The 66606-nt window shown below is 40.6% G+C and overlaps 2 protein-coding genes across 2 annotated transcripts; one reads left to right on the top strand and one right to left on the bottom strand.

Annotated features, from left to right (window-relative positions):
- Positions 1 to 6150: 6150 nt before the first annotated feature.
- On the top strand, positions 6151 to 48671 carry ptn (pleiotrophin). Its single transcript, XM_054624727.1, has 5 exons — positions 6151 to 6275; positions 35623 to 35717; positions 36454 to 36627; positions 39682 to 39843; positions 47815 to 48671. The coding sequence occupies exons 2-5, from the start codon at positions 35624 to 35626 to the stop codon at positions 47868 to 47870; spliced, it is 486 nt and encodes a 161-aa protein (XP_054480702.1). The 5' UTR covers positions 6151 to 6275; position 35623; the 3' UTR covers positions 47871 to 48671.
- A 6780-nt stretch (positions 48672 to 55451) lies between these two features.
- chrm2a (cholinergic receptor, muscarinic 2a) lies at positions 55452 to 56968 on the bottom strand. The gene has a single exon (XM_054624851.1). It carries the CDS (start codon positions 56958 to 56960, stop codon positions 55452 to 55454), a length of 1509 nt encoding a protein of 502 aa, XP_054480826.1. The 5' UTR covers positions 56961 to 56968.
- Between the last annotated feature and the right edge of the window lie 9638 nt (positions 56969 to 66606).

Raw genomic sequence — 66606 nt, 5'->3', positions numbered from 1 at the left:
TAGCAAGGGCACCGGCATATAAATATTAATATTCAACCAAGAGCTTATGCTTTATTAATGAAACTGAGCTTCTTGTTAAATTAAATGGGCATTATGGGATACCGTTCATTACCGCATGCTAAAAAGATGAGAAACATAAACTTCATCAGGAGATAAAGGTTGAGCTTTTATAAAGTTTTGTGATTGGAATCGACTCACAAAGCTGCAGTAATCAGTGTTTTTAAAGTAGCAATGGATAAATGACTCTGTGTAATGTGAAAATGGTCGCTTGTTGGGACAAATCCACAGTGTAAATGTTGCTCGACTCTGCAGTTCCCTTCAGATTTACTGAGTGTTTCACTTCTTTTAGCTCATTGTTTTGGTTTTCTAGCTCATAACTTGTATTTTCATCAGAAAATTGGTAATTTCTTTCATATATAGTAACCCAGCCCTTCTCAACTGTTGGTGGAGACCAAAACAGAGATAAAATGGTAGTGAATATTAGACTTACAACAGCGCAGAAGTTGCTTGTCAAAGCTCAACAAAGTTAAACTCTATGTAAAAGCACTGCCTGAATGTACTGCTCCATGAGTGAATCTAATATAACTTAGATTTATTGAATTTAATTGATTGAAACAGTTTTTTCACCTGAAATTTCTTTGCTATAAGCGATCTGCCTGACCCTCAAACTATGATTGAAACTAGTTCTGTAACTACAATTCTTGGTTTTATATTGTACTTAGTTTGAAAAATTTGAATTCTATATTTGTATTTCTCTATATAGATTGCTGCAGAAATAAATCCTAAAACTGGTAAATGAGTTGCACCTCCGGTTCCCTTATCTCACGGTTAATGTTTTTTTTGAATGGGTTTTTGGTTAGATGCTTGAAATAAGGCCTGAGGTTAACACAAGCTTAAGAGATTGTAATGTTTTGTTCTAAGATATATACAACGTCAGTAAATACCCATCGCATGAATATTCGAAGTTTTTATGTGTCTTAAAAAAAGCTGTTTAAAAAAATGTTTTGCTACATGAGACCAAAAAACGTCATCATGCCGAACACAAATCTGCTTTTAGCTTTGTGGTGCTGACTTGAAGTCATGTGACCTTGGTGTAGTTTGTTTGTAGTTTAATGTTTGCTTTTACTGGTTCCATTCGCACTTCAAAAATCACAATCCACAGTTATGGTATTTATTTTCTGCAATAACCCAAAATCCAATGGAAAAATCCCATTGGCTATTTGGCGAGAAATACAGTACAATGCTGACTTCAAGGGTGGCCTCCAAAAATCAGTCATCCTTGCAGCACTGTACTGTAATTACTAATAACACTAGTGCTGCTTCTACCTAGCACTTGTGTACTTCAAGGGCCCTATTTCCTGAGTTCTGTCTCTTCACTTTTCCTGAAAAGATTTCTTTTTGTAGAGCACTTCACTATCTGAATCAAGGCTGCAAGGATAGAAAGCATTGTACTCTGTATGTATTGCAAAGCCTTCTGAAACAAACTTGTGATTGAGGTCGAAATGAACTTGACTTGTTTCATTAGGTGTCGGGTAGACAGCTGCATACAGTATTTAGCCGGATACAGATTTAAATGGTGGTCATGGCCCCACAGATGTTTAGAGTGTGTGTGTGCGTGTGTGTGTGTGTTTTGTCCTGTGTTTGATATGACTTGTGGCCTAGCGGGGTACAATCTGTGAATCACACTGTCAGGACATTTTGTTCCCGCATTGTGCCCTCATCCACTAATCTTCATATGAAGAATAGAATGTATGCACAATAACAGTGAATAAAGCATATATGTGGCCTTAACTCTGGAATATGTTATATTATTGGGGGTTCCAATATGCTTTCTCTGATTATCTTACATCTAAACAGCTTTTGAGTGATTTGAGAGGATGCTCGGCGACATAGCTATTTTCTCTCCTTCTCCTACAGCCATAAATCCAATCTCCATGTTGCAGAAATTGAATACTTGCTTATAAAAGGAAGGTGTGGAAAAAATGACTTTTTCTACCATTTTCCGTCTCGCTCAATCTGTGCGGATACTTTGTGGTGTTTGTGTCTGGGAACGATGGGATGGAGGGGCAGAGCCGCTGGATCTGTGGCTTTAAAAAGAGAAGAAAAAAATGACTGTGGCTGACTTCGACAGGCTGATTTCATTTGGTTTCATCAGACTCTCACCGCAAACAGGCCCAGTCAGTGCTGTCTTCTTATCGGGCTGCAGGCGGACATATAGTCAAACGGACAGGGTTAGTGGGGCTCAATTGTGAATTAATTCAGCCTCACAAAAATAACGATGGAGCTGTTGGATTCAATATAAAGATCATATTTCACTCAAACGCTGTTATTTCAATGAAAACTGTTTTCTGGAGCCCCTTTTCTGCTTTCAGCTGAACAGAAAATCTCTCGGCCATCGAGGGATTTTTTTTCCATCATTTTTTTTATCGTTTGCCATATCTCATTTAATCAAATGTGGGAAGTGATATCATTGGAGAAGCTCCTCGTGGATAGCACTAAAGCATATCACACACTTAGGGGAGGGCTGAAAGGGGGGTGCAAATGGATGAAATCTATTATTAATGAGTTGAATACGAGACGGCAGCAGTGGAATGGTATATCGTTATCAGGGGCCATGAGTCATACTAATTACTGGCCATCACTAAAATCCCCAACAGTGCAACATGATGCTGAACATGTGGAGCTGCAGTGTTTGTAGCTGCACCACACCATTCAAGGCAGCAGGAATGAACAATGGACGAAAGTATAGGGTAATTATTACAATAACACAGAACGTTTATGCATTTATGCAGAAAAATGGAGATCGGAAAGACTTTTATTCCCCATTTGTAAAATTTCTGGAAATATATTGTTTTTTGATGCTATTTGGCCATCTCTGCAGCTTATTTCTCAACTTTGTTCAACTTGTTCTTGTCCAAAAATCAATGCCTTTATTTCTGGCTTAATCTAGACTTTGTGGGGCAGATGCACCAGACAGCCTTAAGGCTCCTTACTAAATCATCCATTATTTTGCTGCTGGCTTATTGCTCGCCAATTTCAACAATTTCTCAACACAGAACCTCTTTGATGACTTTAAAAAAAACTTTCAGTTGCAAGGCAAAGGGTGTTCGAGGCGTCTTTTGAAATTTTTAACATCGCGTCTCACCTTTTTACCCCTGGTCATCATCTTTAATATCAACCTGAAAGAAGTTGCACAGTGTGGTAGAGAAAAGTAGAGTTTTAGACTTAAAAGGGACATTTATTACCTCAGTAAACATTGTGGACATGAGTTAATGGTCTCAATCGCTAGTTTCAAGTCGCCTTCAATGCAGAATGATGTTCATTTAGTCAATGATGGTCCAATATAAAGTAAAATAGACAACAATGCAGGGTATGCTTTAGAGCATGGCTACCTTGTGATTGACAGGTCGCTACCATTGCGTTGTCCGTCCCTGTTTTCATCTTTGAACTTTAACCCTTCAACAGCCTATTTTCAGTTCATGAAAGTTAATTTTAACCTTTTAGGTTGCCTAAAAATGACTTATTTAGCTGTTTGGTTGTACTTGGCTCCACTCGATCGTGTCACTTCTGGTTGCAAAAAGCGAAGATTACAGGCGACAGCCGATAACCGAAATGGCATCAGCCAAAAACCAAGATGGCCACGGCGAAAAAAAGAAAGATGGTGACTGCTGAAATACCAAACTTAAAGCCTCACAACTGTAGTCCCAAACACAATGGGCAATGCCACAGTGACAATGTTCACTTCTTATATACAGTCTATGATTACAGCTCAGCCAAGGAGGATGCCATTAATATTTACATCTTGTGCTGTCTCGAGCACAATCCTTCTTTGAGAGAAAACATTTCAAATTTAGTCTCATTTGCTTTTAAAGACAAGACTTATTGGAAAAGAAAAGAGACTCAACTTTGACTCAAAACCAGACCTGCTGGGAAGATTTTGGTTTAAGTTTTAAGAATGAAGGTGATCATTGGTGACCATTAATGCTATTTTGTGTCGCTCTTTTAGAATTAATGACGCTGAGTCTCATCACACTTTTTAATGGTTCTTAAATATGCTCCCAACTGTAAATGACCATTAAAGTAGTGAAATGGTGTATTATAAGCACGTTGTGAATAGCTCTGAGTATCACCCTAACAGCAGACTGGCAATAAAATGGGTTATCTAAGAAATTTGTGCTAAAGAGCTGCTCTCTTGGCACTATGAGATATATTTTTTCTAGTGCAGAATGAAACCGTGCCAGCCACTCAATCAATAATGCAAGCCTGGAAAGACAGCGTCATAAAGTGAAATATAAGGCCATATCTCTGTGTATGGACTACAGAGAGTTTACAGGGGCGGTCAGACATCAGTATTGCACATAGGGCTTTATGGATAGAACTAATGGTAGACTTTATTGATTGTGTGTACTGTAATCTGTCAACCCTGGCTTGTCCAGCTGAGGCAGAGTGCCAGGGCTGCTCCATAGGGTCATCTCCAACCATCTGCCATTCCAAACACCCAGAGAGTACAACTCACAACTTATTACAACACTCCCCCTAAAAGCATATCTGGCCACAAACAAGAGCTAAAATGGATCTAGCTAGAAACATGAGAGGATGAGAGAGACAAGAGGAGAAAAACAGAGACAATAGATTAACTGGCACATAGATGTTTGGATTATTATCAAAATTCAAATTTGATAATTAAAAGGAGCCTCGTTTTAAACAGTTTACTGTTACCCAAAATTTGGTGATTAACTAGCCACTCAGATCTATAATCAAGTGGGACTTTGTTTAGGGCTGATTAGCTAAATAATCAATTCGTCAAACAGAAAATCTATGTTGGGCAAATTGCTTGAAAAATATAATCAATTACTAATTACTTATTGAAAAGTAATTACTTTACTAATTACTCATCAGCAAAAGTAATTACTTATATATCTGACTACATCAGTAGTTACTCAGTGCATCTGACAAAGGTGCCTTTAAACAACTCCAAAGCCTACACACATGATGTCTTCTGTTTTTTGCCATGCTAATCCATGGCTCTGTTGATTGCAGTCGGTTAATCCACCGCTTTGGTCCATACTAAAATATCTCAAAAAAACTATTGGATGTATTGCCATGGAATGTTCATGGTCCCTAGAAGATGAATCCTAACAAATATGTTTGTTTGTTTCTGGCATCTATGTTTGTTTCCGCAACAAAAGAACATTATGTTAGCAACATGGCTAACGCTAACTACGCGAGCTAACATGAAACACCAGTAGCCACAAACAAAGTTTGATGATCTAAACAAAGAACAGATTTTCTTCGATGGCCTCTCTAAAATGAGCAGTGGTGAAACTTACAATATTCAACAATATCAGACAATAACCAGCCTTCCACTTGGAAACACTGTCACATTAATCAAAGAAGTAATTGACAGATCATCAACAATTAGTTTCAGCTCCAAAATTAATCTCAGGGATTTATTTTAAGTGGTAACAAAAACTGTATTTGGCTTATTTTATTCACTGTAACCACATAGTGCAACTAAGACAACCTTGAAACCAGCGTTTAAAAGAAACAGCGCTTGCCCATATGAAAAGCTGGAAAATAAATGCAGAGCCCAGCTGATGTTTGTCAATATTCTATTGATTGCTGTGGTTGGACTCACTTTTCCATGGATCAACAAGATATTTTATATAACTCTGTGTAGTTTGGCTGGGCTGTTGTTCCAAGCCTGCTCACTCCGTGGGCTCATCCAAGGCTCCTACAGACACATTTAGCTGTTGTGTTTGCTCGCTTCTCCTGAATATCTGTCCGTCTGTTAGCATTTGGATCAGTGTCTCTCCACCGTCTCCCTTCTCTCTCTGTTTATATGTATCTGTGCCTCACTTTTCTCTCTCAGCTCTTTCTCCTAGTCCCACCGGATCTCCCAGGCACTTTGGCTCTTAACTGCTCTCTTCCTTTCTGTTTCTCTCACACTCTTTGTCGGCAATCTCACATCTTCTCTCTGGTGTCCCAGTGAGTGCCAGGCAGGGCGTCCCTGGAGTGACCTTGGGGGTAATGAGCTCCTGATCACGAGTCAGGAAACCCAGCATTCAACACCCAACCCACCACCCTCCCCTCACCCCATGCAACACACACAAAAAAAAAAAGAAAAAAAAAACTACACAGCTATCGCATGCTCAGCCCACAAAGAGAAATAGTATTGGAGAAGCAGGGCAGCGTGGCAGAGGTGCAGATGAAAAGAGACTAGAGAAAATACTTCTTCAAGCTCTGATATACAACTAGCAGACCTCCAAAATAAAGTAAGTGGATTATTTTTCTTTTCTGGTAACACACTGGACGGATACATGGCTTTTGATGGGTAGGTGTGATGTAATGGTGAGGTGGTAACTTGAGCAGAAAAGTTTGGAGTTCAGTTGTATGCTCTGCAGAGATACTCGTCAGCACAGGTGGTATGAAGGCCATTTTTTGGTGCGTGTTTCTTTGTGCGTATGTTGGGGGTGGGATTTATTTCATTTCCAGTACTGCCAATATCACCCCCTCTGTTGTGTTCATGTTTTAAAATCTAACAATAAGAGAACTTTGCATGAAGTTGCAAAAGAAACTCAGTTAAAGTTTCTTTGTTAATAAAAAATAATGTTTTGCATTTCTGTATTTTTTCTCTAATATTTTGCATGTTTGTTTTACTGTTTCATGCTTTACCAGAACGCTTCTGTAGACATGGTCCTAATCGCTTTGTTGTTGCTCTTCCCATTTTAAGCAGATTTTGCCTTGAGGCTGTTGATAAGAGATAATAAACATATGAAAACATAAAAGACTATTAAGCTTAAAAATGCTATGAATTATAAGCGCAGATGGAAAAGTAGCTTGTAGACATATTGGGTAAACAATTGGAAAGTCACAATAACCCAGCAGCCATGGGCTATGGACTGTGGTTTTAAATCATTAACAGGGCCGTCTCCTCAGTGATTAGACTTCAAACATCCATATGTTTTGTTTATTATTGCTATCAGCTAAATATATGCAAGCCCAATTAAGTATGTCTGTGCATGTGTGCTCGTTGGAGTAGGAAACTTTTGCCTGGGATGTCGTAATTTGGGTCAGGCCTGACTGGAATGACAAACCCGGAGTGGCCATATTGTATCGGCGCTATGTGGTCCAGCAGACCTTCTGCTTGCGTTGCCATGGCTTTCTTCAGCACTGGTATAGCAACCCGAGTCAGACCAAACAGTGTTCCCCTCTGTCTTATGGGCATTCCTGCTGTGGACAAAAGCTTTCTCCGGCTCATTCTTGCTCAAAATGAGGTGTCCGCTTCATTTCTTTAGAATCAACACATGGTGTGGTCCTAATGAAAGAGCTGGGGGAGATTAAACATGAGGTGGAGATGAGCTTGAGAAACCAGCTTTGGGTCCGTAGGAAGTCAGGACACAATGTGGATTAAGCTGGATGACAGCCAGCGGGGGCAAACTCATAAAACGGCTTCATTTTTAAATAGGTCCTGGCATTTTCCTACAAGGTTGGCCACTTCGAGGCCTTTAAGAGACATTTTACACATTCTGCCCTTTTCTCTTGTTAAACGCCTGCCCCACAAACTTCACCACGTGATCGCGCCTATATGTCAAGACCAAGCACAAAGCCAGTTCATTTCCTTCTGTGTCTTCACAAATGCTTTGACGAGACTGCTCTCCATAGAGGAGCTGGAGCAATAAGGCATAGAATTGCACTGTTAGGGCCCTGAGAAGTCCGCTCCAGGGGGGAGGGAAGAGCTGTGAATGAAGCCAATTCTCATCTATAGGGCACAAGTAAGTGAGAGAGAGAGAGAGAGAGAGAGAGAGAGGGTAGGGGGATGAGGACATACACAAAGATCCTCACATTGAGTGGCTGGTTTATTCTTGTGGGGTACGCACTGACCCCTCACATGTGGGATGAACAGAATGAGCCTTGATGGGGTCCTGAGGGCCTCCAGAGAAAGGGAGGATGGAGATAAAAAGAGGAGTAGAAGAAAAGAGGAGGGGAGGGATGCCAGAGGAGAGGCCTGTCAAGGAACCATCCTTTATTGCATCCAGTTGAAGGCGTCATATCGCAAAAGTGTCAAAAGATGCAATAAAGTAGAGCTTGTAAAGGATGATGCTGTTGTATTGCTACTTGGGCCTTATTTTATTGGTTTTGGCCACCATTCCTATTGTTAGCAAGTGAACTAGTGGAATCTGGGAACATGGTTAAAGGGCTAAAATAAAAGACACAGAGCAAGAAACTATCATGCAGGTTTTAATTGAGAGAAGAAGAAGAAGAAGCTGATATATCCTGACATTCGGTTCTAGGCCAAGCTCCAAAAACACTGGATCCTAAACTTCCCATTATGCAACTCAGAAGTATCTTTTGTATAACTCAGAATTATCTTTTGTATGACCCCTCCCTGCCTGGTTAACAGTGTCTTTGAAACACCATAGCACCAGTTTTTATGTTTCAATGTTATTTCCTTCCTTTGAAACCTTCCCTCTCTTACCAAAGACGATATTATACGGCTCTTTTAACAGGCAGAGTAGTAATTTCAGATCAAGTAATCGGAACATGGTGCATAACATCGGTCACATCAATCTATGATGCTCCACTACGGTCGCAGTGAACACATAGTCATCATTCTGAATTCAAACAAAAAAATGTAGGTTTAGGCAACAAAACCACTTAGTTAGGTATAGGAAAAACATCATGGTTGGGCTTAAAATAAGTATGTAAACTAACTAAAATGTAAACAATGTTACATAAGTATGGAAAACATGCCACTTCAAAATAACCCTGGCCTCGAACACTGGTCTCCAAGTCTTAAGTTTGTTTGATTTTTTTAATCGTCTGACCACTCAGTATGCTGTGTACAACACGCTCATTTAATGATCGATTAAAATAATGAACAAAACTACAATAAACAGTTGTGTTGAAGTGGACAGACCTTCAGGAGAAGCACTGGTCCTGAGCTTGCCACTGAAATCTCCCCTGATCTTTTAATTCAGCTGTGGCGATGAGCAGTGTCTGCTCCTGATCAATCTGTTAATAGTTATGTGTGGAAATGCAGACGTTCTCATGGAGACGTCAAGCAAGCAGCTATCTCATTACAGCCCAGAGCGAGACAATCAAAGCTGTCTGCAAAACCTCTAAGCCGGTGATGAGAGATTGTTCCTCTTTTGTGGTTCCGGTCCCCATTGTCTGTTGGAGCCCATTGCTGGGGCTACCAATGCCTTTTGTGGATGAAATTAAATAAAGGAGTAAGGGTTTGTGTTAGTGCACAAGTGTCGAGGCATGTTATGAATTTCTCCATCGCTTTTTGATCAGCCTCAAACTTCCACCATCTCACTTTGTGCCCCTTAAAAAAAAGGTCCTCCTTTCTTTCCTTCCTTAGATTCGTAAAGATTTTCTACTTTTCCTGTGGAAAAACAAATATCTAATTGTGGCGTGCATCTCTCCGCCTTGCTGTTGGCTTGATCTGGTGTTTGATCCTCGGAGAGCTAATGATAACCCGAGGCTTGCCACTGTAATCAGTCAGCTCATTAGTGTCCCGTTCAGTCACACAGCAACCCACACACACGCACACTGAAATGCACGAACACACACGAACCCCCCAGGCCTTCTGGTAGGTGACGATGAAGAAGAGAAGGCTAAGGTCATGAGGTTGGAACATACGTTTTCTACCTACTCAGAAAGTAAACATCAACAGCCTAACTTGTTGATGTGCAACATGTTTTAAAGGTGCAGTGTTTTTGGAAAACGTCTAGTGGTGTATTTGCAGATTATAACTAACAGAATACCCTTCTACAAACTCCTCTCTTTCAAAAAAGGGCAAAATCTTGACCAGTCGTGTGCAAAACTGTAGTAACGCCGTGCATTGCTCACACAGGCTATCTTTACCACTATGATACGACTTTCGTATACGTATATATGTAAAACCTCGGTTTTGCGCTCTGCGGCTCACGTTAACGCAGTTTCACAAGGGTGGAAAATAACTGCCGTGGCCTTCAGGTTACTTAAAAATTTCCAGAGCCAGTGTTTGGTACGTACGTACAAACATGGCGGTGCAACATGGTGGACTCTGTGAAGCGGACGCATCCCCTGTTCGTTACATGCATAGTCTCTTTAAAAATTAACTTCCAATAAAGGTTCACTTAGATTTTATGTTTACTTATGCAACAAAAGTGCTTGGTTAGGTTTAGCAAAAGGTCATGGTATGGGTTAAAAGAAGTTTGTTTGTTACGTTACTGTTGTTAGTTAAAAGCATAATTACAATAATAAGGTAAAATATGTCAATGTTGACTTGCTTTCTTACAGGACACAAACAGCTGTTTTTTTCAGAGCATTTTTGTAGAAAAGGTTTAGGGTTAGGGTTAAAAAAGTTTATTTTCAACCTTTTGCTATTGCTGTTGAAAATGAGGTTGATGTTGGCTGCAAAACCAAAACAATTAGCTGAAAGAGGCTAAAGAGCTCCAAACGGCTGAGGGAAACGGCTGAGTTGGGTGATAAATCTGTGGGTTCATCACTAGATTACACAAAACAATGTGACCCAAAATAATGAGCAGCTTTATGACATATACATAAGGAGCTAATAACGATCTTGCAAATTTGCGTATTAGCTCGTGTGCTTTTCGATTATCTCACAAGCAGCTTAAACACCTTCTGCAGAGTACAAGATGCAGTAGAGGCTTTGGACGGAGATGCTGCAGTTGTATATCTGTATAGCAAATGTCAGACAGGGAATACAGGTCCTGAGGGTGCTTAGTTTGTGTGTGTGTGCAGGCTTCAGAGTGTGATGCACAGGGGAGTGGGTAGTGTTTTTATTCCTCTAATGAACTGAGGGATGATCGTGTCTCTCTCATGCACCATGTCATCAAAGGGAAAGCTAGAAACTGAAAGTGGCGGAGTTGGACAAACAATGCTACTTCAGTTGTATTTATTATGAAAAGAAAAACAAGATCATATTGGCTTGGATATTAGCATAAAAATAAATGCACTGGAAGATATAGAAATTGTACTTTTTTTAATATTGACCATGCCGTCTCTCTTGAGGAATACAGGTGCAGCAGAAATAAAAAGTAATCAACTTAAAAAACTTTCCCCCCAATCCAGAGCCTTGCTGAATGTCTCAGAGGTAAAAACCTGAGGGGACCATTAAGTAACATACAGCCAATATGCTGCCAAAGCTCCACCTAAATGCTGTAATCTATTGGCTCAATCAATGCAATCTCATTTTACCTAGAGCCACTTCTTTGGCGTGCTATGTAGCCGGGAGTGGTTTCGACCCGTCCAGTGGAGTTATTAGTGATATTATAATCATTTCTACAGGGAGAGTTTGATTCTTGTAAGGCGTGAACAGTGATAAAAGGGGTGAAAAAAAGCATTCAGAGACGTGCAGGTTGCTCACACTCGCAGGGATGCAGGGATTTGTTGTGACGTGGCCACTGATGTTAAATGGAAAGTTAAATTGATCGTGAGCATCACAGTGGAACGCCGGCTGCCACTTAGAGTCTCCATTCCGATCCCGCTGCTAATTGGATTGCTAATGGTAAAGATGCACAGGGATGACAAACTTCTCTGATTAAAAGGGCTTGAATACGCTAAAAACCATAATACACTGTTGACAAATGATCTGTGAAAATCCTCATTGTACCATCATTCAGAAGGATCACTTGTTCGACCTTTGGAAGTTTTCTTTGTTTGGCAGATATAAAGATAAAGATAAAGATAAAGGTAAAGGTAAAGGTAAAGATAAAGAAATTATGAAATTATATATTCAGAATAGAAATTGCTTCCCTTTCCCTCTTACTGATCTTTTTTAATAGGCCAAACTGTGGTTACTATGCTGTTTAAAGCTCCATATCTTTAATACTTAATACCAAAACAATATTTTAAACACTTTATTCAGCCCCCAATTGCCAAAGGGGGAGTCTAATCCTTGGTTAAATCTCAGCAGGTTTTAATCTGGCCCAGTGGAGAGATTCTGAAGCTCTGGGATGTCTTCCTGTTTCTCCCCTCAAGGCGTCACATTCTGGAGAAAGATTTAGAAAGTTAAAAAAACAAAAATGGACGGGCAGAGGATTAAATTGGCCCACTCTATGGCTGCAAACACCAGGGATGGTTTTATGACCACCCACCAAAAAGTGATTAGAATCCAGGATCAGTGAGGGTGGGGGTAGTGCTCAACAAAGCCCTGAGGAGAAAACACTCAGGTACTTGTTACTTGCCCTAAATACTGTAAAATGTGCGTGCATGTCACAGCTGTCCCCTTAGTTCTTACTGAAAAATACATTTGGAAGCTCTTACTCGAGAATTTAAAGTTTCATCCACATGGATCGGGAGAAGGAGGGGTGAGAGAGGAGAGTCGAGTGGGAAGGAATCAAGGAGAAAAGGGAGAGAGGCGAAGGGAGAATCATTAGTCATATCCATTAGTATTCCATCCACAGCTTGTGCTGTGAGACAGCCGGTCTGTCCAAACAAACAACCAGCAGAGGGGGGATGCCTCATTATTACTTCCTCTCTTTTTTCTCACACAGAGTTCACATTCCATCCGACCACAAACACCAGGCCAGGGCTGTGGCCTCGCCCTCTGTCTCCACTGGAGTTTAAAAAATGTTAGCGGGGCTGGTTAAGCAACAATACACATGCTGTTCGGTACATGACGAGGACAGTACAGTGCAAGGCTTCGGCCTGGGAGAGGGGAAGACAAAAAAAAACACAATGTGAATTCATAATGTTTAGCCCTCTGAGCGTTTTAGATCAATGCCCTCTACAGCCAGATGTGTCGTCTGTTGGATGGGGGGTGTCTTTCCACCCTTGAGACGTCCGCTCTTCACACACCTGCTACCTTCCCTTCCCGACAGTTTATCACTGAAAAACAAATCCCAGTGCTCCCAGGAGGAAAATGATACCTTCAGCCGGCACAATAACCACAACTACAACAAAATTAAAAGGTTTCGACAGAATCCTTAACCGTATCCATTAAAATATCTGCAAATGTAAATCCTTGCGTATTTGCTTTAAATACCTTTATATGTAAATATTCATGAGGAGATGTCAAGATTATATCATTAAAGGAGCATGAGTTACTCTGATACATTAAGACATTTCACTGCTGAATTCCACCTGAGATGGCATTTGTGTCTTTTAATGAATAAATTAGTATCTTCTGATTCACATGTGGTGTTCTTATTAGCCTTTATGGTTTACAGAGAGGGATGCATGGCTAATGAAAATTAATATTTCACTAATATTCAAGTTTACATGCAGCCGTGCATACTCCAATTAATGTAACTGGTGTTGGACTTGTTTGACGTACGAACACAGCCTCCCTCTTTTACTCCTTCAACCACCTCCAGGAAAAGGTCGGCAAAGCGATATGTGATGACTGTTGATATCCAGGTCTTTCAGAATGTTTTAAAGTAGGTGTGTTTCTCCTTCAGAGAGTCATGCAACCTATCAGAGCTGACAGTAAACAGACGAGAGGCTGTGTTTTGTAATCTGTGATAAAATCCTAGACGTGCATTCCAAATGCGCTGTATACATGTCCAAAGAATGCTCCTAAAACCTGAATAATATCGGCAGATCCCACATCACATTCAGAATAAAATCTTATTGGGAATATCCAAAGGTTGCACGTTATTGTAGTCATTGAGTGGCAACACCACATTAATGCCACACAACTTTTCCACCTCAGCTTTTGTCCTTTTCCTTTGAACTTCTGCCATTTCCACTCAGGTCTTTATGCACAAATTGGAAATGGCTACAAAAACAAGTGGACGGAAATGTACCATGAGATGTCTTCCGACACCAGCTGACCACCTCTCAGAAAAAAACATGTGGCACTGGTTATTCAGCACAAGGGCTTGTCCCAGGGGCAGCACCCTGAACAAGTGCATTAATGTTCCCTTTCTCGCAGCTCGGATTTTGAACCTCTGCCATTTGTACCTTGAAAAGTTCAATTATGTACCCGAGTGACCTTTAAACATAATCATCAGGGGATATAGAGAAAATCAGTTCTTCCATTTGCACAGCCAGTCCCCTCCTTCACTGCAGTCCTTGATGCTTTTATCGCCCTCTCTTGGCTTAAACAACCAGAGGAGATTGATCCCTCACCAGCTTCCCACCCACGCACACTGTCAATTGGGGTCAAGCACTGCTGCTGGGAATTGGTCCCCAATCTCCGCAGTGTTTTTTTCTCCTGTACCAACCAGGTTCCCCAACCAGTGCGCGGCCTTAACTGACTTTAAGAACATGACATTTAATAGGCACTTTTAATGGAGGCGGAACTGGCATCCAAAACTACTTTGTACCTTTATGGTCGATAAAAAAGCTCAAATCTGCTCTCCTGAGGGGCTATCAATTCCAAATCCAATATCTTAGATCTGATTTTTTTCCCTGACTGCTGCCATGTTAAGGACTAGGGGATGCAAATGGAAATGTGTTATTGTGTTATCCTCAACAATTTATGGTCTGCATTAATTAGTTATGAGCATCTGTTATGTTTCTCCACTCATCTATTACATTTATTGTGAACTGTATGATACAATGTTTGTCAGAAATCTAACTACGTGCCAGCAATGCTACATTTCTACTCTCCTTTGTAGGAAATTGTACTTGACTTTGTTTCGCTCCGCAGAGACAAGCAGCTCAGCACTCGAGTTATAGAATCAACTGTGTGTCACTTTGGGGGTGAAACTACCTTGACTGCAGAGGCTTGTGTGACACACATTAAAGATAAAGAGCTTGTCGGCGGCGGCAGAGGGCCCCGCAGTGTTTGTACACGAGGACTCAATATCCTATACGACTGGTCTAATGCTCAGTGGCAAGTTGAAAGGTCGTGTTCAATGCCCTGGGCTGTGACTGTAGGCAAGAGCCAGTTTCCCTTCCACCTCCCTCCACCTCCCTCCAGCCCCTTAACCCCCACACCCACTCCACAGCTGAGCACAGCCCGTGTCAGAGAGAGGCTACTGGCATTCGCACGACAGCTCAGAGTTTTTATTTTGAAAGGGCAATGATCGGATCTGTCCTCGCTGCAAAATGGGTTCCCTTATTTACTTGTGAATCGTGTCACATATAGAATCGCCACATTTATGGTTTTTGTAAATAAAGCTGCAGCAAATAGCGTTTGCGCAGATGAATGTAGACGGGGACAACGGCAGGCACACAGAAAATCTGGTTCCTGATGGATGGAGATAGCTTACTGCAGACTCAGGGTGATGGTAAATGGGATGGATTTGTGAGGTGAACATCAGCAAACACCGGCATTATGTGTGTGTGAAACAAAACTAAATGAGTTTGGTTGCAAAATGGGACACATTTTGAAAGGAACATTTTCTTTCTTTATTATCCTACTGCGGCTACCTTTACAGTGAGAGTAGATGTTTCAGCTCTCTTTAGTGTATGTGGCTTATTGGAATATTGGATTGTTCAATGTCCTATTTTATAACACCGCTGCAGCACATAACACAGTTAATGAACTGTGGCCTTATTGTATTTTAAATTCATGGCTGCTTTTAGTTTTTTTCTTTTTCTTTTATTCTGCACTCGTTTTAGCAGCTTAACAAATATGTGAAAAGAGATTTTACAGAAACCTCTTTAGCTGAAGAATCTGTGGTGAACTTCACTGACGTTCATCGGCCCCTAAATCCGTCAATGGAGCTGCAGACAAACAAGCTGCAGTCGATTTTATTGTGGAATAAATTAGACGGTGTGGATGCTGGGTATTGAATTCCCATCAGCCTCCCCGCCTGACGTCAGAGGACCTCAGACGGTGGATCTCTGTGGTGCTGCACGTGCCCTCCTCGGTGACTGCTCTCCACTTAAAACTCTCTCTCTCTCAAACACATACACACACACACACACACACACACACATACAGACACACACAGACACATGCATCCCCTGAGACCACGATACCAATTACATGACAATCACTATCTTTTTTTACCTCTTTTTTTCATTTTTCAAGTCAAGGACATCACATATAAAAAGTTATTTACATGTCTATTATGATAAGTGTTGGGGAAAGATTTCTCTTTGGGAAAACAGGTGTTCAATTAACTTTCAGCCAGCTGGTGTCAAATATGTTTTAAAGATAATCGCTGAAGTTGTTTTCTGCTTTATAAAAAAAAAAATAAAAAAAAAAAAAAAAAAAAGTTGTGATAGATACACAGACAGTGCCTCATCATATTCTGCTTGGTCTAATAATTGTGTGTTTGAGATCAGCAGTTCGATCTGGAGAGCAAGGCCAGACCCTGTGAAGAATTGTACGAGGGTTTCCAGACTCTACAGGTTATAGACTGGACTTTGTCATCGTCCGGTGGAAACTTAGAGGTGGAAGACAGTGCTAGATGAAAGCAATGCACCGAGGTTGGCCTCCCAATTCCATCTCCTCGTGCCAAATGGCCCCAAAGACAATGCAATAAAAGTGAAGGATTTGTTTCGGCCGAAAGTCATGTCCTTGACAGATCAGGGATGTCCAATCTTCCTCTGTCCACCGTTCTCAGTAAATAACTTTGCCCCTGCTTCCTCGATGGCTGGAAATAAGACTGTCACTGGGTCTTGGAATATAGTGCGTCGCTAGCTATGGTTGATTCATCGAGGGCCGCGCAGAGCCTGGCAGAGTAGAAACTGAGTGACACTATCATGGCAAACTGGAGTAAACAAGTTGAAAATAGGAGTCTTTCTTTGTCGTAGATGGCTTTCAATAAAAACATTTCCTCACATTTAGCATTTAAAAACAAGATAAGCAGGTTTCTATATGTTTATATGTAACTAGGATATTATACATATAATGAAGCCCCTTCCATCTTAATAAAGGGCAAATTTCTGTTACTCTTCTGCTTCTCAGTACTCCGCTTTTTGTTATTACCTGATCTGTGTATTCCGTATTAAAAAAAAGAAGAATCCCTTGCATTCACCGAAAATATATATATACATAATACCATATACATCTTAATTGATTTTTGTCTTGCCACTTGGGGGCAGCAAAGCAAGCTGTAGACATAACACTGACATATCGTCACCTAATGGCTAACATGTGACCAGCAGCTGCTCATTTATACATCCAGCAGATACAGAGTATAACATTTTAGCTCTGTTTTTGTCTCCACCAACTCCTGAAGCAAATATCTGACTCTTCAGATATTTCTGACTGTCACCAGCTATTCGGTTACTTTGTCTGCCTGCTGTTTGGTGATGGGCAGGTAGTGCACAGTGGGTTTATCAGAGCTCTTAAACTGAAAATAGCTGCAGGTTGGAAACAACGTTGATTAAAGTGAGAGTGAACTACAACAGCAAAGTTGCGGGCTGTAAAACCAAAACAGATAGCTTAAAGATGGTAACTCTCCATTGAACCAAAGAGAATCTACAGTGTCTAGTGATAACTCTGTCGGTACAAGCAACCCCTTTCATTAACATGTAGTAATTTGACTGATTGTTATAAATACAAATATTGGTAAGTACAGCTTTAACTTTCTCAGTCCAAGTTAAAAGCATATTTGTGACAACTGAATTAAAAACATTTTGTTTCCTCTCAAAACCAAAAATAGACAATCAGTCGTAATTTATATTTTGACAAAATGTTTATGAAGTGATGTGTACTGATTATATATTGATACAGAGAAAGTAAAGTAAAATAACTCCTGTCTCATATGTAAGTTTCTTTCTGGCTCCCCATATTCTCTGAGAGACAGAAGAGTTTTGACATGTTTGAAGGGCTCTTGCAGTCGGCGGGTATTTCATGCCTGTTTTGCTGAATGAATTTTGATGGGCTGCTATGGTCCAGGCGTCTTTAACAGTCCCGACAAGCCTTTGTTCTTTCCCTGTTTTCATGTCTGATCCCCAACAGCCCACAGGGGGAAGCTCTGTCGACCATGCGCTCAGAAAGCCTTTTCCGTTTGATCAACTTCTAACATATTTGAACAATTTAGGCAGGAAGGAGAGCAGGTAATTCAAAGGCTGCCAAAAGGGTGTTTTGGAAGGATGAGAAGACCGCTTCTCCCTGTGAGCCAGCTCGAGAAATTCTGCTCTATCGTTTTCTGTGCCGCTGCATACTCTACCCTAAAACTACCCATCAACATGAACACGAACCCCCTAATGCGACTGACATCCTCCATCTCCAAAAAAACATTTGAAATGCTCTTCTCTCTACCTCTAAAGGCATCTCTACTCTGCTTCCCCTTTCCCTCAGGCAATAACTTATTTCACCCAGTAGAGGCCAGTGTGTAGCTGATGAGGTCATCCTCTCAATATGACAGCTACACTTCAAAAATAAATAAATAGCTTTTTAACGTCTCCCAGTGAAGAGGGGTGCATGGATATGATAGTCCAGTCTAAGCAGAATCACTGCAGGGAAATCAATGGAACATTGAACAGCAGGTAACAAAGAGACACATAGTGTTTGACAGTGATGTAAGGTGAACATTAAAGCCATCTCCGCCATTGTTTGGAGCAGAAAAACAAGGCGAGTGGCATAAAAAAGCCCCGTTCAATATTTCCATGAAAGGACGTTGATGGTGGGTGTCATTGAATACCATTTCTGCATCAGAGAACAGATGAGAGGTCAGGGCCATTGTGGATGGATCATGAGAGCCCTCTGCTGACAGCTAAATCAAAGGAAACCAATATCAAAAAAAAGTCCCCTGATTCCAATTCCTGCCACACATTAAGAAGAAAAATAGACTTTACTGAATAGGTGTGATTATTTCTGTGGTTGAGTCATCGGAAATAAGATGCTTCCCCCCCCTTTCATGTGGAGAATTGAAGTGGGACTGAGAAATTCTAATCATCATTTAGCACTAAAACCTTATTTCAAACACCCACCTACTGCTGTAAAAGAAATGAAGTACTGATTTAGTGATCAAAGGGGAGGTGTGGAAAATAACAGTGTGAATATGCCGAAGCTGTTAACAGCCTTGAGGAGTGACCAGTGATTTATTTTCAGTTTTGACCCTTTATGGTTGAAGCTGTGCAACTTTACAGCCTCTTTTTACCGGTGCGATCCTGCAAAAAGAAAGAATGATGTTCTTTTCCTCTGCAAAATGGCTCATAAGCCTTTTTCTTTTAATTCAAATTGTGACGGAACTCGAATGAAGTCAAATCACTTAAGAGAAGAAAGCTTGTAATAGGTAATATGTGATTTCTTTTCGCTTAATTCAAGACAAATGAGATTCAGAATTTAAATTAATGACTGAAGTTGATTATTTATTGTTTTTTCTGCACAATTTCACACCTCAAGCCATTTTTTCAAAGGAAATAAAACAAAGAGCTCTAAATATTCAGTATTTCATCTCATGACAAAATGAAATTCATTTGACATGTTTGTTATTCACCAACAGATTTTGCGAATAATGGTGGGAAGGAGAAAAAATAACAACTTCACCTCAACTCTGTCTGGCTATCTTTAAGTTTCAGACAGCCTGTTGGGGGAATTTGAGGAGGAAAAACTACAGGGAGAAGCAAATCCCGAACCACAGCAACAGAGGAACACCGTTATCGAACGTTGCACCCGAAACTCCCGTCTCTGCGGGCCGTCCACATGGGAGCAGCGTGTGAATGAATATTAACCAACCAAACATTTAAACACTGGAGACTGGATGCGCGTGGACTGACTGACGGGGGAATCCACACGTGTTGGGCACATGTGGTGCAAATTGAAGGGGTCACTGATTGATGTCCTTTGGGAGAAAATAGTTGAAAATTACCACTCATGATTGCCTCTTACCAAATCGCCCAGATTAGTGATAAAAAGGCCTAAACTTGCTCGGTTGCAGTCATCCCTGAAATTGGACGGATATCTCGGTAATACTACGACTCAAAGGGCTGTAGAGAAAGATTATTATTGTTATTTTAAAATCAATAGGCTTTTTTTAAGGCATCGCTTGCGGGGGACTCGACTGGTCGAGGGTGTCTGAAGTGCGTCATGTAGATGTTGAACTGCTACTATTTCTCTCCACTGCTGCCGTGTGATCTGAGGTGAGCCTCAGCCTGGAGGGAAATGTACAACTGTTTGCTTTTGTGAGGCTTTCGTAATCTGCATTCAAGCTTTGTTCCACTGCCACACAGGCTACAAGGGAACCAACAGGACTGAAGTGCTTCAGCAAAACAAATACACCATACGGTATCTTTGTTATTCTACATCAGAGGCCACGTAAACCTGCACCTTAAATTCCAAGAAGGGATAAAGAAACTCATAAAAGCACCTCTGATTCACAGTACGTGGGCTCAGGAGAGCACCACTTTCAACATGATAGTTAAATATATATAGCGTACACTGTATATATTCTCCAGTATCTATCTATACAGTGTGATACTAATACTGTAAACACAACATTACATGTCCTCAAAAACAGTTGGAAGAGCCGTCGAAACTGTCCGCCACAATTTGTCTTGCTAAAGTGAGCAAACACAGGCCGCCCACGCTTTCTCAATTATTGTCTTGCGTCAATGTCAGACAGTCAAAACTTCTCCTCTTGCGCGCGCGTCTTGGTGACAGCTCAGCTTAGCAAAGCCTCGCAAGCTAATGTCGCCACCGCTGTCACCGCGGCTTCCCCCAAGACGCAAGATGAGATCTGCAGGCAGCATGTGAGAAGAGGAGGGGGGAACATTAATGAATCCTTTGACGAGTACGTTCTCTCTTAACTTGCATATAGCACTGTGCAAAACAGTATTACGATTGTATAAAAGTAGTTTTTCTGTCATGGAATAGGCCACAAACCACAATATGCAGTAGGGTAGTGCTGACAGAAACTTTCCTCCTCACATAAGTCAACATTATTCAGCACACACCTGATGCATAAACCTGTTTAATCAGTCTGTCTGGCAGACGCTGCCACTGTGCCAGAATATATTTTGGATACAAAAAAAATATCCTCCATTTGAAGAAGGTTATGTCATGTTCTGACTGCAGAGAGCAGCACCATTCTCTGCACCCACAGCTCCATGGAACTTGTAAAATGTCCAACCACTGACCTTGAAGCACTTTTAAGTGAAGATTGATGGCTGGCTTTAATTGACATAGATCTTTAGACCACTTGGGTGCATCTTTTAATTAATACATTAAGGCTGTGCATACTCTTAACATGGGCTGCACGGTGGTGTAGACAGTTAGCACTGTCGCCTCACAGCAAGAGGGGCCCGGGTTCACTCCCCGGCTGGACAACCTTCTGTGTGGAGTTTGCATGTTCTCCCTGTGTCAGCGTGGGTTCTCTCCGGGTTCTCCGGCTTCCTCCCACAGTCCAAAGACATGCAGCTTAGGTGCATTGAAGACTCTAAATTGCCCGTAGGTGTGAATGTGAGCGTGAATGGTTGTTTGTCTCTATATGTCAGCCCTGCGACAGACTGGCGACCTGTCCAGGGTGTACCCTGCCTTCACCCATTGACAGCTGAGATCGGCTCCAGCACCCCTGCGACCCTTAACTGGATAAGCAGGTTACGGAAGATGGATGGATGGATGGATACTCTTAACATTACCTGTCCTGTCTCTATAAGAGGGGCAATTTACTTCAGTTTTGAGATGGTGTAATAGGCATTGTCATACCCCTCATCAGTTTGGAGGTAAAGAAGTGACTGCTGTCATGTTGCACCACACTGCAATATTATTTTGTTGGGGTTTTGTGGTTTGTTTGAAATAAACAAAAGACGATCTGAGGAAAAGAAAAGCCACCTGTAGCAGCTTAAAATGTCAGGAGAAACAAAATGCAAAATAGAAAAACATTTTGAGAATAGATTGCAGAAAATAATTTGTATTACCAAGAAAATGTAGCAGAAACACTGTCAGTCTTTTCTGTGCGTGGCTCTTACAGTACATGTTCTCAGTCTCGGTTAATTCCAGTCCTATACTGCTGCTGTGACCATTAAGCTGTCTGTGAGATACTGGTGTGGGATTACAGGTAACTGGAGGCGTTATCTCTCCACCAGCAGCTTACGTCGTGCTCCCTCTCGGCCGCCCAGTGTGACGCCTGGTTTTGGGGGAAGTGGGTGGTAAACCTCTGTGGGGAAATGTTGCCGTGTGTGTAGGTGGTGGATGTAGGTTATCTGAGACTGGAATCATGGTTAAATCCAGAGGATGAGCAATATCTCCTCTCCGGTGTGTGGTATGCAATATGGAGTCCTGCTCTGAATCTGAGGTTGTACAATATATAGGGGTGGACCAAGCTTTCATTAGTATTCAAATTAGACCCCACCGGAGTCATCCTGCACAAAGGAAACACGTTGCTTCTGAGTATCCAACAGCCAACAGGAGGCTCCCAAATCCGATTATTCCTTTGCTCAGTTCACAGCCTCTATATTACAAGTGGTAGCATAGTAGCAGTATAAACAGAACTAGTACTTATCTGTGGTGTCCGCAGCTGTCCTTGTACAAGTCAATTTTGGGAGTATAACCGAGGTTTAAGTATGACCCAAATGTCTTAAATTTCCTTTTTTAGTGTGGGTGGGACACCATATGTTTGATATGAATGAGACTTGGGTTGCACGGTTAGAAGTACAGATAACATTTCATGCATTTCATACATAACTGTGGTTTCTGGGGACCATAACAAATATTGAAGGTTACAAAAAAATTGCATGTCCCTTTGTCAAAACCTGAATTTGGTTGCTCATAACCAAAATTAAGGATTTAAAAAATCGGGATGTTTTAACAAATTCTGTGGCCACAAAATGACAAATTTCAGACATTAGGGGCACAAGACCAGATGCTATGCTTATCAGACATTTCTAACTGGCATAACAAATTGAGTTTGCATGCACCGTAATACATTTTTGAGATAACAAATGTAGCTTGGGTCACTCTACCAAAATTTGGAATTTGGTTGCACATTAACAAATGCTGGGACTTCAAAAATGAGGGGATCTGAAAACAAGTTTAAGGGTTGCTATGGAAACTCTGTAACTTAGAGGACCTATAACAAACATTTGGATCATAAGGACTGACAGTGTTTGAACATATGTAAGAATACGTGCACTGAAAACTAAATACATGTTTGTTCTAACTGACGACATATGCTCAGTTACCACATAGAAACAGTTAAACAACACGGCAGTGCAGAGCAGGGTGATGGATGGGTGTACAGACTTTGAAGTAGCAGAAAGTCTCTCAGCTTCTTTCTCAAAGAAAACTCTGGAGCCCACAGATAGTTAACATTTCATTGATTTGGTGCAAGTCCTTGCGTCTTGATACGACTGCATCATCATCATCAGTCAAACTTTTGTTCTCCGTCCTACTCCAAGATCTCCTTGTGTGTGAGGCTGTATGTGAGTGTGGGGAACCTTTTTTTCGTGTTCTTTATCTTAACTCCAGTGAGTTCAATGCCAACTTCATTCGAAAAAGTTTTCTTCTCTATATCAACTTTTCTGTAGGACAAGATCCAAACATGAGTCTTGTCCCTGAGCTTTAGTTATAAAGTGTCTGTTTATTACATGTAATGTAACTGTATAGAGAAACAGAAGAACTTGTTAAATAGTTTGGTATAGGTTGTTACTTCTATGTTAAAGTTAACTTACTTCTTTTAACAAAAAATAAATTGCACCTGCTGTAGGCTTTAGAAATCTGTGCATTACAACTGAGATAGAAGCATGAATACCGAGCATACAGAGTGACAGCAGAGAAGTGGATTATTCTGCAAGAGTGGTTTGAAAGGTTGCCATGGACATTCTTATTCTTGTCTAAGCCATAAAAAAACTTTTAGCAAACGTCACTAATTTATCGTAACTGCATTTCCAAATTATCCTCAGCCTCCACTCTATAGATAAACAAATCTTAAGCACGAACCCTCGAGCTGAACTAAGTATGCTGAACAGTGTGTCTGTGACGGACCGAAAGTGGCGATGCGCAATCTAAAATCATGATATATTGAGTGACTTCCTGGCTAAAAGATTACGGACGAACCTTCCACAGAAACAAGCACGATGTCGGGTCTTATCCGCTACAGCATTGTTTACCTCATTCCATAGTGACTTTTAAGGAGACTCTTGAATGAGCTGTCACAGCCTTTCAACTCCAGTCTGTTTACAAGCAAAATTAAAAACTCAAGAGATATGAACGGCATTTCTCAAGTGGACAGAAATACAGCAGGGAAGGGAAGAGAAAGAGGGAGAGAGATAGAGAGAGAACGGCAGACAGGATGGAAAAAGAGAGAAGGAGAGAGGATGGCTTAATCAACAGGCGGACAAAACTGCCCACGCTGTGTGCAAGGGCTTTCTCATCCAGCACACTTTAATGAACAAGTGACTCAAGGTGCTTTCGGCGGCGTTCTTGAGAGGAACACTCACACACAGAAGCACGCTCACGTTAAGATAAATGTCGCCTATTCAATTAGACAGGCACCTCTAAATTGGTGCCTTTTGTAGAGTAGGCAGGAGACGGCGTCTGAGAGAGGGAGGCGCTGACTGTTGATGCTAACAGCGCGGGGCTTGAGGGACGGAGCTCTGTTTTCTGGGCTGTCAGTGGCTGCCAGGGGGGATCAGACTGCAAGGGGGTCCAGCAGCCAGACAGCCAGGATCTAAAGGGGAACAAACCCAGCTATTTCTAGCAATCAAAAGGCACCCGAACAGGGAGACAAGCGCCAGGACGAGGAGCGGCGATAAGACGTCCCCTGCAGCTGGGGCTGTGCACAGGATATTCAGGGGTGAAGATTAATGGTCGGGATGAGAATGGGCGACTGTATGAATACAGCAGACCTATATGAGCGTGATCTAAAATGATCAAGTGATCTAAAATGCTCAAAACATTTACACTGTGTAGCCTCTTCCAGCATATACTCTTAATGCGCTGCCACATCTGTCTGCGATTAGCCTGTGAACCCTTTTAGCTCTGACATTTCGCACATGGAGAAACCATAATGCTCATGAATACTGTTGCAGGTTGAGTTAAACCTTATATCAGTTTGTATGAGTGCAAGTTCGACCAAACCATGAAATATTTAAACAAACTTACATTTTTGCAGCAGAAATCTAGCAGAATTTTTCCAATGACTGCTTTTCTTTGCATATACATAATCAATTTCAGATTCCAAAAATGGGCTCTTGGTCCCTTTTGAGCCAGTGACCAGTGTGTTGGAATTAATGGCATCTAGCTGTGAGGTTGCAGATTGCAATCAACAGCCTGCACGAGGCCAAAAAACTGTTACTGCAGGTTAAAGGATATGCTCCATATAAGCATTAATTCAAAACCAAAATGAATTAAACTAGACACAAATTTGTAAAAAAAACAAACATCGCCGCATCGACACCTTGGGGCCTTCGAGGCTCACTACGGTCAACTTCTCGGGACTTAAGAATATACCAGCCTTGTGTGAAACTTTTTCTTTTTTGATGGACTTGCATTTTAGAGTTTCTTTATATGAATCAGTTCAATGTTAAACCTCAAGATCACCAACGTTTTTATGGTGATATGATGTATGTATTCAGCACACTGCAGAGAGTAAAGCTGGATACATGTCAATTTGTTAAAAAGTTTTGAGAAAACTCAAAAATACCAAGCTTGTTTACCTCTTGAGTCAGTGCTAAAATAATATATTTTTTTTGCGGTATTCTACCAATCAGTCTCTACTGAGAAGAAGCCCTTATTGAAAGTTTAATCCATTTGTGTGGCTCCCCTGGCTCTCTTTGTGCAGCCTTTTCCTCATGTGAAAACATGGCTAAAATATTACAAAGCTGAATAGATATAAAGAGAGGGAGGGAATGGAGTTGCATTTGCAAAGGAAGTTGAATATAGTCTTGTTTTGTGGTACTGCAGTTTTTATAATCCTGAAAAAGGAGGGTAATTGATAACCACTGGAGTTTGTCATACCAGTGACAGCATGGGGCTCATAATGTCCTCCTATGAGTGGTAATAATAAAGAAAAAAAGGGGCACAGAGATGAGTGGGAGGATAAGCGACTGAGTGGGTGTTTGGAGGCGTAGATATAATGTGATCAGCGTAATGGAGGCATTCATGCATAAATAGAAGTCATCAATTTCAGCTGTTTCAGCTCCGGTGCTCTCACCGAGCCATTGTTTGTCATCCTTATTATTGTGTTTTCATCATTAAACAAGCCCATCATTCTGAAACCGCAAACTGAGCTCACTTTCAAGATTTGGCCCCGAACACAATACACGCACACACACTCAAAAAAAGACACACACACACACACACACACGCTGTTTTTGTTCCGGAGCGAGGCTCCCTGTGGGCTCCTCCAGGGCTGTTCTGAGAGATACTCTCTCCCCCACTGTCTGACCTTCACAAAACACAAGTCAGAAAATGTGTGGCATTCTGCTCTAATCATCTGCACCTTAACACACGAGAAATGGTGGCGTGCTTCAATTAAGGCGTCCGACGGCCCTGTGAGAAATTATTCACTTTTCTTCAATAGCAGTCATTGCACAGAGCAGCATTGTCTTAACCTTCTCTTATATGATTTACCATATGTGTATCTGTATTCCTGCTGTAACCCTTCAGTAATCCGTGTTTATGGCTGTATATATGAGCTTTATGCTTGACTTTACATTCTTTTCTTTTTTTTTTTCTTCAAAGGCCCTCCTCTAGTCTATACACTTCTCATTTCATCTGTGCTGGAATCTCTGAAAAGCTCAGCTCAAGGAACACACAGACTGAGAAACTCCTTTCAATCCTTTCAATATGCCCTGTGTCTAGGTGAAGCGTTTGCTCCTCTTCTGAATCATAACTACTGAGATGGGAAAGCCACTCACAAGGGGATTTTTTTTCTGCCTGTCTTTTCCCAAGGACATAGTGCTGCAGTCGCTGTCTGTTACTAAAGATAAACAAACAGTGAACCGTAAAGAAAAATCTGTCAATAAAATGTGTTTTCTTTTGTTTCTGTTATCTAAACATCTGATATGGCTTGGTAGGAACAGCAATTCTCATCCAAGTAGATATATTTCTGTGTGACATGTTTTTTAAAATGCACTTTCTTCTTTAAGTTTACCTTTATTTGGTGTTAAGAAGCATACATTTAGCAAGAAAAAGGATATGGGCATTGGTCAAACTGAGATTATTTCGAGTGAGATCTTTTCAAAAGAGCTCAACATGATCATAGGAAGTAGCAGCAAATAACAAACACTGTCCAAACAAAAGATAATTAAAATACTATAAGTGAAGCAGCAAGATCAAACAATGCATATATTTTCTTAAAAGTGGGCGGGCTTAGAATGCTGCAAAATACGTAGCTAAGATATAAATTGATCGATGGATGCAACACGCTTGCATATATTGTAGAATAGATGCAAAATATGACTAGTGATGGGATCTAAAACGGTTAAAAATAGCCTTTTTCCCCTTAATATCAACTACAACTTCTAGACGTCAGCAAAAAAGAGATGTTTAGTAGCTGTACATTTTTCAAACAAGAACTCTTAGAGGAGCATTTATGATTAATTGGCCTCTTGGGGGCAACAAACAAGATGTGTATGTTAGCATACTGTTGCCTTTATGCCTATTTTCCAGCAGACTTGGAGTATGTGGTATTTATAGGTTCAGTGAGACGCAAACAGGAGCTCCTTGGTTGTTTTATGACCTGTGTCTGTTGTTTGGTGAAGTCTTGCCCCAGCACAGGTTCATTTACATTAATGTTAGACATCAAGACTCTGTGTTGGCCCAACCTCAGCTGTATGTGTTTGGGTTTTTCCTCCAGGCTTGTACTGGGATCTGTGAGTCAGAGGCTTACCTTCCACATAGCAAAGAGAGAGGTGAAAATGGTCAATTCTTTTTCCACTCAAGGTCCATTTTTGCCCTTGGAACAGACCCATGTGACCTGTGTGGTCTTCTCCCACCTGAGACCAGTGTTTACCAATTGGAAGGAAACTGTGAGCATGCAACTTAAACTACCTCCTGTGAAGTGTACCCCCAAGACTTGAAGTGGCTATGAAAAGACGGAAAGGCTAGCGGGAGAATAGGGGGAAAAGCTTATTGCACAAGACAAGACATGCTTATGGCAGCATGTTTTGTCTTTTCCATCCACAACTTTCTCCCTTGCACGAAGAGCATATGGGAAGTTATGTGTCGTTGTTGCCAACGCCGAAGTGCCTAAAACTGCAGTTTCGCTTGAGGCTGGTTCCAAAAGTGAGTCAATCTCCATAGACCCCATTTTAAAACTTGCTATAGAGCTCCATAAAACCAAATAGAGCTGCAGATTTGGGTGATATTCTCAGTGATTCAGCCCTACAAGCGACCTCTTTCACATTGTCACATTTGTTACAAAATAAATAATTACTTAAACTGCGTATGCATGCATGATATAAGCTGATTTTAATATTGCTGAACGTTTTTTAATGATCCTCATACTCAGGTCAAAGGATAAAAAATATCCTTAAAAATGAAATATGGAGGATCATCTCATATCGACTCTTAGTGTTGTGTGATGAGTGAGCTCAGAAAGACTTGCCTTTTGAAACTACATTCTTTGATTTGTTACCTCCAGGAGCAAAGACTTATTAAAAAAACATCCATAATTCATGTCCAGCTAAGTGATTTTAGAAGCATACATGTGTGCTGTGATAATATTTGTGTTCATCATTAACACACCACAGAGGGGATGTTGCTTAATTACATGCTCCCCATATGTATTTAGACAAGTTCACTGATTGAGAACTTGGTTTTGAGATGCTAATGGTTTAAATTAAAGAAACTAAAATCCATTCCTCACGGAGTGGTAACGGTCGAAATCTTTTTTGATCAGCCAGTACAGTTAAAAACACAAGTGACTCACCCCTTCTAGGGTCTTATAATTGATTCATTAAATAGTTTACTCCATTTTTCCTGCCGAATCCATCGCCTCCTGCCTTTGTAAGCAAAGGATCTGAAAGAAGGCCTATCGATAGATTCTCCTTTATGTACTCGGCGGGGATTACGTCAGTAATTAGAGAGAGAGGAGAGAAATGGGCAGCGTTTTGTACCTGATGTTTGTCTGCGCTCCAGAGTGGTGGATTGTCTTGTGTGTATTTGCTGGAGCACACATGGAGTCACTGAAGGTCCATTGATTTGTGGGCGATATTGGCTTTCTTCCTCCCTTACCTTCAACAGGAACCCACAGCTGTGTCCGGATCAATGGGGCAAATGGAGGGTTTGATAGGACTAATTCTCACTGGCTCATGAGCCTCACACTGATCATTTGGTGTTTCTAATGTTTCAGCTAAGGAAACCCCCAAGGTCTGCAAACATTCAGTTCTCCTGTTGCCGTACAGTTTACTTTTACATCTAGACTTTACTACGTATCTGATCTTAAATGCAAGCCGTTGCTAAATGTGATCATCTTTGGTTCCCCAGAGTAAAACATGCAAGACATTTATTTTTCCCATTTTATCTTGATGACCGTTCTTCTTTTCTCTTCTCAGATACTGTGTTGTTTTTTAAATTAAAGCAGAATTGTGTGATGGATGATATAAGAGTGTGGTGTATTTCACCAGCAAATATCTAAAATAGAGCTGAAAAGATACGTGATTAGTTGATCTGCAAAGAAAAATTCAGCCGCTACTTTGATAATTGATTAATCTGCCAGGTCATTTATCAATAAAAGCTTCTCTAATGGGATAATTTGCAGCTTTTTGCAGTTGTATCGTATTTCAAATGTAATATCTTTTCTGTATTTCATGACTGAATGATTAATCAAGGAAATAATTGGTAGATCAGAGATAATCAATAATGAGGCACACGTTTCTCACCCAGAAATGGCAGGAAAAACATCTTTCTTGGTGGCTTTTATATATTGGAATGAATGGTTTAAACCGTCACAATCCCAAAAGTAGTTTTTGAATGTGTGACACACTCAGAAAGTATTTAAAATTTTGACGTTATTTATTTTGTAATTGATGTGATTGTCCAAAAAAAGTATTGGTTCTAGGTCACATGAACTTCCATTGATTTGTGCTCGACACCCCAAAAGCAACAGAAACTCATATTAATTCATCAATGAGCACTGTCTCGTCAAGAACCTTTACAATCTTACAAAAATGATTTTAAAACTTAAACTCTTACTACAAGGTCTGAGGCATTAAATTACTTTTTATTTGAAGAGTTTCAACTCAATAAACCTTCAGGTATGGCAATATCCTGCATCAAATATCCAGCTTAGAATCTGGGGACAGGTTGAGCGATGATTGATGATGCCTCTTCTCTTTGGTGTCCGGCTACTTGGGTATCACTTTTAGCAGAACATTGAGATATGTCAAAAAAGTTAATAAAATTTATGAGTATTTCCCTGAAAACTGTCCCTGCAAGACAAAACACCACGTCTCCGTTTGTGTTGATGAAGGATGATACGGCCTGTGGTGAATTGAGCTGATGTAGAAACCCCGTTGCTTAAGTGAAATTATGGGGGTATGAGCCATGAGAATAAAAGGCCGATACTCCTCTACTCTCTGTCACGATGTTTCAAGCTGTAGGTGTGTCTGACTATTGAAGAAAAAGAGGGAAAGAGCACTTATGGAAAAGCACAAGTAGATGTCCTATAAGTTGGCATTCCCCAGCGCTTCTTATCAGAGCGTTACACATGCCTGTTGAATGATAGTCAAATGCTCCGATCCACCCTGACATCCATTATACTGTCATGCTCTGGAAAGAGGAGCAACATGGCAGCGGGAGACTTCCATTTAATTTATTGACCTCAAGAGGAGGAGCAAACCTGTCGTCTCATAGGAATCTATGGCTTCAGAGGGAATGGTTAATTCACTTCAATTCCAAGACTTTTCTTTCTTTAAGCCACTGTAAGGAGAGCTCACTCAAAGTCATCACTCCCGTCCCTTTTTCTGTCTGCATTGCAGCAAGAGCCCAACACTTTCTGTGTGACTAACTGAGGAAAAAGGTTTTCTTATCTTTTGAAAGGTCACAATACCTTTTTCTTGGAAATTATCTTTATCTGTTTGCTTTCATTGGGTTTTTTCCCTGAACTCATTATATGCACTTTTTAATGTTGGGATTCATTGATTTTTTTTCTTCCTTTTTGAGGTTATGGAGATGAATAGTTTGGAATCTCTTAAAAGAAAAAAAGTCGACATAAAACAACTCTGAGATGGAGTCTCAAGTATTTAATCAAAACAGGGTTTGCCTGCATGCTGCCACAGTCAGTAAAATATAAAATCATTCCTGTGAAGGTTTCAGATGACTTTTCCTGGCAGAAAGACAACAGGCACTGCCATAAGGCTCATTATAAGTGACATTAAATCCTAGGTAGAATGCACGACAATAACACTCAATAATTAAATATGAGGTTTGAATACCTGATTCAGACGCCTTTAAACAGACTTAACTTATGTTAAGTCTTAAGTGAGTGAAATGAAAAGTTTGGAATGCAAGTTGCTTACACAATAGGATGGGGGTGAGGGGGTCTCAGAACCATTTTAAGATTAATTAACCAGCTGGTGGATCAAATAATAAAGGAACTCTGATGCTGATTATATGGAGGATGTTTGATTTTTTAAAATCTTAAACCAGCTTGAAAATGTCAGCAGCTTTTGTGCAAACAAAGAGACGACAGACCACTAATCACATTTTTCTGTGACAAATCATTGTACAGTGGCAATTTAATCTCAGCCATTTGCTCTTTTCTCGCTTTCTGGATGCAGGTGTAATCTTTTTCTTGAGCAACTATTGAAGAATTCTATAAGTCTGTTTGGACCCAAAACACACATCTCTTAAACTACAAGCTTCTCGATCTTCTGGAAGCCAAAAAGGGAATACTGATGCTGAAATATTTGCCACTATTTGTTGTTTCAAAATCAGACGTATCACATTCTGTTCTTAGGAACACATTCACACTAAAACACCAAAATAAATCTTCAAACCCTTGTTACTCCTAATTAAGGGATGGCACTCAAACTTTTCTCCTCCCGATACACATTTGGATACCTCAACTCATACAAAGGGACGATCTGATAACATAACTCTATATAAAAAAATATATTATATTTAAATCTGTAAACTAAAATCTGTAAACTTAAAAACGGGGTGTAAGCAACTGTTGAAGTTGCTTACACAATAGGATGGGGGTGAGGGGGTCTCAGAACCATTTTAAGATTAATTAAAAATGACAAATGGATATTATTTCCCGACTAGGATCAACCTTTCTACAGGAATTTGAGCACGAAGGAGCCTTTTTTTTGGCATTGACACTTGGTAATGGCTTCAGTGTCATGCTGTCTCTCCTCTCAGAGAGCACTGACTGCGAAAGGATTTCTCTCTCTAAAAAAAAAAATGGAGGAGAGGGGAGGAAAGTCGAATTGAGCGGGTTTTCTGCAACATTTTCATCACAGTGCATTAGGCTGGTGATAGTGACAGTAACAGCTTTCTGCCGATCCAGAACCAGCTGGTGGATCAAATAATAAAGGAACTCTGACGCTGATTATATGGAGGATGTTTGATTTTTTAAAACCTTAAACCAGCTTGAAAATGTCAGCAGCTTTTGTGCAAACAAAGAGACGACAGACCACTAATCACATTTTTCTGTGACAAATCATTGTACAGTGGCAATTTAATCTCAGCCATTTGCTCTTTTCTCGCTTTCTGGATGCAGGTGAAATCTTTTTCTTGAGCAACTATTGAAGAATTCTATAAGTCTGTTTGGACCCAAAACACACATCTCTTAAAATGAAATATTTGCCACTATTTGTTGTTTCAAAATCAGACGTATCACATTCTGTTCTTAGGAACACATTCACACTAAAACACCAAAATAAATCTTCAAACCCTTGTTACTCCTAATTAAGGGATGGCACTCAAACTTTTCTCCTCCTGATACACATTTGGATACCTCAACTCATACAAAGGGACGATCTGATAACATAACTCTATATAAAAAAATATCTTATATTAAAATCTGTAAACTTCACTGTGGAACTCCCCTGCCCACAATGACTAAATAAATGTAACTGCTATACCCAATACCCAATACCCTTAAATATTCCCTATGGAGATTTCTTGTAAACAGACCAAGTGTCTTTTTACATTCAGTTTAACACATCAAGAGTACACACATCCAAATTTTGAAACCTGCATTGTTTACAGCCATGTTTACATGCTACCGGTGTTCTTTTGAACTGCCTCTCTTTGGCAAATTTCTGCATTTCTGGTTCGTTACTGCCACCTGACAATGGGTTGAAAAATGTGAAACCACTGTGTGTGTGTGTGTGTGTGTGTGTGTGTGTGTGTGTGTGTGTGTGTGTGTGTGTGTGTGTGTGTGTGATAGAGAGAGAGAGAGAGGGTTAATTAATTCCCAGGACAGCTGCACACACACACACACACACATTATATATGATAACATGGCTTGTAATTGGGGGGTTCGAGACCGAGTCAATGCATGCAAAGACCTCAGCTGGTTGCCAAGGACAATGTCTCCATGAGGACAGTATAGAGCATGATTTTGTGTGTGTGTGCAAAACAAACAAAACGATGACCCGCTAATGAAACATACAATACGGGGACTGGCTTATAAAACATACAGAAGGGGGACCTGCTTTGAATACCTACAAAACAGGGACCTGCTCATAAAACATACAAAACGGGGACCCACACATAAAACATACAAAACGAAGACCTGCTCATGAAACATACAAAATGAGGACCCACTCATAAAACATACAAAATGGGGACCCACTCGTAATACATAGAAAACGGGGACCCACTCATAAAACATACAAAACAGGGACCCGCTCATGAAACATACAAAATGAGGACCCGCTCATAAAACATACAAAACGGGGACCTGCTCATGAAACATACAAAACGGGGACCCACTCGTAATACATAGAAAACGGGGACCCACTCATAAAACATACAAAATCAGGAACTGCTCATAAAGCTCATAAAGAACAATGTGAGGACCCCCTCATAAAACATTGGTCAGGTCTGAACAGGATCTACTAGTGGTCAAAAACTCTACAGGGTACCTTTAATAAGGACAGTATAAACACCAGTGGTGTATAAAGTACCCAAAAGCCATACTTGAGTAAAAGTAAAGATACCTTACTGGGAAATGACTCCAGTGAAAGTGAAAGTCACCCATTAGAATACTACTTGAGTAAAAGTATTAAAGTATCTAATATTTACTGTACTTAAGTATCAAAAGTAATTTTCTGATATTAAATGTACTTAAGTATTGAAAGTAAAAGTACAAGTAAATGCTGTTAATAAAAAAGCAAAGGGTCAGAATTTTGAGAATTATGAAGTTTATTATTTTAAGTGCTGTGGCCACCATGACCAAGGACAAGGAGGTACAAACAGAGACAGCAGCCTAACATACACCATGTATAGTTAAACTAGAAGATCAGACACCTGTCTCCCCCCCCCACAGATATACTCCAATCCTGTGGGACACACTAGATATCTGAACAGGTTTATGCTAATTATGATAACTAAACATTAACGTTGCGGCTCATGGGATTAATCTTAATTTACCTCAATGTGTTTCCTGAGGTTGGATGGGGAGTGTTTGAATGCCAATATTTCAGTAGCTTTGGGCATAAGAGGCTCTTCATCCGGTACGAAGAGTCTTTCACTCCAACAGAAGAAACATTTCTCGCAGATATGGCCCCGGGTGTTGGTCTTCGTCTCCACCGTGGTTTGTTAGGAGTAGCAGGTGCTTCCATCATGAAACCAGTCATCGTAGAGTGGAACTCTGCTCATGTGGTCGCTCGCTAGCTGGCATCACTGGGCATCACTGGGCATCACTGGGCATCAACAAACCGGCTTTGAGAGCACTTGTTTGCAATTGCGCATTAACGTGATTAACCAGTGATTTAACTTGCAAGCTAGGACCACTGATTCACTAACCTGCTTGCTTGCAGTCTGTGTTCCACCACAGTCCCCGATGTTGGTCTCATGATTCATTTTCTTTCTAAAGATAGATTTGATTTTGTAGCGAATAACGAAGGTTTCAGGGGAAATGTATCGGAGTCAAAGTATCAGTTTTCTTTGCAAAATGTAGTGAAGTAAAAGTGAAAGTCAACAGAAATGTAAATAGTAAAGTAAAGTACAGATATCCAAAAAAACGACTTAAGTACAGTAACGAAGTATTTCTACTTCGTTACTATACACCACTGATAAACACCAATACATGAACATTCCAGTCAACCCTGAAAAACAATCTAAACATAAATAATAAATAAAGAATATTGCTGGAATCAGAACAAATGCTTTTGCCACATTGAAGCCTCAAGCTAAGTTTTCAGCAAGGGTTGACTTAGCTTCACTCACAATTTTTTTTTGACAAATCAAACTTGTGTGTTGGACTTTATCTACCATTGATAAGGTTTCACAGAGATTGACAGCAAATACAGCTGTGACTGACAGTGTAGTGGCAGTGCAGACAATCAAAATGTTGATATTGGAATCCAGCACAGTGGAAATGACACCAGATGAGAGATGGAAATTCCCCAGGCAATTCCTGCCTCATGAGACTTGGGACTATTGCATTCCCTCTCCTTTCTCCTGTTCTACCAAACAGCTGAATGTGTCAAGTCAGGCACATTTTAAAGAATTCTCAAAAGTCAAGAGATCTCAAAATTCTGCATTTTAAAATGAGAGATTGTTAATCAACATACCAGTGGATAGCATTCCAAAAATACTCCGGGATTTGCACTGAACAGCACCGACTGATAACAATTAAACTGTGTAAAGAAAGCAGGGTTCTCCTCTAACAATTGTCTTGTCTCTTTCAGAATGAATGGACAGAAGCAGTGGACGCGGGTGGCCGTGATGGCACTTCTGGTGCTAACAGTGATGGCAGCTGAAGGCGGCAAAGCAGAAAAACAAGGTGAAGTTGGCAAAGCCTACGGGAGTCTCTTCAACTGTTGAAAAATCCATAGAACTAATCTCTTTCTGCAGGTTTAGATTCCCTTTACACGGTATTTTAATATTAAAAAGAAGCACCATGAAGTTCAACATTATATAAAACCTACAACTTGTTTTACGATTAAGAAGTTAGTCTGTCAATTAACCTCATCAATATGGAGTGACATGCAGTGCCATCATCCCCCCAAAATGCTGCACTGTCAGAAATGTTTCTCTTAACAGCTTATTTAGTTGGACACAACTTTTGAAAATATATGAAAATGAAAAAAAAAGCCTTTGGGGTAAAAGTAATCTCCCTTGAGAATTTACCAAACACACATAGTAATAACTTACAAGAAAGGCAAAATAAGTCAGATAATTCCCACTTGGGTAAAAAACAAACAACATTTAGCTCATTTAAATTCAAGAAAAAAAATAATTTGAATTGGAAATCAGCATAAACACTAAACTCATTACATCTGCCTTGAAATAATATTAAAAAGTCCAAGAGGGGGTAAATACCATTATAGACTCTGCAGGAAGCAGTCGCCACTTCTTGTTTTTTAATAAAAAAGAAGATTCTAAAACATTCTTTTTAACCAGAACTGTTGAAGTGAGGCCTTGCCAGACATAACAATTCATAGTTCAGACTTGACATCGACTTGACTGCTGTGAGACTGGAGAAGTGTTAAAAAACTGGTGCATGTTTGATCTTACAGGCAAGAAGGAGCGCAAGTCAGACTGTGGGGACTGGCAGTGGAGTGTGTGTGTAGCCAACGAAGGTGACTGTGGACTCGGCACCAGGGAGGGAACACGCACCGGAACCGACTGCAAGCAGACCATCAAGACCCAACGCTGCAAGATCCCCTGCAACTGGAAGAAGAAGTTTGGAGGTCAGTGAGGACACAGACATTTCTTAACCAATCTAAAGAAAAGTCAACTTTTAAATAATATTTGCTAAATAAACAATTGGCAGGAATGTGTAAGCCACCACCTACTTGTATCTATACATGCATTCTTGTATTTGTGCCAAACTGGGACCCATTTGTAAAATCAAAACAGGGACCCACTCATAAAAACATTTCTCCACAGCACTAATGCCCTGTTCAGACCTGGAATTAATACGTTATCTTGGGTCATCTGATCAAAAGTGGACAGTACAGTACAGATATTTTCTTGACCATTCTAAAATGTCTACTTTAGGACAAAATTTAGATACTCTGCGACCATTAAAGACCCAGAGAACGTCCTCCTTCTTTCTGTATAATTGCATGGCTCCCATCCCTCTCTCACCCCACATCTCCTCATAATGTGTGCTGGCCTGTCACTCACACAAACAATGGTCCAATTTATACAATAGGAATGAGTGAGCTGGCTAATTAGAGGTACAACAAAAATGTCTGCTGAAGAAGTGATACATCGTCATGGAAAACGCAGGAATAATCATCCTGCTTTGTCATTTGCTTTTTGGGCTTGAAACTGTGCAGCCTTCACAGCTGAAATGTCTTGCAGTGACAAGCCTGGGGGACTTTTGTTCCCCCAGTAAGGCCTGTCAGGCAAGAGCCTGCTGCTCTGCAATGAGCCTGTCACGAGTGATGAACACACTGCAGGAAATGAGGGTCCCGCTAACTTGTTATATAGATTATAGCAGCAAAACTTTTGGGATAGTTGCAGTAACGTACGTGCCTCTGGCCTTTTAAATTGTAGGAAGTAACTTGAGAAAGAAAAGAAAAGAAAAGAAAAGAAAAATAAGGGAAAGGGAAGAAGGGCCCCCTCTACTGAGCCAGTCCCTTTTTTCCTTTTACACTGGGAGAAAGGTCGCTTCAAAAATAAGTAAAAAAACAAACAAACAAACAGTAAATACAAGGTGTTTTTGCTTGAAATAAGTAATAAAAACTTCTAGTTTTTCAATAATATGGTATGATTTCTTTCAGAAAGGATGTAATATTTAGGGTTAGATAAAAAGCAATCTTGAAGTTAGCTGGGAAAACTCATTTTGAGCTATATTTATTTAATTATTTGTTGTGTGTCATAATAAGCCTGTAATCCTCAAAAGCAGTATTTTTTCACTAAACAACATATTCAAAATGCACTAAAATAACAATGCCTATATCTCACTGAAATGTAAACGTTTGAAGGTGATGGTATCTTGCTTATATTAATTGTATCATATATTTTGTCAAGTAAATAGACTAAGAAACTTGGTAAGATTTAGCATTTTAGGTGTGAGGTTTCTTTTGCAACCGAAAAGATAATTAACTACTGTAACATTTTGTTGCCCACGCCACACAAAATGTGTCAGAATTGGTGTGAAGAGAACCTGCAATTTAACCGTGGATTCAGATATGAATCAGCATACTGTGTTAACATTATGTGTCTTTAGGTATCATATCAAGAACCATGTAACAAGTGTAAACTTGGAATCATGGGGTTTTCTCTGAGAGTCATTCTGGACTCAAGATACACGCGTACAAATATGTGCACAGTGATAAACGAAAAGGGAATGAATAACACTATTCCAATCTGCAAGGAGACACATGTTTCTTTAAGGCTTTGAAGTCTGGGTCTGTTGCAATCTTTCAGGGAAACTATTTCTTTCCATCCTAAAAATATTGTAAATTAACTCAAAATATTCCCCAGTTGTGAGTATTATCAGCTTTGACTACTTTTGAGCGATGGTCTTAAAATCTTCTACATTGAAAAATCTCCAAACCAGTTTCAAATACTTTCAAAGGCAGTGCAAGATTCTTAATGCTCAATCATACTGAAATCTATATAGGTATAGGTATATGTTTGGATGCAGGGTTGCTTAGAAGTGGATGTGTTCACAGAGCTACAACCATGTTTATGCCTACTTGTAAATGACACCTTAAAGAGGACATGGGCTGCCTGTCTAATTCCCAGGGGCCAGCCAGGAAGCTCTTTCTCTCTCTATCTGTCTCTCAGAGACAAATTATAGAGGTGAAGGGTTTTAAAGTTGGATGCTCAGGAAGTCCCTGTAGGATTCTTGCAACAATGGCCCCCGTCACTCTCCCTCTCCTCTCCGTCCTTCCTCTCCTCACCCCTTCTCTCGCCTCTCCCCTCCCCTGATGAGCACCTGGGGATCTCAGAGGCAGTGACAAGGGGTCCGACACTTTCATGTGAGAGGAAGCTGACGAATGAGTGTCACAGCCTCAAGGGAGGCCGGCGAGAGTGGCAACAAAATAATGGAGGGAGATGTGAGAGACATGGACATAGAGTACACACACACACACACACACACACACACACACACACACACACACACACACACACACACACACACACACACACACACACACACACACACACACACACACCTTCAAACACATTTCTAAAACATACACAGGCCACTGCTGGCAGTTTAAGTTGGTAACATTTCATATCAAATGAAAGCACATTTATTAGAGGTGCTGATAAAAGTACTTTCACTTCTCTGCTGCCAAGATTGTATCAGTTTATTATTTCCAGGACGAACAGGAGCCAGGCTGTTTTTGATTACATTCATCTGTTAGAGGGTTTCATTATATAGAAAAATGCAGGATCAGAACCGCGAAGCACCATCTGCTGCTGTTAGGAAAAAGCTATAAGCATCTTTTATTTTTATTTTAATAAGAGTGTCTCGTGATATGGCTTTGTCGCTCTTGGACAGTTTCTATTGATAGGAAGGAGATAATAGCCGAGCAAATTAAAAGCATTCATCAAACAACCATTCAAAGTGTATGACTCACAACCCCTCAGGCTCAAGAAGGTTAATACATTGACTGATTGCAAATGACCCTTTTTTCTGGTAAAATAAATATAGATGCTGCATTGATAACCGGTTTTGCAAGGTTTTCTGCTTGATCTCTCCCATACTATGCCTCCTCCCAGCTACTTCACTAAACAAAAGCACCTAATGAAGTATCTGATTTCTTTGTGTGCTGCAGGGGAATGCAAGTACGACTTCCAGGCTTGGGGGGAGTGCGATCTGGCGACGGGCAAGAAGAATAGGACGGGCGTGCTGAAGCGAGCGCTCATGGATGCGACCTGCGCCGCCACTGTCACAGCCACCAAGCCCTGTGGGAAAATCCCCAAGACTAAGCTGCAAGGTAAACTGAGAGGAAAGAAATCATCACTAGATAAAAGTAGTAACTCTCGCCGGACATGCTGTCGGCAACAGCTGGGTGCACTGTTGATGAATCACGGTGTCCTAAAAAAATGTTGCATGAGGTTCTCTGCACTCTAACAATAGATGGGATATTGCTGAAACAAAGAAGCAAATTCATGTTTTCCGTTGTGATAACTTCTCTGGTCCGAGATTTTTGAGGACTTTACATATTCGCAAACAGACAGTCGCGGACCTCGTCCATCTTAAAAAAAATGCCTCAAAATTCAGGATGGCAACTTGGTTCCTTTAATAACTTATAGTGTGCCAACTGACTCCCCCACAGAAAGAGGACTATTTCCTCCAAAAACTTGGGCACAATTCAATATATTGAAGAAATCCAGGGACCCCTTTGAAATATCTGTATTTTCAACAACAAATTGATGAAATTCACACAAGACAAAGTTAAATATTTTAGAGTGCTTTCACAAGCCATACTCTGTTTGGTCGTTTTTGTTTATTATCTGTTTAGTCTGGTTTGATTTGGCAGTGCACAAATTTAAGGTCAAATAAAGAAAATGAATTTGCTGAAACAAAGAAGCAAATTCATGTTTTCCGTTGTGATAGCTGCCACTTCTCTGCAAGGAATCTCTTTGAGTGCAGTCCATCATAAATAACTTTATCAACATTGCTATTTTTGAGGACTTTATTAAGCATATTCTGTATGTTCTCTCTGGCCCAGATTCCAAACAAACATCAGACAGTCCTTTCCAACTTATGTAAATCTGTCGTTTACCTGCGTCCATCTTAAAAAAAATGCCTCTGAAGACGGCCTGCTTTGGTTCGCTTGGAAACGGTCCGAGACTACATTTCGCAAGCAGCCGCGGAACGTTTTTTCCGCACCACAGTACAATTACTGTGTTGACAACAGCCCAAACAAGCCGCAACAGAGATCGGTAAAAGCAGACTTTACTGTCTTACAAGACTTGTTCATGGACTTTGTAGTGTAAGCTTGAGAGATGTTGTGCAACATAGCGTTGAACCCTTGATGCAACACAGACTTTTGGACTAGTTTGAAAGCTGAATGTGTTATTTCTTTGTTATATTGAGTAATCTCATGTCAGTAGGTCGGTTTGGATCGAAAGAAAGAATAATGCAGAGACAGAGTCATGCTTTACGAGAAGAACCGCTCCAGTACTTTTATGCACTGTCAAATCACTGTAAACAGTTACAGGGAATGTTAAATTGGTTGGTTTGTTTATCTAATTATAGCTGAAGGGATGTTTACCACTGATGTGTCTCTGTTTATTCAGATGAACTGCTGAACTGCTTCCCGGTGACAAGCTTGGATATTTCTCACAGTTTTTGATGTTTAGGGTATTTTTAACTATAACACACAGGTCAAAAAGCTGGAATAAATTAATTTTATTTAATGAAATTTTTAATGTAATTTTAATGATGATTAATTAGCATCGGTATGTGCATCAAGGTGGATTTAAGAGTGGGTGTCTTCTCTTTACCCGTTCTCCTGGCACATCTCAGACTGACTGCATCTTTGCTAAATCCCACAAACCCGTGCAAATGATTTTAATCTCAGGCAATGTCAGTTGTGCTTCACATTTACATCAGCATGATGGAAATCCACCTACTTAAGTGCTAAATTGAATCAGTGGGTGGCAATGTTAAAGCAGAGGTGAATAGGTTAACCCACTTTTCAGCCGTAATTACATATTTTTAGCGTCCTTTAGTATGTCAAAGAAACTGAAGTCGGGATGCTTCCACTTCCTACATACTTCGGGAAACGGGCAGTTATCGCAAAAGTGGAGTCAACGCAAGATTTGAGCAAATGGGAAAATATTAAATAACCATGTTGAATATATTACCATCTGCTTGGTGTTAAACTGTTGATAAGAAAGCCTTCGGTTCATTCCAAGTGAGGCGATGCCCTTTGTTAATTCTGTAAACAAGGATGTATCTGACCCGCTGTGACTGTCCCATTGTCCAAACAGGATTTTAATGAGTGCAGAACTGCTGCCAATGGTCATAAACTGCGCCCTTATCGCGCTCAGCAGATGACATGTGTGCACACACAGGTTTGCACATGGTGTTTGTTTAACCCTACAGTCACTTCATCAAACAGCCACAATCAGGTGAAGTCCCACGTTACAAGGATAAAACAAATGTTGATTTTTTTTTATTTTATACTTTTTACTACAGCAGCTGCAGTGCTACAAACTGTAACAAGGCTGTCTGCTCGACTGTTTGTCTTAAGATGTTATGCCAATCTTTATTTGACTTTCAAAGGAGGAATCTGTAAAATGTTTCACTCGGTAGCACATCATTAATGCATAGTGACAGGAAGAAGTTTCTTGAGGAGCTGTACTGTATTCGCCATCTGTCACTCTCCCATACTTTATAGTAAATAGAGAATAGAGAATGCTGCTGTTAAAATATAAGGTATAGAGGTCACTCCCAACTCTGCAAATATGGCAGATGGTCAGTGGCCCCTTTACGTACCCATCTTGCATCAGTTCAGGTGTCAGTTTTTGCTCGCTGCAAACATATAGTACATACAAGAAATAACCTTTTTTAAATGCAACATAACTACTTGGTTAGGTTTAGGAAAATAATGTGGGTTGGTTTAAAATGTAGTCTATGTTACATACGCAGCGTAGTAACGATGCATTTGTTCTCGTAGCCTAAAATAAGTACACTATTGGTTTCACTCAGGACACAAATTGTGGTCCCCTGGGTTAAAGTCCTTTGTTTTTTATACCAAAACATCCAAATCCATTTATCGTTTCAGCAAATGTCCAATAATGACATGTGTTTATGTTAAAGACCTCACGCAGCCATTATCATCACTCTTGTCCATTGGGAGCAAAGGGCAATGACAAAAATCGTCTTTTGCTTTTGAAATTGGAAGACTGGTTGTTTAATGCCCATCCATTTTAAACATTGATTTATTCTATCCTGAGTTGTGGGGGATGGAACCTATCCCATAATGCAACGGGTGAGAGTGAGGAAGGGTGCTCCGTAGACAGGTCTCCAATATAAGATAAGATAAGATAAGATAATCCTTTATTAGTCCTATCTTATCTTATATTGGAGACCTGTCTACGGAGCACCCTTCCTCACTCTCACCCGTTGCATTATGGGATAGGTTCCATCCCCCACAACTCAGGATAGAATAAATATATCAGAGTCCATCACACTCACATTCACCATGTGGCCAATTTACTCTACCTGCCTTTGGAGTGTGCAATTGCGGACATGCAATCTCCATAAATTCTATTTTTTTTCGCTGTTGCTATATTGGTATTGTAAGCGTGATATACTGAATATAAAGACCTTATTTCAAATTGATGAATTTACTCATCAGACCCCTTTCAGCTGCTACTGTGTGGCATAGTAATTACAGACAAGAAGGTCCAAATTAAAATCCCTTTAAAGGATGCATGAATGCATCCACATTTCACTTTGATTACTCTGCTGTTACATTATGCAGGAAAATTGATCATGAACCTTTAAAAAATGGACATAAAATGTATATATTCACATACTGGATCTGTGCGTCAAAAGATGTTAGGTTTGAAGCCATGTGTGCAGCGCTGCGTACCTGCGCGCAACAATTGTAATGAAGGCCTGATGCGTGGAAGCGGAGTGACAGTCTGAGAGGTGTGAGAGCTGAGGGCAGCAGAGAAGCAGAGCGAGGATGACAGTGGCCGAGATGAAGGGAAGCAGTCGGAGAGAGAGAGAGACTCGCTTTTCGGAGCAATGTGATTGCATGATGCGCGGTGTGATTTTCCTCGTCTGCCAGTTGGAAGATAAGCCCTGGGAAGCAAAGGGGTAACTGGGGAAAAGAAAGAGGGGGTGCTGTGCACAATGAGGTTTGTGCAAGAAGGGGAATTGTGTGTGGTTTTCTGTATCAGGGGATGGCAGAGATACAGTCCACAGCAGCGGGATCAGGGAGCTTATGAAAAAAAAAAAAAAAAAGAGAAATGTTTGGCTTTGGCGTGACTGAGATGGAGAGACGAGAGGCTATCTAACCCCCGGCTGGGAGTAGAGATCTGCCCGGCCAAATCTGCAATTCTGAACAGCCACCTTGGGTTGGATAGGTTTCCCCAGACTGCAGCAGGTTGCTGTGATGGAGGTAGCATCTGTCACTTGCAGATTCTGTAGGAGACAATGCTAAGAGGCGCCTTGGGTGCGATCGTAGATTCAGAGTTGCGTGTCTTTGCTGTCGAGCCCAGGTGAAACACAGACCCCGCGGAGCGAAAGCGAGAACAAAGAGTGACAGAAACGCAACATTATGAATGCCTGTAGAAACCTCAAGGTCCCTGCCTTCTCTTTCAGCGGAACAGGAGGGAGCAGCGTGTTTGGAGTGTTTGGATGCCAGAGTTGATTTTGGGCTAAACAAAAGCTTTTGTAGCTTAAATCTGGCGTCTCTGACTTTGTTTGGAGCAATTTTGTTTGTGTCCTTCTTTCTGGACAGGCAGGTGGTGTACTGATTTTAAGTCAAAGACATTAATTCAGAGCCGAGCAGAGCATTATTATTTCACTCAATGCTGATGTCTGCCCTACAAAGGCAGAGAGCCCTAACTGCAGAAACTATGAAGGCAAGAAAAGGAAGGTTTGACGTTTGTAGGCTGGCCAGCCAAACTGTAACATATATTAACTTGTAATATGTTAATTTTATGCCTTTTCAGGCTCATTTTTTCCTCCTAGAATATAACTGACAGACCATAAGTCACCATGTGATTATGACCTGCTTTAAATTACCCAAAGGCAGATGCTTATGGCCGTTTGTCATAAGCTTTGAGGAGACTATGTTTTTCACTGAGAGAAATTTATGCTTTTCCCCATCATGATTTAAGTGTGCACACAGCCCTAGCCTCACGTAGCCAGCAGGAAGCAGACGGGTTATTATGAGGCCAGGCATCATGGGACTAAAGAAAAAAAGGATAAAAATAGTTTAAATGTTTATTTCTATATGTTGCTTTGTATGAAAAGACCCCAAATGAAGACTGTAAACAGACTACTTGACTACGATACGCAAATTGTTTAAACAGCATTTGCATATAAATGATTCTGTCCCAAACTTTTTGATCCATATAGGCAGTTTTTCACTGTATCTGAAAAGTAACTACATGTGTCAAACACATCAACTGGAAAACTGAAATGTTTGGAAGTAGAAGAATAAAGCAAATGATTGAATTGTAAATACACAAATACCTCACAATTGTACTTGAGTAAATGCACTTGCCTATATACAAAAAGTCAGATTCTGCTCTCGACTCAGTTTCAGCCAAACATGTAGTCCTCATGTTTTGGCTCAGGGCAGATTTGATCCAGTGAAGGCAGCAACGGCCTGATTATAAATGTGTTTAAGATGCAGAGAGGAGTGCGAGCAGTGCCATGTAATGTGCAAATGCAGCAGAAAGTACTCGAGCTCGACACGAGAGGCCCACATCTCACATATGGAGAATATATGGAGAAAGATGAGAGTGAATCCTCTCCGCCATCTCTCTCTCCTGGGACCAGAATATGCTGACAGAAACAACAGGGGGAGAGAAGAAGAAGGAAAAAAAGAAGTAGAGAAAACATTCAAACAAATTAAAACAAGCAAACAAATGGGATGGAAGAGCAATTTCAGTATTTGCATGGGTGAGAGCGCTTTGCACGTCAAAATCTTATGGAAGTTTGCAGCGGAGGTGACTAGAACAGATTTCAAAGTGCACATTCAGAATGTTAAAAGGTTGGAACTCAATTGAAACCTCATTGACTAAGCATACCTTGTCACTGTTCAGAACTGCTCGCTGGCATGTAATTAGAGGATTTGTGGAGGTGTCCTTTCAAGCTAATCCATCTCAAACAAAAATCAATTCCGGATTTAAGTCTTATAGCATCACACTGTATCTTCTTTAAACACACCAAGATGTTTTATTTCCACACATTACTGCTATTGTATTTGTCAGATAATTATCAAATATGCTTTTATTCCCCCTTGACCTCCGCTAGTTAACTTCTGAAACACCGTCATTATGAAAGCATGTGGTGCTTCTTTAGTTGCATTTAAAACGCCTTCCATTTATGTAAAGCCGGCTGACTTGTGAACCTAAACAACAGCGAAGTGGGAGGATCTAAATGTAGTGTTAAGTGCAGCAGCGAACTTGCTTTGGATTAGGTATAAATAAAAGGGTTGTGGATTATCCAGGCTGACATCTCTGTTCAACATTTCGTAAAATGGAAAGCTTGTTAGAAAACACTTATAGTCGAAGATTAGTTGTGCCAGGCATTTAAAAAATATAAACGTATTACAATATATTTTTAAAAGATGGTCAATCACACTGAGAGGTACAGAAGTTGCTAGCACATACTTTTATTCACTTTAGTAGTACTTTTGTCCAGCAGCCATTTTGACTTGTCATTTCTAAAAAAAAAGGGAAAAAAAGGGAAAAAAAGTGTAATATATAATAATGCTAATGCTGGCTCCGTTCTATTCAATTTTCCCAGTAAACCATGATGGTGTGACGGACTGACATGATGGGGCCTGCACATTTTTTTGTTCCACTTCCTTTTCTGTCTCTTAAGGAAAAGTTTCACATTTTGATAAATCACTTATGTTCTTTCTTGGTGAGAGTTACAAGAGAAGATTGATAACACCATTCTATCTGCAACCTAAATATGAAGCTGCCTCTAGCAGCCAGCTAACTTAGCTCACACAAAGTTACCTAGCAACCATTCACTCCCAACTTGTCAAATACCATTGCTTGATCAGTGGCCTATCAAACGGAATATCAAACGGAATATCAAACTATGATCTTCTAGGTACTTCTCTAGTGTCAGTTTTGGACTTGTCAGGGAGGGTGTGTTTCTGCTTCTGTGTCTCAAAATAAACTTCCAACGTAGGTTGACTTTTTTTTTTAGGTTTACTTATGCAACAAAACTATTTGGTTATGTTTAGGCAACAAAAATACTTGCTTAGGCTTATAAATTGATCATGGTTTGGGTTAAGATAAGTAAGTTTTTTATTCTTGTTAGTTAACTGGGAGACAAAACTACATTAAAATAACTCAACATTGACTTGGTTACACACAGGACATGAACAGTTGTCCCCTCAGTGAAAGTACTGTGTTTTTTGACACATCTTACCTTGCTTCCTATCTTCCCTATGTGGACTATCTCGATATTAATTATCGGGACTTGCTCTGACCTTCTAATTAAATTGAGGGGTTGACATTTGAGCTGGTACGTGTTTATACAAAAACTAAAAAGTGTACTTTGTGTTGAAGCAGTAGTGTGATGTTTCTATGTAAAAAATATCAGCATTTTGCATTTATATTGAAACTATCTCTAAATCACATCCTACTCCAGTGTAAACAGTGAAGGAAGAGACAAAACAACTGAGTCTGAGCATTTCCTCATTTCTGAAAGGCATAACTATGAGGACCCTAAAATCGAATTTAAATAATGTTCACTTTATAATTTACACATTTGCTTTTACTACTGTAAAAAAATATTAAAATGCATTCCATGAAAAAGGTATTTTTAGTGGCAGGGAATAATCTCAAATCACCACAATTCTTCTTTTTAGTCCACCAAAACAGCTAGCCAGGAGATAGCTAGCCAAACCGCTGCAGGTTGAGCTCTCTTCCTGTTCACCAGAGCGGAAGGGAAAGGAAAGCCATGGACCGTGGCTTCTGTCATGGCTGCCAGGTACCAATTCACTCTTGCAGGAAGTTGATAAAGCACACCAGGCCACAAATCAATCCCCCGGGAGAAAGTGGGAGGAAGGGGACTGCATGAGGTGTCACACGGTCAATCAATTGATGATTATAATCTGAAGCGGAGCATATGCGCTCTTCATGGAGACAATGAGATTTGTTTATTTGCAAAAATAAACCACCTCTGGCAGAGAGAGAGTCAAAGTAAACACTGTGTGCTGAAACTATTTTCTTTTATGTTCTCGCAGATGCAAAGAAGCAAAAGAAGGAAGGCAAGAAGCGCGATCGCACCCAAATGGACTGAAGAGGTTGTTTGTCCCCGAGAGGAAGGAAGAAGAGGGTGAAAGGACGTCCACTGCCCTATTTCAACACGGTTCCTCTTTATGTGTCCTGTAGGTTGACAGTAGGAGCCTATAGAGCTTTGACAAAACCAGTGGAAACATGACTTTTAGTGACAACATGTTTTCCTTTTTCTTCTTTCTAGCACCTGATAAGAAACAACTTGTATGTTGCGATAGGAGATGTAATAGTCAGCGGTAGGGATGAATAATGAATATGGAAGAGATTTGTTTACTAGTCTTTTTACCTAATGATGTCATTTTTAGGATATTTTTCTTACAAACAAATTGGATAGGATTTGTTTTTACAGCTGCATAGCCTAACTCTAATTTGGAAAGCTTTTCGGGTCCATGCCTCGACTTAATGAAGCAGTCCGTTTAAAGTGAAGCTCTGAACGTTTTCACTTAATTAATTTGTCCAAAAAAAAAAAAAGCATTTGCAATCTTTCAAGTGTCTCAAGTTAATGGTAATGCTTCTCCCCATTACTCTATGCTTTATGATATTTTTCTTCCATTTCCAGTAAGAATAAGCATAATAGTTCTGTCTGGAGGCTGCATGATTAGCATATGTACAAGAATGCAAACTACTACTGTTTATAGTGTGTTTTCCTCCTGCTGCTCTGTTGTACCTCAATTTATACCCTCTGATTTTTACTCTCCAGCTCTTGGCTATAAAAAAATATAAAAGTTCTCCCTATTGTAGTCCTCAGTTGGAGTTAACATTCCCTTTGTTTCCTGTTTCCAAAAATAAAAATGATTAAAAAATAAAAGGCAGAAAATAAATTTCTCTTTTATCCTGTGCGTACTCACATTAAAAAAGAAAGAAAATCAAAAAGGATTAAAACACATTTCATATATCTTTATTTGAATTCCATTCTGAGAGAAAATGGCACAATGTTACCACTTAATGCAGTTAATCTTACAGTGTCATAGGTGGCCAGCGATAATAACACTCAGATTCATTGTCCAGAACAAATAATCAATCAAGAATGCATCAAAAAGGAAATCAATACCATTGTTACTGTACAGGAAGTATCATAGTTGGGGAGGGGGAGAGGAGAATAAATGAGGGATTTTTTTAGGGGGGAGGAAACATTCAGATAGTAGCTATTAAAGACGTGTATGTACATTACAAATGTACCGCTTCCGAATTACATAGAATTTATTATCATATAGATATATACAATGCAAACAATAGACTGTAGAATGTATTTTTCCTATTGCAAGAGAAGCCACAAGCCACAGTGAGTGAATACACAATGAACATCTACATACATAAGCAAATGAAAAATGAACACTTTATGTACATTTAAACACTTGCAGCAGGCTACTGATTTTTTTTGTTTTTTTGTTTGTTTATTCGCTGATTTTGTTTTAAATCCACATGTTTACCATGACCCTTGAAGCTTAGAACGGGTCAAACAACTCAACCCTAAACACTTTGGTTGCTCCTCAAGAAAAAAAAAAGAACAAAAAAAAACCTTTTTCCCAGGATGATACAATTGCAAAAGTTATAAAGTGTGTCCAGTAAGTTAGCAGACAGCCAGCTTCTTCCCAAGGTGAGGGTGAGGCCTCATACATTTACAGTTGAAATCAAAATGAAGTCCTCGCCTCTGGGCCTTTGGGTCACTGAAAACTAGTTTTAGCTTCTGTCCTCCTGTCCGGGTTTCCAGCTTTGCTCTTTTTTTTCTTTCCTCTTTCTGGCTGCAAAAGTCACTTTTGAAATCCCCTTGAATGCTGCTCAGAAGTTGAAAAGTTTGGATCCAGTCACTCATTTTTCAAGGCAAGAATCCATTTCTTAGTAAATCATGCCCCCAGAAATGCACACACACATATATATATATATATATATATATATATATATATATATATATATATATATATATATATATATATATATATATATATATATATACATATACGTAAAAATATATATATATATATACCTTCTACTCTTATAATCTATTTGAAACACTTCCAATACCCATAATATTCATATCTTTATAGATTTCAAATAACATTTTAAAACAAAAAAAGAAACTCTCTGGCTGTACACTGCTCATATTTAAATTTTTAATATTACATTTGTACTTTGTACAGTGATAAAACAAACAATTTTAATAAATGTGATAGAAAATGTACAATATAATGTATTTATATGTGTTCTGGTACCACGCAAATATGTGATTAAGTGAGTCTTTGGAAGCCTGTTGCTATTGAAAGACTTGTTCAAAGAGGAAGGAGTGATGACACAAATAGACAATCACACTGTGTGCATCTATCCCGATGTGTGCCATGATGTTTTGTCCAATCTGATGTGTTCACGCTGAGGATGCCATTTAGAAAAAAATTTAACACAGCACACACACACGCACACACACACACGCAAAATGTCGGAACTGTTCTTTGTATAATGACAGACACACACCGGAAAGCACTATGACAAATGTGAAAACACGCTCACGCACGCACACACACGCTCACACACGCACACACACATTGGATGGAAAATAAACCAAAATAGCCCGCTGTGCCTCCAGGATGTATAGAAATAAGTCACTGCTGTGACTGTATAGTGTACATTTTTTAAAATTAATTATTAAAAAAGGCATTGAGATGATGGTTCTAGATTGTTCAGTCCAAACTTCCGTTGCCTCTGCAATCAGACAGCTGATGAGATGGAAATTATAGTGATGGGAGCTCAGAGCTGAGAAGCATAATATCCTTATCCAAAAAAGTGAACATGCTCTCTAATGAGCTTCCCACTGCAGCAACATCTACAACTTCCAGCACGGACACACTAAACACACAACAGGGATTTTAAGATAAAAGAGCAATTTGCTTATGTTACTCTGGATAAGGCACTTCAAATTGCTCCGTACAATCTGGCGATATATATTTTTCCCTCTCCGATAAAACGCTCACAGCATGCACGAGCTGCTGCGCGCTCACTTCTTGCATGGCTGCACGAGATTGCAAAGATTATCCTCAGCAGCAGCCCCCAAGAGTGAAACCAGAGAAACCTTAAATTTGAAGTCAGCTCTCTGATAAACGTTACATGTCATACGTACTCCGTAAAAGGAGTTTAGCCCTTTGACATAAGCCGTATGAAGACGAGCCCAGCTAGCTCTGACGGCACATTATGATCTGTTGATCACAATAGAGACAATGTTTATTCTAGTCATATTAGACGGATGAACATCAGAGTATATGTTCTGTATGTGTGAGCATATATGCTTCACAATGGTGAATATATTTGCAAAGCGAGAGACGGTGGATTCTGTTTGCACAACATGCGAATGAGACGCGATAAAAGCGCAGGAGGGATGGTAAACAGCGCCGTATCACGCTGTGTTTACACCAGGCGGCAGATTTCGTCTGGGACACTCAAATTCCTGCAGCGGAACCCTTGGCTGACCTGAACAGAACGGCTGTGACTTCTCCAAACATGGTCCACATGCAGCAGGATCCTCTCAGCTTTGGATTTTGTCAAACCAACTCCTCAACCCCCCATTTCTCCCTCTCTCTCATCCCCCACCCTCCTCGTAGCCATGACTACAAAGGTAAGCTTATCTGTTTCATACGTACAAAACTGTACACCTAGGGGGTTATCTCCCTCACATGCATGACAGCCGTTCTCTTTCGCTGTCAACAAACAACCCACATTCTCTCACCCCCCCCCTTCCCCCGACAACGCCTGATACAACGTCTTTTTGTTCTCATCTGTCCACCAAATTGGCGACTCAGGACGGGGTGAGCGGGGAGGATTATGAGAGCTTTGCTCCTGACGTTTAGAGTGCATGCCGTGGAGATAACCACTTTTTTTAGCTATGTCTCCCCCTTTAACCTGCTCCAGGAGGTGATAAACTGCCATCCCCTTCCATCAAACACCTAAGCAGCTGCTCAAACTGGGACCCCTGGACCCCCGCTGGAGCTGCGAGCCACTTACTCTCCTGCTGGTATCACTCAAACGACAGCTTAGCAAAGATTAATCAGATATTCTGGAAGGCTCTCTACCCACTACTGAGATGTGTGACGGATGTCAGACAGACATGGCTCCACTTATCACCCTGACGGATGGTTGGATGTCGGACTTGGATGGATGCCTCAGTCCATGCTGAAACTGCTCGGATAGATAAACATGGAACATCCACAAACAGTATGTGCAAAGTGGAGTGTTGCAAAGTTCCTCTACCCAAATGCGTCTCAAAAAAGTGTAATTTACTTCAGTGAGCCAAATCCTAATTATAAATATATAGAGTAACATAGAGTAAATATTAAAATCTGATGACCGTTGTTGGATTGTTTGCTTATGTTTGCCAGACAACTATCAACTATCACTACTATCAATCAGATCTGATCAAACCACATCCACACAGACATGATGAATAAGTTTGGCAGAGTGGTTGATTGTTAAAGGGCCAGTTTTGGGGATTTAGAGACATCTAGCGGTGAGGCTGCAAATTGCAACGAACTGAAACTTCTCCCATTTACCAAGAGTGAAGGAAAACTACGGCAGCCGAAGCGAAAAAGTGAAAGGCCCTCTCTAGAGCCAGTGTTTGGTTTGTCCATTCTGGGCTACCATAGAAGTAGCTGTGGATATAAACAGCTCATTCAAAGGTAACAAAAACACAATGACTCTTATTTCCAGGTGATTATACACTAAAGAAAACATACTTATTAATATATTATTCCATTTCTGTCAATAAATCCCACTAAATGCTATAAATTTATAAGAAAAAACACTAGTGATTCCGTCGTTGGCTTTAACATGTAGAATCAGATAAGTAATATTAAGTAATATTTTTACTTGTCATATGGTATTGCTACATTGCGATGTTGCAACTATCATTTGAGTAAAGGAACTAAGGGTTTCAGCTACATGCTGGAGATGCAGCCAGAGTTAATGAATGTCTGGTAATGTAACATAGCTTATTGCTGTAGGTTGCCAGCAAAGAAATGTAAATGTCAGTGTGCTAGCTAAATGCTAAACTGTAAATTTAAATGAATCAAGAAGGAAGGCGAGAACGAGTGCAGGAGTAAGAGCGTTAATAATAGAACAAGCTAATGAATATATATGTGGTATTTACATTACATTCATGTCCTCATACTTGAGGTAGAGACTATAACAGGATCAGGACCGAGTGGAGCGCTAAGTGGGGCATGGGCGCGTGGCGCACAAGCTGAGCGTGTAATGGGCAATCTTTAATCTCAAATGTAGGTGTTCCACATCGTCCCGTAATCTGATCAGCCTCATGGTGAGTTTTCATTATAGGATCTGTCCCAGATCTCTGTTTAAGGAGACAGCCTTGAGGAGCTATTCGGTGCAGGCGTAATTCTTTGCAAAGCCCCCTACCAGCCACTGTGGCAACCTCCTGATGGCAAACACTCCTGAATATTCATCACTCCGACTGGTGAGCATACATTAATGTGACTGAGAATTGACTAATGCATTGGAATGATGGATGACATGCATGAATACACAGAACATGTCTTACAGTAAATTGATATTTTCTCATTTCTTTCCCAATTAAAATAAGACACGACTATTAATTTTTTTCTAATCTAAAAATACAATGATTGACACAGAATTAACGCAACCGTTAATTTTCTAAATAAAAGGGTGACGTGTTAGAAAACATGTACAGTTAAGATGCGGAAATAGCCCTTATTTAAATCACAAGGTTGTGATGAGAAGTAAACTCCACTCTTGGAGCAAACACACATCAGCATGTATACCCACACAAGAGCTCCCACACACACACACACACACACACACACACACACACACACACACACACACACACACACACACACACACACACACACACACACACACACACACACAGATCTTCACAATCATCATCATCAGTACAGTCAGTACAGTACACGCTGTGACATCAATCTACTAATCAGCAGAATCACACGATGTCTCCCACTCATCCACACACACACACACACACACACACACACACACACACACACACACACACACACACACACACACACACACACACACACACACTAACACACACACAAACACACACACATACCACACAATGCCTTCCCACAGACAGTAATAAGCCACAGCTCTGAGCTCCAGCCACCTGTTTCACTCACCGAGTAGGAAGCTTCCTAGCAGTGACAGCAAACACGGGCATCCTAATAAACCACCATGAAGTAAACATCAGACATCCTGTCAGCAGTTGTAAAAGCTGACGGGATGTCGTGTGATCGGAGGGCATATCAAAGAGTGCGACTGAACAATCTCACGCCCCAATTCCTATGTAGTCATAACTCTTGCTGTTGTTCTTACAGCTATTTGGTTATTCTCTACAATGATACATGGCTGGTTGTAATGAGGTGAGGGACTATATCTTGGCCGGGTGCAGTGATTTCCTCATGGTGACGACAAGATTTCATGAAATTTATGCTCCCTGCCTTCAAAATACAATGGGGGTTCATCCTCTTGGAGGATCTAGATTAAAAAAATCAATGTTTCTCTATATTTGATGGCAAAAAAATGAAAAAGAAATGAAAGAAGGATTACTTCTTCATTAGAAAGTAGTTCTAATGAAATATTCTTATCCGTGAAGACTGTGTAGACAGGAAGTTGTTTCTGTAAAGACATGCTGCTGTTTTTTTACATATTTTTTTAATGCTGTGAGTTTAAATTAAATTGCATTTATGTTTTGAGGTGGCGGCAAAAATTTGGAGACATACTTGACCAAATAAAGGCAACCTAACCCGTACGTTTAAACACCACCGGGAGAAGTAAGTGAGTCAATTAGTTTTTGTAGTTTGGCTGAACTGCAGCTTGAATAATTTCATACATCTATTATGTATTAATGGAAACTCATTCCCACATGGGCTCATTGATAGATGGGATGGCTTCCAGTTAAGAGGCAATCTACACGAGCTACCCCACTTTACTCTACAGGTTGCTTGCTGGTTGGAAGGGCCATGATGAGGATCAGAGATGGACAGAAAGAAGGCAGGCAGAGGGGCACAGATGGGTGTACACACTTATTCCTAGCCAGCACACACCCACATGTGCACACACATGAATATTGAGTATACACTGATATGTACAGTTATCTACAGGTATCTCCACTGAACTTCAAACACCTTTTGGTTTGGAAATTCAGTCAGCCCTATTTTCCCATTTGAACTCTTGTGTTTTCGTACAGCGCAGATCTTCCTCCGCTCTTTATCTTTTCAAATTTTTCCGAATCCGCTCAGTGTCACTCCCAAGTGCTCCCTACATTATACTCCCTCCTTTTTCGAGCTTACAACTTAACTTTTACCAACTTTCGTAATCTATGCTGCTTTTGCACGACACATCTCAACGCAACTGGCATCAGTTGAATTTGTGTAAAGTGCTACAACCGGTTATTGAGATAAATCGGAAAACAAAGGATTAAAATGATGGAAAGTAATTTCACATGTACACTTGCAGTCATGCTCACAGACCTCTTTCACTCACACTCACACATATACATGGATGGCACACACACAGGCAACTCGTCCTCCTAAGTGGCCCATATTTATCTGGCTGACCTGATGTTTTTATATTGGCAGAGCAGAAGATGTTTGAATGTCTTTTTAAACGTGACATTGCACAGAGCGTAGCAGGCCGGGTTGATGGTGCTGTTGATGTAGCACAGCCAGTATCCAATAGTCCACACTGTGTTGGGGATGCAGCTGGAGCAGAAGGTGTTAATAAGCACCATCACGTTATAAGGAGTCCAGGTGGCAACAAAAGCTACCAGGATGGCCATAATGGTGCGGGTTACTTTTTTCTCCCGTGATGGCGGCACTTTCTTTTTCTTGATGGGAGGTTGCTTTGTCATCTTCACTATCTTCCGGGCCACGTGATTCTGCCGCTCTGAGGCCGGGACGATCTCGACGGTGGCGTTGGACGGCGTGTAGCAGTCACCCTTGGGCGACTTGGTCTTGATCTTGATGCAGGTCAGCTTGGAGCCCCCTGCCTTGGCTCGCTGACGTGGGAGTGGCTGGCTTGTCTCGGCGCTGGAGTTAGCGGCAGAGTGTGGCACCTCCTCATCCTTCTGATTGGACGCAGCCACACTGCCGGATGTTGAATCATTGGAGCTCTCCTTCTCCTCTGCAGGGGCGCAGTTCTCCCTTGCCACGTCGTCTCCTTCGGTTTCTCCCTCAGCAGTGGTCGAGGATGGCCCCTTGCCGTTTTGCAGTTTTCCATCGTGCTGGTTAGCTCCGTCATCAGCGTTCTGGCTCTGTGAACGTCCTGTGTCTTCTCCTGGTACGTTGTTATTGTTGGGTTTCGGTGTGTTGTTCCTCCTCTGGGCAGGTGACAGGGGCTCTGGATTGGCTCCAGACGGCTTGCGGTTATCCTTCTTCACACGACTCTTGCTCGCTCTGGAGATCTGCCAGTAGAGTTGAATCATGATGATGACAGGCAGGTAAAAGGCGGCGATCGCGGTGCCAAATGTGACTGCGGCATTAGAGAAGAACTGGATGTAGCACTCCTTCTCAGGCACTGTCCGCCCACCAACAATGAACTGCCAGAAGAGAATGGCTGGTGCCCAGAGGATAAAAGACAGGACCCAGGCTGCTGCAATCATCATTCCTGCCATCTTGGTGGTCCTTTTGACAGGGTAGCTGAGGGGCTTGGTGACACAGAAATATCTGTCAAAGCTTATGATGAGAAGATTCATGACGGACGCATTGCTGACAACATAGTCCAAGGCTAACCACAAGTCACATACCACAGGGCCCAGGGGCCAGTACCCCATCACTATGTAGACCGTGTACAAGTTCATAGAGCACAGTCCAATAATCAGGTCAGCACATGCAAGGCTGAATAGAAAATAGTTGTTGACAGTTTGTAAGTTCCTATTAACTTTGATGGAAAGCATGACCAGGATATTTCCAATAACTGTAACCAAACTGAGGGAACCGGCCACCAACACGATGAACACCACCTCCACGGTCTTGTAGGGGCTCTGGCTTTCATCCACAACTTCTGTGCCATTGCCTTCGGAGGCATTCCAGTAGGTGACATTGAATACATCCATGGCATTTGGTCTTTTGTTGCCACCTCCTACTCAGATGGAACCTACAAAAGAGAACAAAAGAGAATAATTTTAATGAAGCGCAAAAGATGACTGTGTCAGCTTCAGCTTTTCAGTCATTTTTTCTTAATGGCATATGTAACAGGGTCATTGGTAGAGCCAACTTAGCAAAGTTAGAAAAAATCATTTTTCTAGGACATTAACAGCACTGCAACATTTAACAAGCAGTTATTTGATTCAGTCACATTCAGTCAAATCTATTAAAGTGCTACTAAAGAGATGACATCTTTTTACGTGTAATGGTGGGAGTTGAGATAAAAAATGATCCACGGTTACAATTCAAAATTTTAATCTATATTGGCTTTCGAATCTGTACGAGCAATGTGACCTTAGTTTTGTCTGTACACCAATTACATTGATAATGTGAAGCAATATATCTGGCACAGATATTTTACATAATCAGTGCATAAATAGCATCTCCCCATTAGACACCTGCTTCATTATTGAAAAAAATAAAAAACACTAAAAAGGAACTTCACAATCTAAATGCACATGAATGGCAAATGAAAGATGAGAAATGGAAATTATTAAGCACAATTTATTTCAACCAGTGGGTGAAAGAGAATCTTCGCTCACTGGCAACACATTTCTCCATGTAGGAATTAGGGATGGGGGGAAAAATCGATTCAGTTACGAATCGCAATTCTTGTGTGTGACGATTTTTAAATCGCCACGCTGCCTCCCAAATTGATATTTTGTCTGTAGCCTACTTATGATTATTTTATTCAAGGCGGAAAAAAACGTTGCCGCTTATAATCCTACAGATGGCGCAATGCAATCTATTCGTTCATGATTTCCTTCCGGCTAGAAGCGCAGCTTCACACGTGGTAGCTAGGTAGGAATACAAAGGCTAACATGTTGGACAGCAAACATGTCAGACGTTAGTCCCGAGATTCATGCTGCACCTCAACAGTTTAAATCGCACGTCTGGAAGAACTTTGGCTTTCATAATTTCCGAGGAAAAAATGAGTTAGACATGAGCAATGCTGTCTGCAAACTATGCCACGGAAAGATAAAGTATTGTGGTAATACGACCAACATACGTGCCCATATCACTCGACACCATCCTGAGTTATCAGACAAAACGGCGGAGGAAGCCAAACCTGCTAGCAGCAAACAACGAACGCTGGATACATGTTTCAGTAAGCTCCCCAGCAGTTCAGAAAATATGTAAAAATGCATAGCCTACATGCAAACAACAGTTGAGTTTATATTTTAAGTTTATATTTTAAGTAAACTTTTATTCATTCTATTTAATTTACCTTTTATTTATTGTTTAAAAGTAGCCTAAGTGGCATACATTTCTTAATCTGTCAGTTTGTGTGCAGTTGACAGGGGCTATGTTAATAGGGCACATTTTTATTTATTTTCTCTACTGCCCTGCAGTCATTAAGTTAATGTTAAGATTTAGGAATTAAAACTTGAAATAAACCTAAGTATCGTGATAGTATCGTATCGGGAGGTCCCTGCTGATTCCCGTCCCTAGTAGGAATCCATGTTATGCATGAAAGATGCTTTTGTCTATTTATTTTTTCATGCAAAGTGCTCAAAGCTTTTCTTTTTTTTCCAGGCTTTTGTCCTCCGTTCCACTTTGATGGATACATTTTTGACCACTTAATGCCTAATGACTCCCCTGTGGCCTATTCATTTCGTTTGAATGTGTTCCCAAGCCATTATATTTAGAGTTGATTCAATGTTATTATTAATATATATTTCTTTTAACTATGCAATGTTGACACATACGTTCTTAAAAAGAGACGTAAAAGTGTAATTAGACGTCACACATACGCATTCCACATAACCAAGAGTTCAATAAAAACTTTAAAAGGAATTATTGACACAATTGGAGCAGACATTTTATCTTCAAAGGTCCGTTTCCAACGTGTACTCAAAAAATCCCTTCATACAGCCTTATAAAATATTCTTTTGATCCCGAAGTGACCCACTAGTTCTCGCTTTTAACCTTAAACATTCGCCTGTGTTGTAGACCTTGCTTTGATTTATATACTGCTCAGTTCTGTGCTTCACATGCCTTTGGTATTAGGAGTAATGCAGTTTGTCTGCTAAGTCTTTAGCTGAGCCACGACTCTTGGAGGGGTTTCTGGCGCTGTAGGTCAGATTTTATGGCACATTTGGAGGCTTATCACTTCTCAGCTTGACATAAATTCATCAGGCTGGAGAAATGCTTCAACTTTTTTTGTTGAACAAATCAAAATCAAACTTTATTCAGCCTGTGGATTTCAGCTTGAAAATCAAACGCTTTTTGGAAATACCATTCTGCTGAAAAAGATCAATATGCTGTCAAATAACTGAATACAAATTTGACTAAACCCACGAGGGAAACCATGTACATTTATCCAAGTCCAGACAACATCTTGAGTTTAATTATGCTTGATAGAACCAAACTGTCTGTTCAGTTGAGAGATGATGCTAAAGATGTAAAGGGTAGACCTCCTGCAAATAAAGCTGACTCATATGTCAAACAACACAACCCTGTTAAGATTAATTTGGTATTATCTATTGCCCTTAAATTCAACTTTATTCTGTTTTAATTCTTGTAACTTCATTAATTTCGTTTAGACCATCATCCTTAACTTACTGTATGTGAGTTACTCACTTGATTTGAACTTGATGGTGACAAAATGGTGACAATTTTTTAACTTCCTCAGATAGTCAATGACCAATGTGGAACCGATGGATCACCGTGTAGCCAAAGTTAATGAAGTGTTATTGGTGACACACTACTGCAGCTGGAGGGCTGTCTTGTCCAAGACTTTGCCATTTCGGCTTAAGGTCTTTAACAGTTGAGCGCTGTTGCTGAGTAACTAGTGAACATTCACTTATCTGCTGTGCCAGAAATCCCTAATCATTGCATTAGGCATGGAGCTAAGCTGGACTAATCCCCATAAAATGTTTAAGTCCACCGATTCATACTATAAAACACCAACAATACAAATGGGACACACTTGTGGCTCGCTTGAGACAAGTGGATTAGAAAAGTAAAGTGGATCAGTGTAGATGGTCATAGCACAGTGCAGGCAGTTAACTCCCCTAGTGCTCTTTGTCCACCTCCAGCTGCCATAAGCCTCGTCCAGCACCTGAAATCTCTGCCACAACACAACAAAAGCTGGCCCCGGCTAGAGTCAACTAAAGACGCAGTAATCCTTTTCAGCTCAATTTGAACAGCCATAGTTTTATATAAAGGTCTTAGGGGAGACTAGACTTTAAAGCCACATATTGTGGGTCCTGTTGGCATTAACCTTCTCCTAACCATTCTACAAAATTACTTTCTCATAGAACTAAATTCAATTTGCAATAACATTTCAAGGGAAAGACATTTTCTCACAGATTATTTGTCCCGGATTTAGGTAGCAGTTTTAAACACGTAGTTAAGGTTGTAAATTGACTACCTGGCTAGGTAGAGGAAACAGAACTAGGTTATGTTTCGTAAAAAAAAACCAATAGTTTGGCTTAAAATTACTATGTTTGAGTCGTTATAATAATACTGACGTAAATTCAAAGTGCATTTACTTATTTAATTAAGCATGGGTCACAAAGAGTGGTCCCCTGGGTGAAAGTCCTATGTTTGTTATTACCATCTTTCCCGTCCTACTCCCTACATGGACTATCATTAGAAACGTTTGTGATAACTCAAAAGAAACGTAATCCGTGACAATCTGAAACTTAATTCACAGTACAGTTTTGTTTTATGGCAATGTCATTTTTAGGAGACAGGTCTGCTGCAAACATACCCTTCTGCTTCAAACGACACCCTGTAGTTTTACAGTTTTGCCTGTTTGATTCCCGTTTAAAATACCTTCATCTCATCTCTTCGAGATACAGCGAGTAATAGTAGGGAAGTTGTACTGAACAGAAGGAATATGCCTTTGCTTCAGTGTTGACTGGTAGAAATTCTGGCATGCCAGCCTGCTGAGTATGAGTGCAGTTGCCATCGCCTGGGGAGAGCAGCAGTGGCACTCTTAGCATAGCTATCAATCATAGAGCTTACCTGCAAGTCTCTGTACTACTGCAGTCAGCGCAAGTGCTTCTGACAGAGCACAAGCACAACATGGGTGACACTTCAAATATTATCCTAAGAGAGATGAATATTCAGATCACAATTCTTAATAGACTGAATTACACACTCGACAGTACATGAAGTAAAAAGTAGGATTGTTTATCCTCACCATTCTTAAACTTCTGCACTGAGTTAAATGTGTCATTGGATTCTACAAATCCTAGATTTGCCCTTTTTGTTTGGTGTATTAGAAAAAAAAGTCTGACAAATCAGTTGCTGCCATGGGATTACATGAATAAATGAGCTTGAGTATTGTTCTGTGTTCAGACTTAGGCATTTCTGGAGCTGGCTCACTAGAGCTGAAAATTGCTTATGCACTCTGGGAAGCAAAAAGGTACCCTTGCTCCACAACTTCTGTCCTCACTGTCTTTTGTAGTGGACTCCAGGAGGGTCAGATGCTGAAGCAAGACACAGTCGTTGCATTTTTGTTTAACTGACAACAACTGCTTTGCCTTTTATCTGAAGCTAAATAACCACTTACACAGGTCACCAGTTTTGTCAGGGACAGACAACAGGTGTCATCTTTCTGTTGATGTAGCTTCAAGCAAAAATATAAGAAACATTGTTTTTATTGACTGATGCATTTGGCTGCCTCCCTTGTGTCCAGATTCCCATTCCCCATCTCTGAGCACTGATCCAAGGTAAAGCCCAGGGCACCTGCCCCCTGCTTTCAATGATTACATGCATTTTCATTGCTGGCCCTCTCCATGGGAGCGTGCAGGGTTAGGCCTTCGTTTACTTGCTGTTTGCAGAGAAGCATGACTGGAATGCAAAACCAATCATTGCTGCAGAACAGCTGCTCCACATGGGGTGCCGATCTATTCAGCGCTTCTCTCAATAATATTACGCTTCATGAATACAAGGAAGTTTTTAAAATAAAAATTCCCCACTCCACTTGCTCATCCAAAGCTCAAGGCTTCGCTTTTGTAGAGAAAAAGCATTTTCTGACAGATGTTAAGGGACGTGGGGTTACTACAACAGTCACAATTTAATATGACATTAGGGAAGGTTCACTGGTGGCTGGTGAACATAACGCAGAAGTCTTTTTCTTCACCGAGACAATCTTCCACATCTTTTTACACTCTGTCGTGAGGTTAAGTTCCTGCTTAAGTAAATATTGGCTCATTATAAGTGTGTGTCACTACTCTCCAACAAGGCCGGGATACTGGGATACTGACAAAGTGCTGAGATACACGGACGCACAAATATAAATACAAATATTTGAAGAAACATTTAGCAGGAAATGAAAAAAAGGTTCCGATAACCATCAAACCCTCAAGACATGTCAGTGTTCTGATGAAACATGGCTACAAAATGATCCAAATCTTGAGCTGGTGAAGTATAATTACAAATTTGCATTCATTTCCTCAAGCTCTCTCTACTGTCTCAGGGGTATCAGACTGTGAGGGATGGATCTTGACGCCTGTAGAAATTCAGTGTAAATATTTATACAGAGAACGATCATGGACATTTCTCCATTAGTTTTTTAGCCATTTATTTGGGTACTGGATCATGATGGCAGTGGGCTAAACAAAGTGGGCCAGACGTTCTTCTTCCCAAGCCACAACCTCCAGCATAGTGGCCCATGCCCAGAAAAGATGAGCAATTGCTACAACAAATTCTGTAAGAGTATCTTCTTGGATCTGGACCTGGTAGTAGACCCAGGGGGATACCACCACAGGGAATATCCCCCCAGGAGGCATTCTGGGCAGATCAACTGGCTCCTTTGGACTTAAATGAGCAGAGGTTCCACTCAAAACTCCCTTTGGACGTCTAAGCTTTTCACCTTGTCCCTGAGTTTTTGACTCTGCCTTAGCCTAGTGATTTTTGGATACCTCTGACTTATTCTGGACTGATCTTCTGTTTACCAAACAACTGCTTCCAGTAAAGACCCCTTTCTCAATCAACCTGCTCTCAATGTTCAAATCCTGTATTTGAGTCCGCTGTCTGTATCAGTGTCTCAGTGTAACACTCCATCATTTTCAGCAGCTAGTTAGCACCTCACCTACTTTACACTTCGCTGCACACCTGTTGCTGAATCATTAGCAATAACTACTTTGCCGGTGCTTTGAGATTCTGTCCATGAAAATCATCCCTAATCTTGCCCCTTACTTGGGGGGACATTGTTTTGGAAGCCCCTACCAGGAGCTCCCCCCTTACAACTCCCAGGACACACAACCTCAACGAAATGATAACGGATTATCCATCCCTTATGGAATAACTTGACAATGACCTTATTAAATGTTAATGTAATTAATTATGTAAAAGAGTACAACCTCTTCTTTGCAGGTGTGACAATGCCTCTCAAACCTAGACCTATCTGGCAGTGCTTGTGTTAAGTGGATAGGAAGTTAATGGAGAGTTAACGAGCAGGAAATGGCATTCAAGCGAGTGGAAAAACAAACTGTGATAATCTGCAAACAGTGAGACTACACAGAGATTCCCCAGAGAACCTGGAGGTGGCCATGTGTCACTGTGAGCCAAGCGAGTGGAATGAGATCAAAATGTACACAGGAGAATTTGCATGTCTTTGTGTGAGCAAATATTTTGATTATGAATACAGCAAGGGGGTGTATGAATACTGGTCTTGGCCAGACTCTTCTTCATTTTCCATTTCAATGCGGTAGACCAAATCAAGACCAAGTGACTGCTCGGCTTCTTTATGTCTCTTGATGAATTGTCTTGCGTCTTGACAGCAAGGTGCTCATAATTCTTTCAATGTGACCTTTAGGTGCCACTTCATAGAAATTATATTCATACTGATTTACCGCAAATTATCTTCAGCATCACAGGAATGTCATTTTGAGGTGCCCTCTATTCTAGCTACACCCCCTCCTCACCTCTTCAGAGAATGCTCAGAGATCAGCCTATTGATATTACAGCTTTTTGCTTTTTTTTTTTGCTGTGGCAGCCTCCACGCCATCTGTGAAAAATGACAGTGTCACATATACGACCTCTGCTGCTCTGCCAGGTGGCCCATCCAACGAATCTGATTCACTGTAAGCTGCCACATTCATCCCAAAAATCTGTTAGTTACACACAATTTGAAGATGGAATTACCGGAAGTATGTTAAAGCTTTCTGCCAAGCATAGATTCAGATTTTTAGAGCCAAGTCTACTTATTTTGAACAGATGAAGGTCAATGGAAAGATATATATAACAGTTCAGAAAACACACTGACTGGATAATATCACCAGCCTTCTGGGCTGCAAAAAAAAAACAGCAACACTGGAGCTCAGCTAGTAATGAATGAACAAAGTCCTGAAGCAAACTGGGAAGGTAAGGGAGACAAGTCAATTTTCCCCCGTCATCCAGAGAGACCCTGCAGCAGCTCCGACTTGACAAACACTGTCACGCTACCTCCTCAAACACCCCCTATCTCGCCTCTCACTTCACATTAAACGTTTTATTTCATACAAAAAGCCTACCCACGACTGAATAACCCTGCACCATGTATCCTCTGTTGATTTGGCTTTAATTAGCAGATTTCCATATTTCTAATAATAATTGCTTCTCAAGAGTAGAAGCAGGAGCTGCTACCCCTCCTTCTACAATACCATTAGTCAGATCTCAATGGAGAGTTTGTGTCTTATTATAGTTTAAGTAACATCAGTTGTATTTACAATATCAGCACAAATATCTGCTAATATCAGCAACCTTGATCTAAAAGGCCCTAAAAAAATCCATGTTAGTCAAAATTCTAATGCAGATCAGGAAACACACAGCTTGTAAGACATTGCCTCTTTTACTTTATATTCATTCTAATCGTCCCAGTTGTCTCTGTGAGCTGAAACATGACAAACATTTTTCCACCGGGCACCAAGGGCATTTATAGCAGCTGTGAAACAAGCCATAATCAACAGACAGACTTATCAAGCAACATCTGGCAGCTTAACCATTTATCTGGTGAAATGCTGCAGGACATTGCCAGCAGCAGATAGCCTGCATATTTGTGTGAGGGTAATTCTATGGTTGGAATAATATAAATATGTTTAGTGATCCAACACTGTGTGCGTGGGGAAATCCTTTCAGCTCGAATACATGTATTCACAATTCCATTTCTTCTCCTATAAATAGATGCCCATTTTTGATTATCTAATCTGTGTCTCATGGGGCAAAAATAGAACATCGATGATTGTTCTTACACCTCACGGTGAATGCCTTTATCACGGCTCATCTTGGACAGACCAACTGCATTTCAGGCTCTGATTCAGATAAAAATCCAAAGGAAATGGAGCCACTGCTGAGGTTCTGCGTGACAAGGAACGCCATCATGTACCACATTATAGGTGGCGATATGATGTCTTACCCTATTGTTGCTATCCGTTAGGAGCATTCACCAAGTAATGTACAGAACCATTACGATGACAATATAGCCCGTTTCCTTTTCCTATATTGCCTCCCTGCTTCTTCAAACCATGCATGGCAATGAGCTGGTCCCCTCTAGTCTCTCCTGGCAGTTGCTGGCTTATTACTGATTTCACATAGAGCATAGACATGGAGGCACTCTCCGCCGAACCGCCGCATTTATGCAGTGCCTCAGTAATCGCCTCACGCAGGTGAAGCAGAGCCCTGCTGCTGATGCTCTGGGGCATCCTCTCCGGGGCTTTGTTCAATTAAACCCTGCTCTTAGCTGCCACATCAGAACAACACTATAGTGTCACATGGCCTCGTATGGAAATTTAGAGGAAAGAAATGGATTAGGTGTAACAGAAATAAACATACTTCAATTCTGATTTGTTGAAGAGTTTGAGGCGGCAAGGCTAAGAGGAGTAAAAATAAAAATCTGAAGCAGATGCAAACAAACAGAAAGGTCACCTTCTGTTAATGTGGCGTAACGTTGCCTTTGAATAATGAGATCGTGTTATGCAAGTGAGCTCTCAGGCTTTGCACAGTGAGCGGTTCTCACCGTGCCACCAGCTCTCAATGCGGACTGCCTTTATGACCAGACATTTTAACCCAGGCCGATGAGCAATTACAACTAACACTTTGAGTAGAGTGTGCTCAGTGGGAAGAACATAAGCCTGCTGATGTCACTCTCAATGTGACACTCTTTAAAAGGTTTAAATGCTTCTCAAAAAGGTGTCGAGCACATTGTTAGTATTCAATAGTTGAGGATCGGTGGAGAAAGGTCATGTGATACTACACACAGCCCTGGTCTGTAGTACTTGAGTCTCATTAGGGTCTCAATTCCAGTCTCAAGAGCACTCTTTTGAATTATCCACTACTGGAAGTTGACTTCACTTTTCCTCCCTAATGAAAACATGAATAATAGGGTAGCTTTAGCAACAATTATGGATTGTTTTTCAAGCACCACAGAGACTTAAGGCAATTTCACCTCTAGAAATTAACTTGCAAAGCAGCTGGATTTTCACAATATCACGAGATCACGCAAGTTGCAGGATGACATATCACACGACAATCCGTCTCGTCATTAAAGCAGATGTTTTTGCTCTTGCGACAATATTCGGCACGAGTTTTACTGACAGATGGTTCATCCGATCACCAATC

The sequence above is a fragment of the Anoplopoma fimbria genome, chromosome 23, assembly GCF_027596085.1.
Source record: "Anoplopoma fimbria isolate UVic2021 breed Golden Eagle Sablefish chromosome 23, Afim_UVic_2022, whole genome shotgun sequence".
NCBI lineage: Eukaryota > Metazoa > Chordata > Actinopteri > Perciformes > Anoplopomatidae > Anoplopoma > Anoplopoma fimbria.
The sequence above is the reverse complement of the archived record's forward strand: the minus strand, read 5'-3'. Positions and strand labels throughout refer to the sequence as shown.

Excerpts from the sequence above, each read along its gene's own strand:
- ptn (XM_054624727.1), top strand. The coding sequence starts at position 35,624 with ATGAATGGACAGAAGCAGTGGACGCGGGTGGCCGTGATGGCACTTCTG. Across the intron at positions 35,718-36,453 it reads CGGCAAAGCAGAAAAACAAG|GCAAGAAGGAGCGCAAGTCA; the intron begins GTGAAGTTGGCA and ends TTGATCTTACAG. Across the intron at positions 39,844-47,814 it reads CCCCAAGACTAAGCTGCAAG|ATGCAAAGAAGCAAAAGAAG; the intron begins GTAAACTGAGAG and ends ATGTTCTCGCAG.
- chrm2a (XM_054624851.1), bottom strand. The coding sequence starts at position 56,960 with ATGGATGTATTCAATGTCACCTACTGGAATGCCTCCGAAGGCAATGGC.